At 39.3% G+C, this 72,089-nt stretch overlaps 4 protein-coding genes and 1 long non-coding RNA gene across 6 annotated transcripts; 3 read left to right on the top strand and 2 right to left on the bottom strand.

The window, feature by feature from the left end:
• The first annotated feature begins 7,993 nt into the window (after window positions 1–7,993).
• mrpl37 (mitochondrial ribosomal protein L37) lies at window positions 7,994–19,340 on the top strand. The gene is made up of 8 exons (XM_020647054.3): window positions 7,994–8,496; window positions 9,731–9,914; window positions 14,513–14,628; window positions 15,135–15,323; window positions 15,403–15,557; window positions 17,709–17,840; window positions 18,385–18,459; window positions 19,004–19,340. Exons 1-8 carry the CDS (start codon window positions 8,124–8,126, stop codon window positions 19,079–19,081), a joined length of 1,302 nt encoding a protein of 433 aa, XP_020502710.1. The 5' UTR covers window positions 7,994–8,123; the 3' UTR covers window positions 19,082–19,340.
• Window positions 19,341–23,400: 4,060 nt separating this feature from the next.
• On the bottom strand, window positions 23,401–27,571 carry ccr12a (chemokine (C-C motif) receptor 12a). The gene is made up of 2 exons (XM_020647048.3): window positions 27,441–27,571; window positions 23,401–25,339 (listed from the first exon to the last, which is right to left on the bottom strand). Exons 1-2 carry the CDS (start codon window positions 27,454–27,456, stop codon window positions 24,234–24,236), a joined length of 1,122 nt encoding a protein of 373 aa, XP_020502704.2. The 5' UTR covers window positions 27,457–27,571; the 3' UTR covers window positions 23,401–24,233.
• Window positions 27,572–29,819: 2,248 nt separating this feature from the next.
• blvra (biliverdin reductase A) lies at window positions 29,820–48,661 on the top strand. Of its 2 annotated transcripts, none has more exons than XM_020647045.2 (8): window positions 29,820–29,901; window positions 33,411–33,534; window positions 36,879–36,998; window positions 39,437–39,534; window positions 40,183–40,290; window positions 42,977–43,145; window positions 43,844–44,094; window positions 47,465–48,661. In XM_020647045.2, the coding sequence occupies exons 2-8, from the start codon at window positions 33,416–33,418 to the stop codon at window positions 47,629–47,631; spliced, it is 1,032 nt and encodes a 343-aa protein (XP_020502701.1). In that variant the 5' UTR covers window positions 29,820–29,901; window positions 33,411–33,415; the 3' UTR covers window positions 47,632–48,661. The 2 variants fall into 2 exon arrangements, with proteins under 2 accessions (XP_020502701.1, XP_020502702.1); XM_020647046.2 differs by having other exon boundaries at window positions 47,468–48,661.
• On the bottom strand, window positions 45,577–52,283 carry dusp12 (dual specificity phosphatase 12). The gene is made up of 8 exons (XM_020647047.3): window positions 52,115–52,283; window positions 51,387–51,651; window positions 50,261–50,374; window positions 49,970–50,088; window positions 49,779–49,866; window positions 48,690–48,781; window positions 47,157–47,236; window positions 45,577–46,926 (listed from the first exon to the last, which is right to left on the bottom strand). The coding sequence occupies exons 2-8, from the start codon at window positions 51,647–51,649 to the stop codon at window positions 46,783–46,785; spliced, it is 900 nt and encodes a 299-aa protein (XP_020502703.1). The 5' UTR covers window positions 51,650–51,651; window positions 52,115–52,283; the 3' UTR covers window positions 45,577–46,782.
• A 63-nt stretch (window positions 52,284–52,346) lies between these two features.
• LOC136179104 (uncharacterized) lies at window positions 52,347–56,501 on the top strand. Its single transcript, XR_010666385.1, has 2 exons — window positions 52,347–52,687; window positions 56,283–56,501. It is a non-coding gene; the product is annotated as an uncharacterized lncRNA (long non-coding RNA).
• The last annotated feature ends 15,588 nt before the right edge of the window (window positions 56,502–72,089 follow it).

Below are 72,089 nucleotides of genomic sequence, written 5' to 3' on the forward strand. Positions count from 1 at the left end.
TGGTTATGAAGCAGACTGAAATAAATACTGATGTTTCTTAATGACCTACAAAAGCAGAAGACACCATCAGCATAAAAATGTATTATTTAGTTATTCTTAATACTACACAGCCACAAGGTAAGATGAGGAAAATAACAGAAACCCTTAGATTCTTTGTAAAAGAAAAAGTAAAACACTTATACATGTACAGGACAAGGGGCAACTGTGGCTCAGTTGGTAGAGTCGGCCCTCTTTCAACTGGAAGGTTGGGGGTTCGATCCCCAGCAGCATCATTTCCGTTGTGTCCTTGGGTAAGACACTTAACTCCGAATTGCTCTCGCTGCTTGGTTGGAGGTGTATGAATGTGTATGAATGGATGAGTTAACAGTGATGGACTCTTTACACAGCAGCCTCTACCATCAGTGTGTGAATGTGTATGAATGGATGAGTTAATACTGATGGACTCTTTACACAGCAACCTCTACCATCAGGGTGTGATGTTTGACTACTCAAAGAGCTTTGAATAGTCATAGAGATTTAAAGACTATAAAAGCTTAAGTCCATTTACCATAAGAGCAACACAGAGGTATCACTTTGTCCACAGAAGGCGACAAAATCAATACAAACCAAATAGGAGCGTTTAACTAGTCTTATAAGGAGCGATAAAGTAACCCAATTTGAGAAGTATACCATTTTATATGCCAATAAAATAAACAAGAATAAAGCCACAAAGTGCCAAAAAGGTATTGTGCACTGTATGCAGCCTTGACCTTTAACATATATGTCTTTGAAGGATAACGACATCCAAACAAAGATGTTCTTTTATTCTTTTATTGGAAACTGCAGTGCATGTGGGGATTTTTACACCTGCAGTACATGTAGGTCGATAACAGTGACGTGTGTTATCAGCTATGGCCTTTACTGCTATAGATATCACAGCCTTTCATCGTCCTAGAAACGCAGAGATGTACATCCTGTGTGGGATTCGAGTCAGCAGCTTTTGTTTATCAGATGATGCTGCCAGTGTGAAACAAACCTGACCCTGAAACGAGAGCCATTCTGAGCCTGAGAGTGAAAGTGTTTGACAAAAATGGTTGCAAAGTCAGACATGTTGTTTCTATTGGTGAGTTTGCTGTTCTGGACTCAAACAGAAGGTGAGGTTTACAGTCATTTTTAGTGTACAAGTGTTAAAATTGTATTGTATTTTTAATTTATAACATGAACACAGCAGCTTTATTGCACACCAAATTTCCTCTCAGGATCAATAGGTTTTTATGTTGTGTAAGCAATTATTCAGAGATGGTCTCAGTACTTTTTGTGTTTTGTGTTTTTTTATGTTTTTTGGTTCAGCACCTAACACTTTAACCTTCTTGGATGTGCGTGCCTTTTTCACTTTTTTGTAAGCAATTAATCAGCTCTGTTGTTTTTATGTTTTTGTTATATGTGTGTTTTTATATATATATATATATATATATATATATATATATATATGTGTGTTGTTATTTGTAAATACTTAATCACTAAATAGTTGTGTAAGGAGCCTGGTTGAAAGAATAGTGTGTTTGGAAAAACTCAGAGATGCAAGTAAATCAGCCTTTAGGGTTTCCATTAATGTAGTAATATCCCCAAATGTGAATTCTCTAATAACAAAAAGCACATTTCACTAATGCTTTCAATTATCCACAAGTACTTGACTTTCACGTTGAATAATACATGTTATGAAAGCTGCAGACATTTTATAATTAAATGGCTTTTTTACCCAAAATAAATTCAGCCTCAATTGTGTGTGGTTATGTTTCTAAAAACTAGTTTGATTATCTCAAGGAAAGCATTTACAGAGGGTGTAGTTACATTTTCAAAAATATATAAATATATAGTATCCAGTAAAATAAAGTCCAAATTGAAAATCCTAGAGCTGCACCTTTCCAAATGATTTTCTTTTGTGAGCATTACTTTTTTATAATGATTGGTTTAATTGGCTTTCAAATTCTTACTCATTAATATATTTTACAGTTATCCTTACCAACCTCTATCAAGCTATTATATTTCAATACTGTTGCCACTTCGATCAATATCCTGACAGGAAGTGTCATTTGACATAATGGGTGGCCATTCTTGCACAGAATCTTTTGAAATATATTCACAAACTTATCTTTCACTGCATATTCTGAAGGTGGTTGCACGGGAACTATTGTGAGTATATCTGTTGATCAGCTAAACGATGGAAAGGGCTTCAAACTAAGTTGTGAGTTCACATGTTTAAGACCCCAACATGTTGCCCAGCTGTGGAGGGACAACAGACATGGGATAGTTAAGGTAAGTTTCCTTAATGTTTATAATTCTAATTTTAAGAAAATAAACTTTTTTGTTAGTACACTGCAATTTAATCAGAAAAGGAGTCAGTTTTTTGTTGTTCAGTACATATACACATATTTGATGTGCTGTTTTGGTGTAAAATAATTAGTAAAAGTGTTTTTTTTATCATGATAGGCATCTTAAATGTTTCTACAAGTCAAGCTTTTCCCTTGTTGTTAAAGAGGATAATGTTTGTATCAATTATTCGCACAGCTTGAAACGCTTTGTGTGTTCGGCACTTCTGAAGGAGGGAAGGAAGGAAGGAAGGAATACAATTTCAACATAAAAGACAGTGATGGCCAGATGCCAAAAATTCTCAATTCAATTAAATATCAGTTAATTTCCATGTAAACTTATTATTTTATCTATGAATTATTCTTCCTATAACCCTTTCATTTCAACAGGTATCCATCATATTATGGTGATGAGATACTTAATGTGTCAAGTAAAAAAATAAAACATTGACCAGAAGTCTTTTTTAATTTTGAGTTTAAAAAATTCTCATGGAGAACGAGCCATAAGCCATTAAATATTCCTTGCCTCAATAAGATAATATTTTAATTATCAGTATCGTTAACATTTTAAATGTTTTATACCTTATCTTTTTTGACACCATTTTTGTTGTACCATACAAAAATCCTATAGAGAATAAATGGAGATATTATTTTTGAATGCATAGATCCATAAATGTGTAGACAGATCCACAGATGTATCACAAATCAAAAAATGTGTACAAAGACTTTGTGTACACAGATCTGCAAAAAGACCAACTTGAAAATGCAAATACAGTTATTCTGGTTGAAAAGTTTAAGTGTTTTTTTCTCCAGGAGTTAAAAATAAACAAGCCATCAATTACATATGAAGCGGCCTTTCAATTAAATATCAGTTTAAACGTGACTTTTGCTACCCTTCTGCTGTGCAAGATCCACAAATGCACACACCAAAGGCAATTGACACTATAAAGAGTGCTGCATCAGTACTAACTAATCTACATTCATACGCTGCTGACGTAGCAGTGGGAGCTCCCAGAAAAAGATGTGGATAGTAAGTGAGATTTAAAGATAGTGACATGCAGTAATATGATGTGAATGCACAGAGACACATAGAGAGGAGGAGAGAGGGAGAGATAAGAGCTTAATGTGCCAGTTCTTCCAGTAGTCTAAGCCTATAGCAGCATAACAAGGAGTACTATACCTGCGCCAGCCCAAACTATAAGCTTAATCAAAAAGGAATGTCTTAAGTCTATTCTTAAAAGTACAGAGTGTGTCTGCCTCCTGGACGATTCCAGAGGCGAGGAGCCTGATAACTGAATGCTCTACCTCCCATAGTACATTTAGAGACTGCAAGTACCATGAGCAGGCTCTGATAACTGAAAAAAAAATAGAAAAGGGCAAAACACCCCCTCTGTCGAGAAAAAAACCAACATAAATACCTTCTTTTTTTTTAAAAAAAGGAGATACATACCTATGTTGATAAAACAAATAAACTCCCCTCCCCTGTCGAAAAAATTGAAAAAGACAAACTTGTGTATAAATATAATTGACTTGGTTATATAATAAGTTACATTTGAGAAAGCTAGCCAGTGCTGATGCTGAAGCGTCTCATCATAACAGTAATTAGTTTTTGTCCCACAGGACAGAGTGTCTCTTCTCAATATAACCGCCACCCTCTCCAATGTGACCCTGGTGCTGAGCATAAACCCTGCTACAAAGGAAGATGCTGGCAATTACTCCTGCAGGACCAATCCGCCTGATACAATCAGCCAATGTGTCTCCATTGACATAGCACCGAGTAACGGCACCGTCCTACATGGTACTCTTTACTTATACAATATTGCTTGAAAGAAATATGTGTAAATGATCCTAGTAAATGGCTACATTACCATTCTTTTCATAGAGTATTCATAAAAAATTAATTACTTTTAAATGTTTGAGTTGACTTTATTTTTTCTTCAAACATTTCCTGAGGTTTCACATAAAATGTATTAATCAAAATAAATGACACAATGACTATAGTTGATATAATTACCGTAGATAAATTTGACTTTGACCACTTTGAGTTCAAGTATCAACTCTGCTCTCTGCAGATAACCTGACCACACCCAGCACCTCATCTTGTGACTGTTCACAACGACACAGCAGTGCAGCAGGTAAGCAAGTAATGTAAGGGGACCCATTTGGCAAACTTCAAATGTCAAAGGATTCTCAAACCTAAGCTATGGCAAACTACATCTACAGACAAGTTGGCATCATATCTTTAATGTGAGTGTGTGTGAAAAAAAGAAGCCATAAGCTGACATGCATCCACCTAAAGCCTGCTTTCTAAAGTATAGAAAGCAGGCTTAACTCACCTCCTCACCATTTTATCAATTCAATTAATTGGTATTATGCCTCTGGAAACAATGGCCAACATATCATCATTACAGATAATATGTTGTCCATCGTTTCCAGAGGCATATTGCCAATCATTCAGAGACAGGTCTTAAAGTACCAAAGAAACCCCCATGGGGAGGATTAATCACAAATATTGAGACATTAACCCATCTTTATTACAGAGGATTACCTGATCCAATCATTAGAGTTTTTGTTTAATGTCCGATTATCTTTTAACATTCACAGGAAGTAGTGGTACTTTTCAAGCTCTGAGTAGAATCGAACGTCTTTCTGACCAGTACACTAATAACCAATGTGATAGGGCAGCTAGTAGGGAAAGAAATATCAAAAGCTTAAGAAGGTGCTCCCTGTTGAGCTTCTATGTGCATTGGGTTACTGAACACAAATCAGTTAAGATGACCAATGTTTTTATGAACTTAAACCTTTTCTTATTAAGACCCTCATACTGGTGAGAAACAGTATTGGGTAAGAGTTTAATAAAAAAAAGGGAAACATTATTTCCCTACTCCCTGCAACTCATTTTCTGATCTCATGTGTGTTTCCATGTAGGTCTGCAGAATCAGATATGGTACTGGATACTCCTCGGGAAAACTGCCATCCTCCTCCTAGGTTTGGCCGCTCTAGCAGTAAAATAGAAGAAAGGATGAGAAGATAATATCCAGCATTGTTTCTACCTTTCACTTTTAAAACATATTAAATTCTGCATTTTTGAGTCCTCAAAGTTTGCATTCACTCTAATGTGGTTCACCTTGCATTTTGTGATTTTATGAAAAAATAAATAAATGAACTGAAAAATGATCTGCAACTTTGTAATATTGGTGTCCCAGCGTAATTTTACACTCTAGGTGGGTCCCTGCACTGTTTGAAGTGATAAGCTCACTGGGACACAATAATTTGCACTTGTTTTCCGTGATTGCTTCCTGCAGTGAGTTCAAAGCCCATTTAGGAACAACAGTTGGAAATGAGCTATAGCTACTCTTTATGCAGCACATCAGTTAAAAATCAAAATTCAAGTGGCGGGTGATTTGCACTCCTCCGATGTTTTTTCATTATTCTTCATTGGAAGAGATTGTATAATTCCACAAGTGAAAGCGTTTATAGTATATGCCTAGTATTATTTGCTCTCTATTGTAATTTCTTGCTTTATTTAATTAATGTCAATAGGTTTGTTTTTTAACTTATTGCTATTTTTACTAATTATACTACCCAATGGGGGATCAATAAAGTTTATCTTTATCTTTATAAGAAAATGATATAATTATATTGTAATACACTTTTGATTCATTGTTTTAATCAATTGATCTCGTTTCACTCTCTCTACAGATAAGTCCAGGCTATTTTTAAGTTATCAATCAGTTTTATTTTTTAACAATGTCTCTGTCTTGCTTCAGTTACTGAACCTGTGTTGCCTTTGTATGATCAAGGTATTTTATTTCCAATAAAATAGACTTTGTTCCTTGATTATTAGACACCAACGTCTTGAAACACAAGCATCATGCTTACACTGCAAGGGTAATCACTTCATGGTATCCAAAGAGAATCGAGGACGAGAGGGTGAATGAAATCAGATTCAATTAAAACATGCTGATGCTGTCATGACAACGGTGACACAAGGAAGTGGTGACAGTGAACATGTTGAAAAGGAACAAGTGAAGAATGGACACAACCAAAATATCTGTATAGACAAAAGAACATTTTCTGGATTTCATTTCTAAGGATCATCAACTGTACAGCTGAAATTCAGAGAAAATCTGAATGATTCCAAATGATGCTGAATACTGCTAAAATATTTCTGGACATTTGTGGACACAATAGGGGAAGAGTTGGATGTCACACTCAGGGAAGGACTTGGGCAAACCCAGACAGTTGTGTCCGGATAATAGAACTGGAGATGTCATGAATAAGGGGGGGGGGCTTTTGGGTTGACAATGTAAACATTTAGCACTATAAAATCATCAGATTTTGGTAGTTGGAGTTGGAGCAACACTTTGGATGCCAGCTACCATTAAAAACAACAAGGATCAGAATATTTTAGGGCCGCCAATGTTGCAGAATAAGCTTCCCAGATGGGAGTACATTTTAATCATACTTAGTTTCAAACAATATAAACTGGTAAAAAGTTGACTTTGACTTACTATTCTGATGAGGGATAAATGTATCCCTCTAGATGTGTTGCCAGGTTAGGGGTAGATAAGGTAGAAATCTGGTCAGTGTATATTTTTCAAAAATGTGTCTCAAACTGGAAGGTATGTTAATTACTGCAAAACCATCAACCATCGTGTGTCGTTGCTTATACAGGTGCAGCTCAAAACAGAATATCGTAGAAAAATTAATTTTCTTCTGGGAGTTCATTCAAAAAGTGAAACTTTCATTTAAATTAGATTCATGATTGATGATTACGGCTTACAGCTCATGAAAATCCAAAATCCAGGATCTCAAAATATTAGAGCATTACATCAGACCAATCACAAAAAAAGAATGAATATACAGAAATGTCTTCCCTTCTGGGTTTCATAATACACAAAAGACAGCAAAATGGTTTATCTGTTAGCTTACTTTGGGTTCCTGTCCATGTAGGCGTGTGGAAGGAAATGAGGGTGCAGCAACCTCAGATTTTGAAAAATGAAGCCAATGTAAAAAATGTAGAAGTTTCTCAAGTGTCCACTTGAGGCGGGGGTCCCATACACATCCTATTCAAAAATACCTGTTTTTAAAACAGAGATTAACATGTTTGGTCAATTATTATTTAGATCAATCAAAACAAAACAAAACAATTAATCAATTTAATTTTAGGTTTAAGTATATCAGAGGCTACAGGAATCATCAGTGCAGTTTTTTTGAGAGTGGGAGGGGGAAGCTGAGGGGAAATAATGATCCTATAGATCCTACAGAATATTATTTAACTGGATTTAGAACAGATGCAGTCCTAATAAAAAAGGTTGAAATGGGATTTATAACGAGAATGTAGAATGTGCCTATCGTTTTTTTCCTTGCCCGTCTTCTTCCACACTCCAGCCCAGTAGGTGGCGCTAATACATCTTTATGCTGGTTTACAACCGCCAATAAAACTAAAATAGGAAGGAACTTCAACATATCAGTTAAAACCCAAAACGTGGCTTAGCCAACACGAGTACTCAATTATTCATTATCTACATGCTACAAATTAGTTTTCAAGAATTAAAAGTTAGGCCTTTGTTTTGTAGAATGATCCAGTTCCTGTCAACCTTTAGGGGGCAGTAACACGCCGAGATGCGTCTAAACTGCCGGAATATTCACAAGAAGAAGAAGACTTCAACATGGCGGCGCCCTACACCGACGTTCTGTGACAGTCAGGCATTAAGGCTTTAATGTCAACTTCAAGATATAAAAAAAAACATAAAGAAGTAGACAGAATCGATGGTTTCTTCATTAACAACACACTGTGTTAACACGATGGGCTCGTCGTTTATTCGAATCGTGTTCCGTAAAGATTTGAACCGGTTGTCCGCACATGGAGGAGACAGGCTGAACTTCAGTACCAGTCGGTGTGTGACAGCGAAGGTTCCCCCTGCACGCAAGCCCAGAGAAAGAGTGGAGATCCCCGGGTTAGAGATGGTCACGTACGGGGAAAGGATGCACTACGTACCGGGGCTGGCGAAGCCCATCAGCCCACAGTGGGAGAGGGACTACAAGGATCCGAGGCACTACAGGGCCCCCCCTCTTCATAACATGCCTCTATACAAAGAAAAACCCTGCTATGTATACAACCAGAGGACCAGCGCACTTGAAGGTACATTTATCTTCCAATCCATCCTCATGAACAATAATAATAATAATAACAACAATATGTTTGTTCAATAAATACAGGCTGCTCCTGAAAGGAAATATGTTGTGACACTGTTAAAAGAGCAATAACATGTATGTCAAACAAACTCATGGCCAAGTGTAGTAAATCACACAAGTAAATCATAGTCAGTCTCTGGAGTAACGGGTTTGTAGAAATGGTCTTTTAAGTGTTATCTTTGTATAGAGGGGGGGTCAATGACAATGCAGGTGGAAACCCTCTGACAACATGAGGCCACACCACATCAGATGGGTGCAGCAGTTATACTGGGGACCTTTTTTTTACAGTCACCTACGCTAAGGCGAGCAAGTTATCTATGAGCCAGCCAACACAGGTCATCCAGAGGTTCAGGTTTAGGCTCAGCCACTACATAATGAAGTTACTTCAAAGAGCCTGAAGATGTAACCAACTAAATCCAGGGTCATGTAGTTTCACACTAAGTCTAACTGTGATGTAATCCTTTTCATATTGTTGATGTTTGCGATTGCTTGCAGATCAGAATCAGGCTTAAGTAGTAATTAATTTCTGGCACTCCTTTTCATTAAGTTTACAACACTGCTGGTTGTTTGTTCAGTGCTTTATGACATCAAGGTGCAATTCATCAGTGTTACATTTTTCCACATTATTTTTTCTGTAGTTCATTCATCAAAATGAAGGCTTTATTCTAACAGATCAAGTTTGAAGTTATTAAATGTTTTATAAAAGGGTTTATAATAATGAAAGACAGCTTTGTTGACAAATGTAGCTCATGTGTGGCTGTGTGCACATGATGAATAGTGTAGAGTCATTGAACTGTCCAGAACTGAATTATCTGTGACTGTCTTCAAGAATATTTTCTGATGTGAACTGTGCCTACATGGAGGATCTTTTCCATGTTTTTGGGAAGTTAAATGTGTTTTTTAGTCAAAGGGCAGGATGTTAATACTGCAGCTCCACTAGCCAATCCCAACTGCTCATGCTCAGTCTCCAAATCAGTGTGTGTGTGTGTGCTTCCTCATGGGGGCATTTCAGCTTTACTTCTGTAAAATGAGAGAAGATGGAAATGCATCTGCCATCTTTAGAACTGACAGTGCTTCACCATCCTTTCTTGCAGGAAGAGGCTAAGAGCGTTACATGAATCCAACTGAACAGGGAGTGAATTTACAAATGATGACTGCTCTCTGCCCTCTCTATGTTTCAGGTGTGCGTCAGGCTCTGTGGTTGAGCAAAGCCAAACTGATCTCTGGTCTGCCGCCTCAGCTCCTTTCACTTGCGGAGAATCCTGCTAATCAGATCACTGATCAGGATGAGCGAGTGAAGAACGCAATCAAGCATGCACGCTTCTGGGACACCACAGAGGAAAGACCCGACAAACAGAAATATAGGTGATCCTTTCAGGATAATGCATTCAATTGGTTTTGTCTGTTTGAAAAGATATTCAAGTTTTAAATTAACTTGTTGTTTTTAAAGGTGCAATATGTTAGTTTTTATAGCAGTTTTTTGGAAGTGGACATTCTTGTCCTTAGTGACTTAAGAGGATAGTAAATGAAAGTGATGTCTGAGGGTTAGAGGCTATGACTCTCTAGAGCATGACTTCATCAAAATACTTTTAGAAAGAAACTTGTGAAACGAAAAAGTGTATTCTGTATATCTTTAAAAAACAAAGATAAGACATTGTAAGAAAAAGACTTGTCATAACACTAACTTATTTGAACAGAATTTTGTAGCAGCATGCATACATTTTCAAATAGTGCACACTTCACACTAAGTGCTAGACAGAAAGGAGTGAAAATACAAGAACAAATTCTGCACAATGCTCCGGTTAATCTTTATCACAAACACATTCTTCAGACAAAATGTCACATGTTGAGGACATAAACATTCACAAAAGTATTATTTACTGAGCTGACTTTGTTTTGATGTTTTTGAGGTAGTGATGAGTTTTTATTCAAATTTAAAGGGGGCTTCTTTCTTCTGAAAGGGTCTGGGCGTTTATCTCTCACTTCCTACACAGAGCATCTTGCCCGTGCTGTCTTTGTCTAATAGCACTCACCATTTGTTTGTGTTTCTGAAGTAGCCTGTAGCGTTTTGCCTTGAGCTAACTGATGTTACCTGCAGCACCTGTTGATTGGTCCCTGTTGACGACAGCGCTTCCACTTACAGTAAACTTCATAGGATTGTGCCAACTGTGTTTGTACGTGTTCATTTTCCATAAACCCTTTGTCTGTGAAGGCCGTGTGTGTGCTCCCTCTCCCAACAGAGGTGCGTCCTGTTCGGTTGTATTTGGCTAATTCATATGACCTTGTTGGAGGGGCAGTGTTTCAGCTCTCACTCCACCATAGTTGTATGCTGTATTGATTTCTTCAGGGGCTGGCTTCCTGTTCCTTAGCCCTCAGCTCTGGGCGGGGCTCAGTGGATGACCCCATGGAGGCCCTCATTTGTAGGGCCCTGGCTCGTCTGCAGCCCGAACCTCCTCAGCCAAAACTGCTCTGGAGTGCTCTCTGTGTGCAGCCCCCTCACTGTGAAATTAATAAAGGATAAATGGTTATTATTATAACACCCTCCAGCGAGTGCCTTTTTTCAGGTGTAGTTCGGCCCAAACCTTCACAGTGCCTCCTTCAGAACAATACCTGAGAAAGTTGCATGCATGCTGGAGGGATTCAAAAGCCCTCTCACACCATACTTCGGATGGCTGGGCCCTTGCAGCTATACAGGATGCAGCCATGTTTGGGTTTGGCCACAAGCCAACAATAGAGCTGCTCTTATTATGTCTCCCGATGAGGCCCTTAGGCAGGATGCGCGGTGTCCCCGTCCTCAATCTAGAGAAACGGACAACCTCCTGTCCAAGGTTTATGAGGCAGCAGCTTGCATGGGGCAGATAGGGAACTTTGTGTCCCATCTTATGCTTGTCCTCTCAGCCTCCCTGCCAGAGGCTTCACCAGATGCATCATCTTGACCCCTGGCCAGGTCAAGATGACCATCATATGCTTTGGACCAGGAGCTGTCTGCCTCTTGGTTAAGTGTACCAGCGAGCCAGCAGACACCTTGGCTAGAGGTGGGTGATATGGGAAAAATATCATATCACGATTTGTTTTTGCCAAAATCACAATCACGATTTTATCACGATTTTATCACGATTTTTTTCATGCTGATCTTTAGACAAATTTGTAAATTACTGACCAGTTCAACCAAACTCATTTCCCTGTATAATGTTTTGAAATTCACAAAAACAATGCTGACAAGTTTAATCTATTTGAAAATCATCTTTGTAGGAGGTCTGGAGGTCTTTCACCCAGAACATTTTTAGCAACAGAAACGTCTTTCCCTCGATTTGGTCAATATTTATGCACAATTTTAAGGTTTTCCTTACCACTTTGAAATTATGATTTAGTTATGTGTCCTCTTTTTATGTTCATCAGGAACATTTTCACGCAGTGATGCATTCATTTAAAAACATGTAGACTTCGAGTTCTTGTGTTTCTGTTCTATTTAGCCCTGCAGAGTTCCTACAGCTGGAGCTTCATAGAGGCTCTGCAGCCTTTGTTTATAGGCTTTGTTTTTATTATGACATCATTGGACTAACTTTAGTCTGACTCTCAGTAGACTGTTAACGTCTCTCCGGCTCGTTTAGAGTTTGTTATGTCGCTATCCGAGATGTAAACTTAACTGTGCAAACTATGCAGATAAGTTAATTGTTGCTCACAGTGTGTCGGTTTGGAAAAATATCAGAACAGTTGCATATAACCAAAATGGAGTTGTTTTTGCGGATTTAAGTTTTGTTTTCACCGCTGCGGAGCAAAAAAAGAGGGAGATGCGTCCGTGTCGGAGCATAAACTGCAGCATGATAAAATAAATGCATTAGCCCGGTTCTACGATCTCTCTGCTTTGGCAGATCGTCAGCAAGTTAAAATCCTTCACGATCTAAGATCGTTATATCGCCCACCACTAACCTTGGCTCAGCCCGGGGAATACTACTAAACTTATTTTCTTGTCACAAAGAAGGACGGTGGACTTTGCCCTGTTTTAGATCTATGGGATCTCTTTAGATCTGCAGAAGTTCTGTGTACTGTGGACAGGGGGCAGGGGGTTTACATGCATTGACCTGAAGGAAGCTTACTTTCATGTCCCCATATTCCCTCGCCACAGGCAGTTCCTCCGTTTTGCCTTTGAAGGCTATCTCTCTCCCCCCCCCCCCCCCGAGTCTTCATCTGTTTTGTGGCAGCAGCTCTGTCTTCCCTTCAATCCCAGGGCATGAAGGTCGTCCCCTTTCTGGATGACTGGCTAGTGTGTGCGCCATCACAGGTAGCCCTATTTCCCATGCGTCCCAGTTGGGCCTCAGGGTGAACTCCGAGAAGAGCTGCCAAAAGGGGGCCCACAGGGTGCTCCTGGTGGCACCCCTTTTTTTCGCAAGAACATTCTGCATTCTGATATATCGCCCACCACTAACCTTGGCTCAGCCCGGGGAATACTACTAAACTTATTTTCTTGTCACAAAGAAGGACGGTGGACTTTGCCCTGTTTTAGATCTATGGGATCTCTTTAGATCTGCAGAAGTTCTGTGTACTGTGGACAGGGGGCAGGGGGTTTACATGCATTGACCTGAAGGAAGCTTACTTTCATGTCCCCATATTCCCTCGCCACAGGCAGTTCCTCCGTTTTGCCTTTGAAGGCTATCTCTCTCCCCCCCCCCCCCCCCCCCCCCCCCGAGTCTTCATCTGTTTTGTGGCAGCAGCTCTGTCTTCCCTTCAATCCCAGGGCATGAAGGTCGTCCCCTTTCTGGATGACTGGCTAGTGTGTGCGCCATCACAGGTAGCCCTATTTCCCATGCGTCCCAGTTGGGCCTCAGGGTGAACTCCGAGAAGAGCTGCCAAAAGGGGGCCCACAGGGTGCTCCTGGTGGCACCCCTTTTTTTCGCAAGAACATTCTGCATTCTGATCCTCTAAAGACACTGGAAGATAAAGACCAGTTAGGGTCATCAGGGGTCACATGTTGTTGGTATTGCTACTCGACCTGTGCATGCGTGATATGGTATAATTCAGTGATTCATAGAATCGTGGTTAAACGTATGTGGCCAAAGTCATGTTCTAGAGAGAAAGAGAGAGAAAGTCAGAGCCTCTAGACCAATGTTTTCAAGAAATAGAGATACCTGAACAGAGAGCTCAGGTGTGCAGGAGAAGGAGAAAGGAACAAATAATTTAAGTCAATATGACACACAAGCTAAACAATCTACATGCATAGTTTATACACTTTTAGAATAAGGTAACTAAAAACAAACATCACTTTCACAACCAGGGTACCAAGTACTGCTTTGATCTACTGATTTGAGCAGATATAGTACATTTGGCACCAAAGGCAAAGTACCTTGGGTATTGAAACATGAAGCAGATGCAGAATCTGCAGTCCGTCCAGTGTCTGCTTGACGCTGGCTGCAGAACCACTGGAATCACTTTTGGTTTCTTTACTTGGACTTGATCTAAAGTGAAGGCGTTCTTAGTATTTAAAGTATTTCCCTAAACATAAATCTCTCTGTCAAAGCCAAGCAGAAACCTCCAGTGTTGAAAAATGAAGCTGATGCAGAAGTGCATAATCCTGCAGTTCCCTTAGTGTCCACTAGAAGCAGGAGTCAAATACACACCCAATTAAAAAAGCCTGCTTTTGCTTTTATTATCAAATGTCAGGGTTTTCATCAGGCTCAAGTCCATAAGTTGAGTTATGACCCTATTGGACAGGCCGGGCTCATAGAGAACGTGCAATGGCGCGGGTCGGGTCGGGCAGGATTTTCTGGCCTCGATCTTAGCTCTGAGTATTGTTGAGCTAGTATTCCAGTGGATTCTGTGGAAAAGAAAGGCTTGCAATTGATTCAGAATCCTGAGAAACCTCTCGCTGCTGTGGGAACTAGCAAAGAGAAGCAGGATGATTTTTTTGTCTTCTTTGCTAAATGAATCAGTCTCCATCTAACTATTTATTTCTGTTTCTTCCTCAGCAACACGTTGCTCCTCAACCTGCTACATCTGTGTGCAACTCTACAGGACAGAAAGCCAGCATTTAGAAAGAGAACCCTTGTTGAGAAGTACTCATTGGCAGCTACATTAAAAAGAGGTAACACAACTTCTTCTTTAACCCGATGCCAACATTTAGGCACCCTGACTTATGGACCACAGCTAGATGAATGTTTTTAATTTGTAATGCAAACAAAGATTTAAATAATTTCCAAAAACATTACTGAAAAGATTTCTTAATCATTTTATTACTTTATCATTAGGTTTTATTCTATGTGGACTTTCAATTCCTTTACACAACTCAATCAATTTCATCCAATTGTTTACTGCAGATGAAGCTAAGTCACTTAGCTAGTTTCATGCCAACATGCTAACAGTGTCAAGGCATATTTCATGAATAACAACAGAAAGGAATTCAATAGTTTTTAAGATATTTAAATCTTTCAGAGATTTCAGTGCAGGTTTTCTAGCCCCAAAGTCATACCACAAGAATAGTAATACCAAGAAGTGTTGTGATTGAAATTGACTGATGCTGACTGAATTGACCTCTAAATGTGATGAACAAAATTCTATGGATTTGATTGTAATTCAAATGTTCTATACCAGGTGAGGATCTCTTTCAGATTCGGGGTCAGAATGGTTTGCTGCTTAACTGCATGGATCCTCTCCCGGAGGTTGCTGGTAAAAAGGAAGTGAGCAACACAGTAGATCATGTCCTGGAATCTTTCTATCCCGTCTCACCAACTATTGACCTGCAGAAAGTTCATGTTTATAAGGAGGAGTTGAACTGCTTAGGTGAGTAGTCCTTTGATTTAGATAAATCATAATGTAATAGTACACTGCTCATCAAATAATATCTGTGTTTATTATTCAGGTTTCAGGGATGACTATCCTTACCGTCATGCCCACACACTTTTCTTCCTGGAGGGAGCTGATGAGTCTTGTAAACTGCGCCCAGAACAGTTAAGAGCCAAGATGGTTATGTTCACCTTTGGAAATGCTCTGGCCCGTGCACACAAACTGTATGGGGTGAGGAAACTTCAAACTGCATTTTTATTTGTTTCAATAAGGGCTTTCAAAATACAACTTTTCATAGCAATAGTGTTAATATTAAAGAAATCATGAAGGAGACCTGAAGGGAATAACAAACACATGCAAGCTGACATGCAGATATGTGCTCGATACTTTGAAACTCTTCTCTTACTTGTAAATCCACTCCTGTCGCTGTTTTAAAAGCGTGCAATAAGTTCAGATTTCATTTTGAATCACATTCTTTTAGATATATCTTTTTGGCAACATCTTTCTCCACACCATCACAGGGTGTTAAACTGACAACACTTCTGACTTAATGAAGCAGCTGATGTAGAGACATTCATAAAACCAACAACGACAGGCGTCTTAATGAGACAGACAACATCAATTAGAAATAATTGTATTATTCATATCAGAGAAAAAGGGAGCTAGAGAGGATTCTATTAAAGAGCAGCAGCAAGTAGAGGAGAACAAATCCCAGACCCCTACTTTCAGCTGGAAACCTCATTCTACATATTGTATTAGAGCTGCCCTCTACAGGAGGCATATTGCTCCCTTCAGTCACCAAACTCTTAAAAGGAAGCAGACATTCTGTTGAGGAGTGACCACAAGAGCACCTGTTGTAAATGGAAAGGAAATCTAAGTGGCTAGTCTTGAAACATAGTGATGGTAAGGTGTGACACATCATAACAAATCCTCAAACTGGCATGGTCTACCATTTAGAGACATCCCCCATCCTCCCCTGTCTGGAGAGAAGTCCTCTACTTCAAATGACAATCTTTGTTTCAAAAGTGTCATTGCTGCTTCTTGATTCATCAAGAAATCAGCCTATTAATGCTTGTATTTGTGTTTGGACTGTTTGATTTTGCAGCTGATGATAGCGGCAGGAAGGAGTGAGTAGGTGTGTCTTAACACACACTCTCACCCCCTGCCTCGTCCATGTTGCTTCACTGACACTCTAAAGGAGTTTTTTTAGCTTCAGGGGTTTAGTTACCCTTCATAGTCAGATAAACTTTACTAAAAACTTGAAGAAGAAAGAAGAGAAAATTAGTTTTTCAGAGGGATAACCTCTGAAGGAAGGAAAAGAACAACTTGGGAAAATACTGCTGAACTGAAAAAGAAGAAAAACAACCATCAGAAAACTGAAGCAACTACCAAACTAATAGTGAGCCTGCAAAAACAATTCAAGCTCCTATTCAATACGCTGGAATCATTTTTTTTCAATATGCTTGAATTCCTTTTTTTCTGACTGTGGACTGTTGATGACTGAGCAGCATATGGGCACATCGACCACATGACTGTTGAAGAGTGTAGGGTTAGAGTACAACACAAGTTGAAATCCCTTCTTGTTTCACTCTGACATCCTACGTTCTACCACCCACAAATCTCTAATATGAAGACTCAATGTGTCTGAACAGTCTTGTCCTGAAATTATTTTAGAAAAGTGTGTGTGTGTGTGTATACAAATAGTAAATGTGCTCATCTGTAAACTCCTTCCAGGAAACAGGGAAAGAAAATACTTATATATGACACATAACACATATTGAGAACCAAAATGACCATGACAGGACATTTTAATCTGACTGTCAATGACCTCAGAGATGTGGGAGGAATATCTTCTGACATCAATATTCTTTTGAGAATGTTGTTCAAGCTATTGAAATCTATCATTGAAGCAATGTTACTGTATGAAGGGTGGGGTCCCTAGGACAGAAACCCAATCACAACTCTCCACACATAGATTAGCAGGAGTTTTATTTGCTGATCAGTTTTCATGTCATGTTGTAAATTTTTTTTTTGGTTTGTGCAGCCACATCAGGTTAGGAAAAGGGAGTCTGTGTTAGATCAGGTCATCAGGATCATTTTTTTTTGTTTTTCTGAAAGTTTTGAGGTAGTACAATAATCTGATCAACCGACTGTTAATAATACCTGTGTGTGTGTGTGTGTGTGTGTGTGTGTGTGTGTGTGTGTGTGTGTGTGTGTGTGTGTGTGTGTGTGTGTGTGTGTGTGTGTGTGTGTGTGTGTGTGTGTGTGTGTGTGTGTGTGTGTGTGTGTGTGTGTGTGTGTGTGTGTGTGTGTGTGTGTGTGTGTGTGTGTGTGTGTGTGTGTGTGTGTGTGTGTGTGTGTGTCTGTGTGTCTGTGTGTCAGACCCAGCCCCAGCATATGTTAGATTGTCCTATAACAGTACAAGCACTGGGGACAAATGGGAGAATATTCCAGTTCATGGTATTCCAGCTCAACACTACAGATCTCTCAGGAGATGACGGCATCAAGAACCAGGTACTTCATTTCTTACAAGAGTCATGTGTGCTCATATTTCGGAAAGCCCAGGTCACCACATGTTATTGACTTTAAAAGGGGATTTGCTACAAGATTATAAGATTATTGAATGAGCAGCTGTGTATCAACCTGTCGTAACAGTCATGCAACTAAATCAACTTGGTTCTGTTGTGTCCCATGTGAGTGTCTCCCCATTTCTATTAGTGAGTTATATCAAGTCGACTACAAGGTGTGACATGAATTCAAGTTTAATGGATCTTCTTATTGGAGCGTCATATACCAAACGCTGCTCACCTGTTTTAAAAGTATTCAGTCATGTAACAAAGGGATCAGTCCTTTTTTAGGACATGGTACTTTCATTTTTCACTACTGACTGAATACTGTCATCAGGGAAAAAAATCCATGCTGTCACCCATATCTGTATTCTTCTCATTCAGAATTCACGAGAGAAGTAAACAAACGTCCTGATTTGTTATTAACTTTGATACTCTGTTCATTACTGTCTGCTGAATCACTCTTTCAAATGATTTTCTGCTACCTGCAGGTGTGGCTGGACGAAGATGTTGAGCTCTATGATTTTGCAAAAGTCCGACCACTAATCAAGAAAAAGCAAGTTAAGGTATGACGATTTCTATGAATTATGTTAAGCAAATATCTGCCTTTATGACCAACATTAACAAGCTATTTAGAGTGTGATGTTCAATCTGACTCGTATGATTAAGCAGTGGAGCTTTTAAGTTTGGCATGGCTAAACTACTTTCCATAAAAGCACCTGTTTTAGTTATGTTTAATTGGTAATGAAACAGATTGAATCGTTAGGTACTACAAAATCAATCAAGAACATCAGCAACAACTTTTGAGATTTTTTGGGGTTAAAAAAACACCTTATATGCTAGACAAGAAATAAGGGCTACCACTTTGTTCACAGATGTCGCCAAAATCCACACAAACTAAAAGGAGCATTAACCCAACTGTAGTAGACAAAACTACAAATGATAGTGATTCTGATTGGCTATCATTTGTCTTACTGTCACTACCAGTTTGATTATTATATTGCAGAATGAGCAGCTATGTAAGCTCTGAACTCTACAACACAGTAGAGCCCTGTATTGTATTGAAGAGACAGCATTATTAAAATGTGGCTGTGTCTTGTCTTCCTGTAGGTACCAGCTGGACTGGCGGGATACAAGCCTGAATCATTCAACAAGTTCCTTGCCCTGTACCTGCACGGAGCTGTGTAGGATTACTTGCAGTGCGATGTTTCCAGTAATGATTTATGTGTGTGTGTGTGTCTGTGAATTTGTATAGACACACTCTGAGCAGTGGGGTATAAATTATAAAAAATGTGTTTGTAAAGGTGTCACTTGCCAGGAATATTTACCTTTCTTTAAAAACAGACAATTTCTAAAAACTTATTTGACATACTCACTGTGTCTTTTTGTTGTTTTTCTTCTTTTTAAGCCCATTAAAAAGTCTCCATCATTTTGGAAACAACCTGGAGTGGCCTTCTGATTGTTGTGATGTACTGGTCAGCACATTTCAAATAAAGAAGAGCTTGTATCCCCACCAGTCAGATAGTCATCCTTTGAGTTATTATAACACATTTGTTCTCCCTTTTGAGGGAACTAGAGCAAAAGGGTCCATATAGAATATCTGAGGTCTTCAAAGTTGCTGAATAATCGATTTCTAACGCTCTTACAAGTGTATAGAAATGAATGAAAATATAACAGAAATATTTTTGGTATATAGTCAGAGCAGGTCCAGGGAGCAGTCTAATAAAAATACCTTGGGGATAACACTTAAATCAGTGTAGTGATGAAAGATATGTATGGCTTAAGTAAGAACTTAAACAGTTGACTGTTAATTAGCTTTCCCTTTCTTTCTTTGTCAGGTCAGCATTAAACCACTCAAGCAATTTTTTCCCCTGCGATGTGTTTTAATCAGTCAACCCGAGCCACCCAATGTTTCAAGTCAAATAACTATAATAATGAGACAAACTGAGCTTAGTTATCGACAATTCTGTTTGCAGTCTTGAGCTGAAAATACATCTTTCTAAGCCTTACATTGTTTTATTAAGTGCAGTGTTTCTCCTAGGTTTACAGCTTTGGGGGGTGGGGAGGTGCGGGCAGACGGACGCCGACACAAACACTTGAAGGGATCTTGGTGTTCATGCGTTACTTTTAATGACAGCTCCTGTTCTATCGGAAAGGTATCCTTAAATGACTTCTTTCCCTGATTTCTGACTCTATCCTCTATCCTATCTCTACAATAAAGGCACAAAAAGCCCCAAAAAGAATCTTAAATCTTAAAATAATAATAGGGTTAGGGATGTTTTTTTTTAAATTACCTTGAACTTTAAGGGGGGCGGGGTGGGGGGCAGGCCACCCCCCTAATATAATGGTAGGGGAAACACTGAAGTGGTTTACTGATTTGAATACCCCTTTGTTTGTTTTGGAGCACGTGAGAACAATGAACACCGAGGAGCAGCAGAGAAACGCTGACTTTCTATCATGAAACTTTTTTTGGTAATATCTAGGTTTTACTTACAAAACAATGCATGTTGGATCCACACAAAAAGTGCAGGTATCCACAAAATTGAAAATGGCGTGCATCAAAACAATTCAATAAACATGAAAAAAAAAAGATTGGTTAAAATGTAACTAATATATTTAGTTTATATATTATATATTTGAAATACTTTATTAATCCCTGAGGGAAATTCTGGTTTACACTCGGGTTACTTTAGAGACATGCTTCTCACACACACATGCACAAACAGGACACAGATGTTTGTTGCTGTGTTAAGCTTCTCATACTTGTAGATGATGAAGAGGACAAGTCCATTGCCAAAGTAACTCAACAGGAAGTTGACATAGTAGAAAATAGGTGTAACACTTGCAGCAAACTCATTGACAGCCTCTTTTGAACAGAGCTGGACAGCATTACTGACCACATAAGTGGGATCTGTCATGTCATAGGTGGTATTGAAAAGCTCCAAGAAGAGTCCATATTGGTATCCATCATCGTTCATGGTTGGGGTTTGGCCTGTGGCACAAAGAAATAAAAATTCCATGTTAGTCTGTTGGCTGGTTAAAACACCACTCAGAGTCATTAAAGGCTGTATATGTGATTTTTTGATCCAGCAGATGTCGCCCTTGAGCACCAGCATGAACCCAAAATAACTTGCGCTGCATTGTTGTGTTAGCATGCTAATGCTAGCGATCTTTATTATGCTCGTATCTTTACACTGCATGTAAATGTACCTGAAATGAGCGTGATCTAGAAACACAGTTAAGCAGTGAGTACAGTATGTTATTCTTCTTTTCTCTAGTCCCTCAATTAAATAACTGAGGGGAGGAGTCAGCCGCCGTCTGGGAGATGTAAACAAACTGAAGATAGGACTCTGAAAGCTCTGAAAACATCACAGACAGTGGGACTTGGGTGTAGTCATTGTAGACAGTCATGACCAGACTCATAAAAAGCCTTTAAACTTTCCATATCTGTGAACGTCTGCTTCAAACTGACACAAGTAAAGGTTGTGCTGTGGACTGCCAACCCTAGGGATCTCAGCCATTTTATCTGTAAGATAAAATCTACAGCTTTTCCGTTTGCAACTGCAGTTTGACTGTTTATAATTACTGTACTGTAGGTTTAGAGTCAGATGATCACTAACATCAGACAGTGTCTATATCAAACAGCACAAAGAAATACAACTTTTAAAAACAAGTTTATATGTGTTAGGTAGGATCATTTGTGAGGCAGATGCAAATGTATGCCAAAATGAGCAAAAAATGTACGGGGCTACCTAGGTAGCACAAATATCCACCATGGGGCCTCTCCTTGGTACATCACTTTTTGTTTAGAGTCTAGAAATTACTTAAAGGGCACAGAAACATTTAGACTAACATCATGGATGCAGCATAACTGCATCAAAGCAAACATTGCAAAAATTAAATGAAAATCAAGTTTAGAAGTCAAGAACTATATTCCTGGAGGCCAGACCCTCCCGTCTGAACTAAAGCAAACAAAAATGCACTGGCTAAAGCTATTCAACAAGGATACTTTAGAGAAGTGGCACCCAAACGTTTTCTGCCGGCCCCCTTTGGCAGATTTAAATATTTTCAAGCCCCCCCAACCCCTCAACATACACATAGACACATAAACTTATATTGATCAACTAACAAGTGGCTTTTAAAGAAGAAGCAATTAAAAGTGATACTGCAAAATAAAACTTCCACACTTTAAAAATGTCACAACACCCGGTCATGAATCACTGCTTTAGAGAAGTTTTTTAATTAAAACAAAAGCTGACTCTTTCAAAGATGAACAGTAAGGTTTATCCACTAAGAATAACTCTTTTCCAAGAAGCACCAAGCTGTGTTTTGAAACATATGTAATAGAGAACAGAAAGTGCTGACAGAAGCAGTAAAAAAGTTCTGACTCTTAAAGTGTTTGCAATACTTGCTCCCTATAGGGATAGGGAGCAAGGGGGTGGGGGGAGGCAGACCGTCCATCAACAATCCGGTGGGGGGGGTTGTTCTGGCAGGCAAACCTGTCACAGAAACCTGTGACAAAGTTTCTATAACCTTGAACAACAATATTAAAACATAATAGAATAATCTCAAACAAAACATAATTATTGATGTTGTCTTCTGTAATGTGGTACATTTAAATATTTCCATGTGCCAACATGCAGTTTGCAATGATAGTAAACCCCTCTGCTTAATGTTAAAGTTTTCTTACATTAGCCTATATATCCATGTGTTGAGTTATAGTGATGTCTGCAAAATTAGTCCGGCACACTGGAGGTCTCATTTGAAGAAATCCGGCCCCGACCCAAGAGGACTTTGACACCCCTGACATAGAGCTATTTCTTTCAGATGCAGAGTGACCTGGGTGATGGGGCCGGATTCACAACATTTTGTTGTTGTCAAGATAAAACTTAAATAGTTAGGAAGTTCTTACAAATGTTTTTAAGTGTAATTCCTGTAGAGCAGTGTCATTTCTGAAGAACTTCTTCATTTTCTTACTTAAGAACTTCTTCATTTTCTTACTTAAAACCTTCTCAGATGCTATAGGGCAGGTATATATAATCCTATACATTGGGTGTAACATCATTGACTAAAGGACTGAAATGTTATTCCAATACATTATCATAAGCATGTTAGTCAAAATTATTGCTGTAGAAGAAATTGGGAATTTTTTTTATTGACAACTATATTTATGATTTACTTAAATAAACAAGTTTGAGTAAAGGAAACAATTTTAACATTACTTAGTTTCTTTGGGTAAATTCAAATTATATTAAAATTAAATGTCAATTGTGCTATAGCTTCTTTTCAGGAGTAGCAGAGACATGATACTTACACCAAAAACACAAGTCTTTGTAGACTATAGATTGTTTGTACTTATTAAAGTGCTGTTTTTAAAATATACTAAGTTAGTTCAATCTTGTGTTCATAGACTGGACGTAGTCTCAGTGATATCAACCATTGGTAGCCTATTTGGTAAAATTGTAAAAATCACAACGAATCTTGATAATTGAATATAATACAAGCAGTTACATTTAAAAAATGTTTTTTATTTAGGAAGAAAAAATTTTAAATCGTACAACAGACTGTAAAATAAAAAAGCTGCATGATTTCAATAACAGTTTTACCCCGCCCCCCAACATATCACTTCAATGTTACAAACACAACATTAAAATCTTTCTGTCCCAACAAGTTTGCTCTAATCTACAAAAACAATATTTTCCTTTTTAATTTTCCCCTTGTTGAAGCTGAACGTGTAACAGAAACTGTTCCTTTAGATGTGTGTGAGAGAATCAGAGTCAGTCAAAGAAAACAACAAACAGGGAGCGTTTGGGAACTCCAGTTTGTGTATGGAACACAATGTAACTGATTCATTTGTTATTATTTAACAGCTACAGACTACAGCAGGATGTAACATTAAGTTTTTGATGCATCCAGCAGTTTATACCTGCATGATAAAGCAGACACAATGAAAAGGCAAAGCAGCGTTTCAAACAAATTATTCATACTCATTGAAATATCAATGCTTCCCATTTCTGCATGTAAGTCGACAAAAATTGTTTTTTGTAAAATAAAATATTTGAGGGGCGCTGGTGGCGCGGTGGTTGGTGCACACCCCATTTGTGGAGGCTGTGGTCCTCCAGGTGGGCGGCCCAGGTTCAAGTCCAGCCTGTGGCTCCTTTTACGCATGTCATTGCCCACTCTCTCTCTTCCTGATTTCCAACTCTATCCACTGTCCTATCTCTCTAATAAAGGCACAAAAATCCCCCAAAAAAATTAAAAGAAAAGAAGTTGAGTAACAAAAAATAATCATGACTTTTTCTATACGTGTGTGTGCTCGTTGGTTTATTGATCCCTTCATCTAGTACTCATAAGCAGAGTGTGGTGTCCTCTGTGATGTGGTTCTTGTGCTCTGGCTGCTTATGCTCATGTGTCTCTTCAGACAAGGTATCTTCTTTGTTATTAGCCTCCTGAAGTGACTCTGGAACTTCTTTCCCAGAAAAGTGTAAAACATAGGACTAATGCAACAATACAAATATGCTATGTTTCGGGTCAAATACAGCGCATAGTCCAAGCTTTCCATGTCAGAACACGAGTCAGCATTCTCACTCTTTCTGGTGATCTTAATAGCTCGAAGGAGGATGACTATATTGTAGGGTGTCCAGCAGGCAAAGAAGGTGAAGATAATGACAAATATGAGTTTGATGGCGCGACACTTTTCCTTCATGCGGGTGGACAGGATGCGTACAGCGATGCTAATGTAGCAGAACATCACCATGAACAGAGGCAGGAGGAAGAAAAGAAGGAACTGTTGGTAATAACTGACCAGGCGCCAGCGCTCCATTGTGCTCTCAGGAAATCCTGACTCTTCACACATTAGTCCATTTATCGGACTCTTCCACACATTTTGCAGAACTAGCTCTTTCACACTTGCTGCAATACTGACGCACCAAACCATCACTGATGCAATTATGGCGTAGGACTTCTTCCTGCTCTTGGCAGCAGCCACTGCATGCACCACTGCGAGATATCGGTCAAACGTCATAAGTGTGAGGAAGAGGATGGAGCTGTAGAAACCGATGAAGTAGGCGCTGCTGACCATCTTACACAGAGCCAAGCCAAAAATCCACTCAGACACGTGGTATTTTGCCCAGAAGGGAAGACTTGAGGCAAACAGGATGTTGGATAGGACCAAATTCAGGAGGAAGATGTTTGTTGCTGTGTTAAGCTTCTCATACTTGTAGATGATGAAGAGGACAAGTCCATTGCCAAAGTAACTCAACAGGAAGTTGACATAGTAGAAAATAGGTGTAACACTTGCAGCAAACTCATTGACAGCCTCTTTTGAACAGAGCTGGACAGCATTACTGACCACATAAGTGGGATCTGTCATGTCATAGGTGGTATTGAAAAGCTCCAAGAAGAGTCCATATTGGTATCCATCATCGTTCATGGTTGGGGTTTGGCCTGTGGCACAAAGAAATAAAAATTCCATGTTAGTCTGTTGGCTGGTTAAAACACCACTCAGAGTCATTAAAGGCTGTATATGTGATTTTTTGATCCAGCAGATGTCGCCCTTGAGCACCAGCATGAACCCAAAATAACTTGCGCTGCATTGTTGTGTTAGCATGCTAATGCTAGCGATCTTTATTATGCTCGTATCTTCACACTGCATGTAAATGTACCTGAAATGAGCGTGATCTAGAAACACAGTAAAGCAGTGAGTACAGTATGTTATTCTTCTTTTCTCTAGTCCCTCAATTAAATAACTGAGGGGAGGAGTCAGCCGCCGTCTGGGAGATGTAAACAAACTGAAGATAGGACTCTGAAAGCTCTGAAAACATCACAGACAGTGGGACTTGGGTGTAAACACCCATTGTAGACAGTCATGACCAGACTCATAAAAAGCCTTTAAACTTTCCATATCTGTGAACGTCTGCTTCAAACTGACACAAGTAAAGGTTGTGCTGTGGACTGCCAACCCTAGGGATCTCAGCCATTTTATCTGTAAGATAAAATCTACAGCTTTTCCTTTTGCAACTGCAGTTTGACTGTTTATAATTACTGTACTGTAGGTTTAGAGTCAGATGATCACTAACATCAGACAGTGTCTATATCAAACAGCACAAAGAAATACAACTTTTAAAAACAAGTTTATATGTGTTAGGTAGGATCATTTGTGAGGCAGATGCAAATGTATGCCAAAATGAGCAAAAAATGTACGGGGCTACCTAGGTAGCACAAATATCCACCATGGGGCCTCTCCTTGGTACATCACTTTTTGTTTAGAGTCTAGAAATTACTTAAAGGGCACAGAAACATTTAGACTAACATCATGGATGCAGCATAACTGCATCAAAGCAAACATTGCAAAAATTAAATGAAAATCAAGTTTAGAAGTCAAGAACTATATTCCTGGAGGCCAGACCCTCCCGTCTGAACTAAAGCAAACAAAAATGCACTGGCTAAAGCTATTCAACAAGGATACTTTAGAGAAGTGGCACCCAAACGTTTTCTGCCGGCCCCCTTTGGCAGATTTAAATATTTTCAAGCCCCCCCAACCCCTCAACATACACATAGACACATAAACTTATATTGATCAACTAACAAGTGGCTTTTAAAGAAGAAGCAATTAAAAGTGATACTGCAAAATAAAACTTCCACACTTTAAAAATGTCACAACACCCGGTCATGAATCACTGCTTTAGAGAAGTTTTTTAATTAAAACAAAAGCTGACTCTTTCAAAGATGAACAGTAAGGTTTATCCACTAAGAATAACTCTTTTCCAAGAAGCACCAAGCTGTGTTTTGAAACATATGTAATAGAGAACAGAAAGTGCTGACAGAAGCAGTAAAAAAGTTCTGACTCTTAAAGTGTTTGCAATACTTGTTCCCAGAAATGTGTCATCATCAGTTTCTGAGGTTTAACTTTTTCTTGACTCTGAGCTTCAAAGTATGCAAACTCAACACAAAGACTCAAAGACTTCAACTTGCCAGAGATTAAACCATGCTGCTGGTATTGGTTATTATAAGCAAGCATTTAGCAGCACGCAGAGAATATTTCCATGTCATTGTTTAACGTTACTCAAAAGTTCTAATCATTTTTAAAAACAAATAATATGATGTTTCAGTTTCAAAAGATGTTTGAAATGTAATGTAAGATGTAAGCTTAACACATAACATTTTGTATACAGCAATTTGTGATTTTTTAAGGATAATAAAAGGTCTACTCGTTACAAAAGAGTTACACACTATTATTGATACATACATCAATTTACATTGATCAGACTCTAGTTTGAGTTAGGTTAATGCGACAACAACTTGACTTCATGTAATTCTACATAGTTCAAAAAGTAGAGTTCTTCACTTACAAATGAAAGGAATGACTTATGAGTTGTTCTTGTATTTTTTGTGGCTTAGTACAATATTATTGAGCTAGCTACTTGCACTTATTTTCATCATGCAAAAGATAAACATAATCAACATATTTCAAAGCAAGAATAAACCATCAAACAACCCATAAAGTTGAACATACATTCCTGAATAAACAAATAAGCAAATCTCTTACCTTGGCTCTCAGTCATTAGGCCTGATTAACAGAGCAGTGCAGATCTACAGGTTTGAAAGGAAAGAGGATGATGAGTAGCAGTAGAGAAGTACAAAGTGACTTAAGTGTTGAAAATGAAAAGTATAAAAAAAAAGGCCAGCATCAGCTCAAAGGGTTGTCCTTAGACAGACCAATGTGCTGTAGTTTGTGTTGGCAGTGGGCGTTCATTCAGGCAAAAACTTCAACTGTATTTGCATTGGTGTTAAATATCAGGACTGTGTCATTATACTAAATAAATGTAAGGTTTTGAAACCTGACTAATACTGTGCACAAAGTGATTTGAATGCATATGCCCTGTCCAAATGTTTAAATAATGAGACATATGTGTGTTTGTGAATGCATTTAAAATGTAGCATATATGGATCAGTTCACTGTGCACAACAGCCTTTTGGACCTGTTTCATGTGTATCTGACCTCATTGTACAGACAACATTAGACAAGACGAGCGTTCGTCTTGTCTGATGTTGTCTGTACAATGAGGTCAGATACACACATATATGAACACACATAGTAACCAACATTATATTAGAATGTGAAGGTATGAATAACAAGTTCTCACAAATGCTTTTATTCAAATCACTAAATAAAAATGCTTTGAGTAGGGGCGCGCTGGTGGCGCAATGGTTAGGGCGCGCGTCCCATGTTTTGAGACTCTCGTCTCGAGCGGTATGCCCAGGTTCGCTTCCACCTGTGGCCCCCCTCCGCATGTCATTCCCCGCTCTCTCTCCCTGGTTTCCGACTCTATCCACTGTCCTCTCTCTGCATTAAAGGCACGAAGAGCCCAAAATAAATCTTTAAAAAAAAAAAAAAATAATAATAATAATACTTTGAGTATGCACTATAGCCTATCAATTACAAAAAGAAAAATACAATGCACCTCAGCACCCCCAACTTGAAGCCTCTTCCTACTGCTCTGAGGACAGCTGGAGAGAAAGGAAAGTTAGGGCGGAGATAGCGGACGATGACATGCACCAACTGATAGCTGATCATGAGACAAGCCTGAAACCAGTGTGAAGAGTACTATAGCCTCTGTACATGGGGTGCCTGCTCTACCAACAGACCTAAACTGAGGCCATAAACTGAATTGGTCAGTTTGATGTGAATAATGAGTCAAGTTAAGTCAAGTCACATTTATTTATGAAGCACATTTAAAAACAGCAGAAGCTGACCAGAGTGCTGTACAATGCAAATAAAAATTCAATTTACAGGAGTTCATAATATCCACAAGAACGAAGAAACAACAATAACGAAAGCAACAAAGGAAACCTGAGAGAAACGGCCTATTCAGGACCAAATGCTAATATATGAAATACGTTTTAAGACGTAACTTGAAATAGTCAACGAAGGGTGCTGTAGGGCCTTTGACTTCAAAAGCACGATCACCTTTGAGCTTGAGCTTGAGTCGTTTTTTGTTTGTTATCAATGAAATGTCATTAAAAAAGAACATCAAGGTGAACCAAGGTTTTTCACAACTATTGATTTTTATTTATTTTACCTTTATTAGAAATTTAACCCATTCAGGTTAGTTTACACAACACAAGCTGAACACATACAGTAACCATGTTAGTCGAGACAACACATCAGCCCCATTGAACACATCGCCTTCGGGTTGAGAGACGACGACCCTACCAACTGAGCCACAGCCCCAGTCAGACTCTGAATTATCAGAAATGTGATCCTCACATTCTGAAACCTCTTCCTCTACATCATCATCAAAAGCTTCTCTCTCTTCCAAAATCAATTGCAAGGCCCTCTGAGCAGAGAATGTTTTGGCCTTCTTGATCAATTGTGATAAGGAACCACACTGGCAAAGCTATTTATTTATTTATATAGGCTATATATATATATATTTCCGATATGACTATATTGACTATGTAAGTCTGGAAGACACTAATAAACATTTATATGAAAGATAACAGCTAGCTGCTAATATTTGCAGTCAATGCTGCAAAAACGTTTTTCGACCCTGTTTTTTGTTTAACAAGAAAATCCTAGTAGGAGAATAGACTGTGAGTAGGGTTAGGAGCTATAAAGAAAGGAATAGAAGGAAGGAAATCATAATGAGACTTAGGGTAGGTCATACTGGGCTGAATGACACAATGTTTATACTGGGGAAAAGGAACAGTGATGAGTGTGAAAGATGCAGAACTGAGGAAAATGCAGATATTATTACCTTTAATGGGTATGTAAATGAGAGAGACAGTTTGAAAGAGAAAATCAGAGCTACAGGGTGTAGATGGAATATGAGAGGATTATTTTTTTGTTCTTACATTACACAAATTTAAATTCTTGAGAAGGGAAGTCACATGATGTTGCACACTCCTGTACAGTAGGTGGCGGTATGCACCTTTAAGCTGTTTGCCAAAAGAGCCCAGAGAAGAAGAAGAAGAAGAAGAAGAAGAAGACCTCTAGGTACAGAGCGGTAAGCATACAACAGCTATTTTTTTTTATTTTAAACGACAATACAGCTAAATATTACAAGTAATTGATAATAATTAACAAATGATTCTTCAGCTAACAATTCACGAGCTTTGTCCCGCTGCACGTGCTGATCAGTAGTGATGGCGAAATGAGGCTTTGTGAAGCAATCATAGACTGTAAGCAACGAGGCTTTCCAGCCAATTGTATCGAGGCCTCATTTAACACAGTGTACACTAGTGACACCTACTGGTCAAAACAATTTAAAGCAGCCAAATTATTATTGATCACATCACATGCCATTGCATTACTGACATTTGAAGGCAAATTGTACTACTGCGGCAACCAATAAGGATTCACGTGATATTACTTTATGACATACCTTCGTTAATATAATCATATTATCATTCGATGATCTTGTTTTTTTTATGATTTCCTATCAAGATATAGCCTATGAAACAATAATATATATAAATCTATTGTTCAACAAGTTTGAGGACTTATGTTAACTACAAGTCCAGGAAAAAAGGAAGATTGAAAGAAAGAGGGACAACATTATGGGGTTTGATTGGGCAGTAAAAGTGCTTCTGTAGGCTTACTGGGAAGTGAAAGTGAATGTGCTTCAGTGAGAGCAGTGAAATTGAAGGTGCTTTTGTGACTGGGACGAAAAGGGAAGATTTTTTATTAATTTTTATTTAAAAATAAGAGTTGTTTCACAGTGTTTGGGCTCAGTCGATTCCGTTTTTTGGAAACAATTTCCCCAGCCTTGGAGAATACCCTTTCGCATGGTACAGAGGAGGCTGGTGTGCACAAGAATTGTAGTGCCAGCTCGTAGAGGTGGCGGTAGACAGACTTTTGTCTTTTCCAATAAAGCAGTACGTCATCTGATCTTGGGAGGTTTGTTTCGTTGAGGTAGCCCTGGACCTCAATTGTGGCATCAGCGGTGGCATTGCAGCTTCTTCTGCTCTGGTCCACACTGTTGTCCAGCAGGCACCACAGGTTTCCACCTAATAAATGTAGAAAAATATATTATTGCTAGTAATTATACTTCACATGATACGAATATACCAGGACTTGTATGTCAACAACAATTCACAAACTGAGCAGTAAACATAAAAAATGACCAGAGGTTGTTGCAGACCCAGCAGCCTGGGTTGAGGTTGACGGTTGTGCTGGTGTGTCTGATGGCAATGGAGGAACATCTGGCATTTTAATAATGCTGGCGCACTCAGCTTTCAGTCGCCTAACTGCCTCACTGGCCTTTGACTGGCTGAGGAACCCAAGACTTTTGAACCTTGGGTCCAGCATGGTTGCCATTGTCATTATGCTCATGGACTCCACATTAACCAAGATTTCCCTGGCGCGTCTGACCAGGTTTTCATGGGGACAGCACAAGCAGGCACTCTCTAATGGCCTTCTATTCCTGTGCATGAGGCGGGGTGAGGTCTGTATTTAGAGAGGCCAGAGCTGCCCCCACTGGCTCTCTCTGACCATACAGACGCTCAAACATGCTGAAGGTGCTGTTCCAGCGAGTTTCCACCTCCTGTATCATTTTAAGTAATGGTCTTCCCATCTGCTCCTGCACCTGGGTCAGCCTCTCTTTTGCAGTGGTGCTTGTCCTGAAGTATGTCACCATCTTCCTAGATTTGGTGCGCAATTCATTAAGGCCAGGGGTCTGATCAAAAGCCTTTCTTACGATCAAATTTAGGGATTGTGCGATACATATAGCATGCCTCACTTGTAAGATTTTGCCTGTAGCAATCATGTTTGCTGCAGCATCAGTTACAAGGCATCTGACTTTATGCTTAATGCCCCACTCCTCCATGAGGTTGATTTTCACCTGAGCAATGTTCCCTGCAGTGTGGCTATTGGGAAATTTCTCCACTCCCAACAGCACAGTGGCAAGCTTGTCATTCTCATTGATGAAATGACACGTCACGGCAAGGTAGGCGTCCATATTGATGGAAGTCCACATGTCAGACGTGAGACTGACAGCCACCACCTTCTGCACCTGGGCCTTGGCCTTCTCCTTGGTCTTCTCGTACTTAGCAGCCACCATGGCCTTTAAAGCCTGAAGAAGAGAAGTGTATAATTGTCCAATTTAAATAGTTATGTTGTCATCTGCCACACACACACACACACACACACACACACACACATACATACATACATACATACGCACACCAAGCACTTCACCTTCAAATCAAAATAATAAACCATTGATAATAAACACAGAAAATGATGACAGTGACAGAAATTAAAAACGCTTGAAAAGTAATTCAAGCGATTCAGCACGGTAATACATGAAAGCTTTGTAGCACAATGGTTATGGCGGCGCCACGTCGACATAGAGGCTCGGGTTCGGTTGACACAAGCCTTGATACGGGGCCTCGGCTAGAAATGCCCCTCCTACTCGACACATGCTTCAAAGCCTCGGTGCCAAACGTAACATCACTACACTGATCACTATGGGAGTGAAACTGTCTCATCGCTATTCACAAGCAAATGTTAACTTTCCTAACTCGTAAAATACAATGCACAAATCAATTCAGATTGGCGGCTGTGGCTCAGTTTGTAGAGTAGTCGCCTCTCAACCGGAAGGTCGAGGGTTCGATCCCCAGCTGGGCAACATGTCCGATGTGTCCTTGGGCAAGACACTTAACCCTGAATTGCTCCCGCTGCTTCGGTGGCGGTGTATGAATGGCATTAGTTACTTCTGATGGATGATACTACATAGCGATCATCACTACCATCAGTGTGTGAAAGGGTGTGAATGGGTGGGTGTAAAAGCGCTTTGAGTAGTTGGAAGACTAGAAAAGCGCTATATAAGCTCAAGTCCATTTACCATTTACCATTTCAGACTCCACATGCACACACTAATGCAAAACACAATAACAGTTGTCTATTTTTACAGTCTATGGTTAAAATGCTAAAAGCTGAACTTAAATTAGACTGTGCAAACAGGCAGTTTAGTCTGAAATGTAATCCAAATTTACCTGCAACTATTACTTATTTCTGAAATGTCAAAGGGCTTTCATTTTGAAACGTCATAGCAGATTGTTTTATTTTCTCTTTTCAACCAAGCATCCACTTTCCAAACGATAGACAAACCAGAGACCTGCTACTATGTATAGCTTGTATGAATCTCTGAATTTAAGAATTCAAAGATGAACATACGTTTTTTCAATGCCAAATATTTTTAAAACCTTAACTTTGTGATAACTCATCAAGACGAGTTAAAAAAAAATGACAAGATTATGACAATGTATTTCCTAGAAAAATGTAGAAACATAAAAGGTGAGCTATAAAAGCTTTTAACAGATTCAATGCTATTTCTAACATACCATCTCTTTTAAAGTGAGACATTTTCCATGCTCGTGGTAAGGGTGAAATAGGATGACTCATAATAATCCTGCTACGGCCCTGATTGGAGTATGAAAAAGTGATTTGTCATGTGATAAATGAGATTTGATTCCTATTACGGATCTACTACACAAATCCTTTGTCTTTCAGTGAACATGTTTGGAGCAGTGGTAGTTGGTATTGGCACAGCTGGATGGGTGAGGATTAGAGACATCTTGGCCCCCCTGCCTGGCAGTCCTGCAGAGAAACTGACTATCAGAGGATTCATATCCAGGTAACACACAGCTGCCCAGCTAGAGGAAGGTTAGATTAGAGTCCCTCTGAGGTCATATTCACACCTGCTATCAACATGTGGCTTTAGTTATCTGATGACAAAAGCCTTAAGTACAAATGTAAATGTATCCAGGAAGCATTGAGATCAAATCACTAAGGCCATATTGAAAGGTGTTCTTGGAGGCATATATTCCACATTGGTCTGTGGAGAGTGCTGTGTGTCTGCTAATGCTTAGTCCTTAAGGACTGGGTCCACTCTCTCAGTAGTATCCATGACAACATAGGCGTAGATTAACAGAAGTGTCCTCTCATACATGGTAAAGGAAAGATTTTTCTGCTGTACCTTTCGAAAGTCTTTATGTTTAAATGTCTCATGTCTACGACAGAGGATTAGGGCCATGTTAAAAACATTTAAATTTAAATTTACGAGATTAAACTCGTAACTTTACAAGAATAAAGTCGTAAATTTATGAGATTAAACTCGTAAATTTACGAGAATGAAGTCGTAAATATGAGATTAAAGTCGTTAATTTACGTGAATAAACTCGTAAATTAACAAGTTCGAGACCAACCTGCGCAAAATGATGAAAGTAGAACATAGATTTTCCTCTGCAGACAACATCTTCCCAGTCAGTGTGGTTCTTTCTTCAGTTTCTTGATATTTTATGACAATGTTAAGATGATGATGTGCCAAAAGCATGTGTAGTTTCATATCTGCATAAGTAAAGCCCCAACACAACTATTTGTGTCTGTTATCGGTCTGCCTTGTTAAAGTGTCTCATGTGCAGAGACAGTTTGTGTCCTGTTCATCATTTTACAGATAAACAAGGTCTTACAAGTTGAAGTGAAAACTTCTCTTGAACTGTTTTTACCGACTACACAAGGAAGTAGACTATTTCCTTATTAGTGAAACCTCCATGTTTGTCATTTGAGAACAGGATGCTGCTGGTCTTCTGATATAGACTAAAATAACCACTTTATTCTTAAAGAGTTCTACTTTCATCATTTTGCTGCAGGCTGGTCTCGAACTCGTTAATTAACGAGTTTAATCAGGATCCCATGAGGTATTTACATTTATATCCCAACACCCAACACAGAAAACAAGAAATAAAAAAAATATATATATATATATATATATATATATATATATATATACACAGTACTGTGCAAAAGTTTTTGGCAGCTGTGAAAAATGCTGTAAACTAAGACTGCTTTCAAAAATATAAATAATGATTGTTTATTTTTATCAATTTACAAAATGCAAAGTGAGCGAACAAAAGAAAAATCTAAATCACATCAATATTTGGTGTTACTACCCTTTGCCTTCAAACCAGCATCAATTCTTATAGGTACACTTTTGGGATTTTGTAGGATTGTAGTCACGTGTATGATCAACCAGTTATACCAAACAGGTGCTAATGCTCATCAATGTCACATGTAGGTTGAAACACAGTCATTAACTGAAACAGAAACAGCTGTGTAGGAAGCTTAAAACTGGGTGAGGAACAGCCAAACTCTGAGACCAAGGTGAGGTTGTGGAAGACAGTTTCATGTCAAAGGTCATACACTGTGGCAAGACTGAGCACAGCAACAAGACACAAGGTAGTTATACTGCATCAGCAAGGTCTCTCCCAGACAAATATTTCAAAGCAGACTGGTGTTTCAAGATGTGCTGTTCAAGCTCTTTTGAAAAAGCACAAAGAAACAGGCATGGAAACAAGGCCAAGCGACTCAACTATGCACAAAAACATAGGAACTGGGGTGCAGAAAAATGGCAGCAGGTGCTCTGGACTGATGAGTCAAAATTTGAAATATTTGGCTGTAGCAGAAGGCAGTTTGTTTGCCGAAGGGCTGGAGAGCGGTACAATAATGAGTGTCTGCAGGCAACAGTGAAGCATGGTGGAGGTTCCTTGCAAGTTTGGGGCTGGTATCCTCAATGCTGAGAAATACAGGCAGATATTGGATCCATCATGCAATACCATCAGGGAGGCGTATAATTGGCCCCAAATTTATTCTGCAGCAGGACAACGACCCCAAACATACAGCCAAGGTCATTAAGAACTATCTTCAGTGTAAAGAAGAACAAGAAGTCCTTTTAGTGATGGCATGGCCCCCACAGAGCACTGATCTCAACATCATCGAGTGTGTCTGGGATTACATGAAGAGACAGAAGGATTTGAGGAAGCCTACATCCAGAGAAGATCTGTGGTTAGTTCTCCAAGATGTTTGGAACAACCTACCAGCTGAGTTCCTTCAAAAACTGTGTGCTAGTGTACCTAGAAGAATTGATGCTGTCTTGAAGGCAAAGGGTGGTCACACCAAATATTGATTTGATTTAGATTTCTCTTCTGTTCATTCACTGCATTTTGTTAATTGATGAAAATAAACTATTAACACTTACATTTTTGAAAGCATTCTTAGTTTACAGCATTTTTTCATACCTGCCTAAAACTTTTGCACAGTACTGTATATAATTAAGTAAATATAGAAACATGTACATTAATGGCCCATTCATTCATGTCACACAAATCTTAATACATCCACTTTTTGATGCTACTTCTTAGTTCTTTTACCAAGGACAATAAGTTGTCCTTGGTTTATGTTTTTTTGTCAGAACTTATAATGCAACCTAAGTATTTTATCTTTATTATTATTGTAATATTTTTTTCTGGAAATTCCTATATTTCTAATACTTTAAAGAGGTAGGCGCCCACTCCAAACGGTCAAAGGCTTTCTCTGCGTCAACCGCCATCATATTTTTTTCTTTTTAGCATATTGGGTTAACGAAATACAGGCTCTAACATTTGTTTTAAGACTTCTATCTTTACGAGTTTAATCTTGATGTTTTTAACGTGGCCCTAATCCTCCGTCGTACATATCATGGAAAGAGGTTGATAAATGGTTTATGCATTAGAGCTGGATGTGCATGAAAATACAGGACATGTCATGTCTGTATTTATTCAGTAAGGAAGAATGCATTTAATTTATCCAAGGCAGGTTCCTGCCTTTTTACCCACCGTCAATCAATCAATCCTTATTTGTATAGCGGCAACTCACAACAGGTGTTATCTGGAGACACTTTACAAAAAGCAGGTAAAAGACCTTACTCATTAACCTTACCATCAGTTAGAAATTACTTTGGATTCCCTCCAGTGGCACTTGATGTTAGATTGCCACTACACACCCCTTTGGTTGAAGGAATGAATGTTGAATATACAGTAGAGCTTTAGAGTGTTTTTTTGTATTAGACAGTACACCGCCTGCAAAATGGCTTTTTAAAAATACATTATTTTAAAAGAAGAAATTGTTAAACATGGTTTACCTGACTGATGTTTTTGTAAACAGGAGAAGCCTGGACCCTCAGCAGGGGATATGTCAGATCCCAATTCAAGAGGCTTTGAGCAGAGACGACATTCATGTGGCTTTCATCTGCACTGAGAATGCGTTTCATGAAGAGAACATCAGGTAATTTCAGTTTTTACAGCGTACCCAGAACATCCATACATTTACAAATAAACAGAAGACAGGAGTATGTCAGACACCATCTATACATTAGTACATGGACTGAGGAACAAAGAATCAAATAAGATAATACGATTCAGTTTTTTATACCAGGTGTCTACTGTGGAGAGAACAGCCCATTCTATTATTAGTGGTTTAGATGACCTGCTTTTCCCAGAGGAAACGCTATTCTATCTGCTGGGCTCCCATTCTTTATAACAATAATATAAAGGCTAGTCCTGTCCTTCAGACCATCAAAGAATCAAAGAAATCAAAAGTGATGAGACTTACAAAAAATGATCAAAAATTATGTAAGATTCTGTTATAGACTGAATGACCCTTTACAAAACCTGCAGCTGTAACTACCCCCTTTACAAGACCTGCAGCTGGAGCTACCCCCTTTACAAGACCTGCAGCTGTAACTACCCCCTTTACAAGACCTGCAGGTGTAGCTACCCCCTTTACAAGACCTGCAGCTGTAGCTACCCCCTTTACAAGACCTGCAGCTGTAACTACCCCCTTTACAAGACCTGCAGCTACCCCCTTTACAAGACCTGCAGCTACCCCCTTTACAAGACCTGCAGCTGTAACTACCCCCTTTACAAGACCTGCTACCCCCTTTACAAGACCTGCAGCTGTAACTACCCCCTTTACAAGACCTGCAGCTGTAGCTACCCCCTTTACAAGACCTGCAGCTGTAACTACCCCCTTTACAAGACCTGCAGCTGTAACTACCCCCTTTACAAGACCTGCAGCTGGAGCTACCCCCTTTACAAGACCTGCTACCCTCTTTACAAGACCTGCAGCTATAGCTACCCCCTTTACAAGACCTGCAGCTGTAGCCACCCTCTTTACAAGACCTGTAGCTGTAGCCACCCCCTTGACAAGACCTGCAGCTGTAGGTACCCCCTTTACAAGACCTGCTACCCCCTTTACAAGACCTGCAGCTGTAACTACCCCCTTTACAAGACCTGCTACCCCCTTTACAAGACCTGCAGCTGTAACTACCCCCTTTACAAGACCTGCAGCTGTAGCTACCCCCTTTACAAGACCTGCAGCTGTAACTACCCCCTTTACAAGACCTGCAGCTGTAACTACCCCCTTTACAAGACCTGCAGCTGTAGGTACCCCCTTTACAAGACCTGCTACCCTCTTTACAAGACCTGCAGCTATAGCTACCCCCTTTACAAGACCTGCAGCTGTAGCCACCCTCTTTACAAGACCTGTAGCTGTAGCCACCCCCTTTACAAGACCTGTAGCTGTAGCCACCCCCTTGACAAGACCTGCAGCTGTAGGTACCCCCTTTACAAGACCTGCTACCCTCTTTACAAGACCTGCAGCTGTAGCTACCCCCTTTACAAGACCTGCAGCTGGAGCTACCCCCTTTACAAGACCTGCAGCTGTAACTAGGACATTTGACATAACTTAATAAAACCTGCTGTTTTCTCTATGTTAAATAGTTTCAAAACAACAACAACAACATCTGATCAGGAAAATTGCAAAAAGCTGCTCAATTTAAATGTGCAGATTCACTTTAAACCTTAAGAGAAGTCAGAAAATAAAAATCTCAAGAGATTTCGTTTTTTCCAAGTGATGGATATTTCCACCACACCTTTCATAGCTTGAAAGGGAAACTTCAAGGGGTCTAAATGTTTTTACTCTAAGGAGACAGCCTCTTCCTTTCAAATTCTCTTAAAATCTTTCATGCATTAATCTTCAGGTAATTGTCAAGAATCAGCAAACATCTGAAAGGGATTCTCCAGAAGCTTGTACTTTGACAATCGAAGCCTATGAAGATATATTTTTTTTCATAGAAACTAGAGCGAGGGAATTATATGTGCTTTACAAGTCAGCATCATCCACATCATAATGCAGATACGTTGCTTGGGCCTTACTTGTATAATGGTTAATGGAGACCTAGCAAGGCTGCTCTAATGTTGCCATCGCTTAATTGCATTTCTATTTTATTCTTATATATCATTTTTGCCTTGGTTATTTTACTCCCTTTCAACTTCTTTGGAGTCAGCCTCCTTCTCAAGAGGATCACCTGGTTAGAAGGTCTTATTGTTGATCCTCTTGAGAAGGAGGTAACTTAACTCTGTGGTTTGTCATTTGGATAGATAACCTTTTTGATTTAGGATAACAGAGTCCACTCAAAATAAATTATATAAGAATAGACAGTGTCAGAAAGTTTGTCAAAATACTCACAAGCGGTTGGTCTTTATAAAATTATAACATAAAGTATATCATTTAAATATAGGAGATTATCTTTGAATCTGCAAGAGGAGTTAAACTCAAACTGGCCTGTAAGAGAAGCAATTTTTGGGAATGGAATCCAGAATTCCTTCACATAGTGTTATTAAAATTCTTTGACCAACTCTGGACTCTCTTGTATTTTTTAGAGCTTTCCTGCAGGCAGGTAAACACGTCTGTGTTGAGTATCCCATGACCTTGGACTATAAGGCTGCTGAGGAGCTGTGGGATTTTGCCGAGAAAAAGGGTGATTTGACATTTATTAAGTACTTATGTTGACAGTCACTTCTCCAGTCTTCTGACTACTCAAAGCACTTTTACTTTACATGTCACATTCACACCCTGATGGTAGAGGCTGCTGTGTAAAGTGACCATCAATATTAATCCCATCATATACATTCACACACCAGAGACGCAGCAGTGGGAGCATATTGGTGTTAAGTCATTGCCCAAGGACACTTTAACACAGGTCATCAGGAGCTTAGATTGAACCCCTGACCTTCTTGTGAGATGGTCGACTCTACCACTGAGCTACAGCGGTCGTTTCAGTTCTACTGTTGTATGTGCAGGTCAGAGAAATGCTTGTAACAGACCATTCACATTATTTCTGAAATAATACATAATCTAAGCAATGGTTCATCAGTTTGTTTCCCTTAGGGCTGTACAAAGTATTGTTTCATCATCAACACATCATCAGGTGCATGAGTCACACTTGCAATCTCAAGTAAGACAAATGAACTAAAGAAGTTTATAGAGCTTAATATGTAAGGGAGACATGGAGCCAACATGTGTATTTCTTATTTGTTGTGTTATTTCTCTGCACATGACCCTTGGTTAAACTGTATGTTGGTATTCATGAGTTTTATTTAAAGTTTTTTTTTTTTTTCAATAATAGGAGTGATTCTCCATGAGGAACACATCGAGCTGCTATCAGAAGACTACAAAGCTCTTAAGAGAGAGGTAGAGGGCAAAGTCCTGCAAGAAGGAACCCTTCATTTTACTGGTGAGTAATCAGGAGTGTGACTTTTATATTTCCATTTACCTTGAAAAGATATCATAGTTAAGTTTTAGAATATTATGGAAGCCCATTTCCGCCAGTTAGTAAAACAATAAAATTAAAATAATATATTAAATCATAATTATGAGATAAAAAGTCATAATTATGAATTATTTCGACTTTTTATCTCCTAATTATGATTTAATATGGGCACAAAAAAAAATCTCAACAAAGCCAAGTTTTCATTTTTATTCTTTTGGGTAAGGGTTAGAAATGGAAACCCATCAGCTCTCGCATCATCTCAGCAACCTTCAATACCAGCAACAGGAGAGTGAAAGCCCATATAATCCAGTGCTACGCACCCACCAACGCTGCAGATGAGGAGGTCAAGGACAGGTTTTATGACAGTTTAAACCACCTACTCAGTAGTATTGGAGACAGGGACATCATTATCCTAATGGAGGACTTTAATGCCAAGATTGGAGGCCAAAACGAGGGATATGAGACGGTGATGGGTAAACATGGAGTGGGGACCATGAACGAAAATGGCGAGATGTTTGCAGAGACCTGCGTGAACAATAATCTGGTGATTGGGGGGAGTGTATTTCCCCACAAGAAAATCCACAAAACAACCTGGGTGTCAACAGATCATGTCACGGAAAACCAAATCGACCACATCTGCATCAACAAAAAGTTCAGAAGAACTATGGAAGATGTCAGGACAAGACGGGGGGCAGACGCAGCCTCAGATCACCATCTCCTGGTAGGGAAATTCAAGCTAAGGCTGAAGAGATATCAGCGAGAAAAGGGTCAAAGAGCAAAATACAACACTGACTACCTCAGCAATGCTCAAGTGATGAAACAGTTCAAGGATATTCTCTCAAGGAAAAGCGCAGAGATACAGCTCAGAAAGAAGGAAGAATGGACAACGAATGAAGAGTGGGAACACCTTAAAGCTGCTTGGAGCTCAACATGCGAGGAGGCCCTGGGGAGAAGATCAACAAAGACTGAAATAAAAGCTGCAATCAAACATCTGAACACCGGCAAGGCTGCTGGCCCTGACAATATTCCACCTGAAGCCCTTAAAGCTGATATAAACACATCTACAGACATGCTCTACAGCTCCTTTGGGAGAATTTGGGAGGACGAAGAGACACCCATAGAATGGGCAGAGGGTCACATAGTGAAACTACCAAAGAAGGGTGAACTAAGGAAGTGTAACAACTACCGAGGGATTACCCTACTTTCAGTGTCCAGTAAGGTCTTTAATCGGGTCATTCTCAACCATCTCCAGGAAGCTGTGGACAAGAGGCTCCGGGACCAGCAAGCAGGATTCAGGAAAGACCGTTCATGCACAGACCACATAGCAACACTACGCATCGTCATTGAACAGTCTATTGAATGGAACACATCCCTGCACATGAACTTCATTGATTTTGAAAAAGCTTTTGACAGCTTAGACCGGACAACACTGTGGCAATTAATGGAATACTATGGAATCCCCACAAAGATCATAAACCTTATCAAGAAATCTTATGAGGTCACCTTGGGTAAGGTCATGCATGCAGGCCAGCTTTCCCGGAGCTTTGAAGTCAAGACAGGCGTTAAACAGGGATGTCTTCTGTCACCATTCCTCTTCCTTCTTGCTATTGACTGGGTCATGAGGGAAACAACTGAGGGGAAGAGAAATGGAATTCAGTGGACAATGTGGGAGCAGCTGGATGATCTTGAATTTGCGGATGATATAGTTCTCCTTTCCCATACACAGACACAAATGCAAGAGAACACAGACAGACTTTCAGAAACTGCAATAAAACTTGGTCTCACTCCCAATATAACAAAAACTCAAGTGATGAAGATCCACTCCAAAACCAGAAACCCCATCTTCTTGAACAGCACTGCCCTAGAGGAGGTAGAAGCTTTCACCTACCTAGGCAGTGTTGGGGACACCACTGGAGGGACAGAGGCCAACATTAGAAGCAGAATTAACAAGGCTAGAGTGGTGTTTCACATGCTCAGAAAGATCTGGAGCTCAAAAAACATCTCCACAAACACCAAGATACGCATCTTCAACTCCAACGTTAAACAAGTGATGCTGTTTGGATCCGAAACATGGAGAACAACAAAACACACAACACACAGGCTGCAAACATTCATCAACACCTGCCTCAGAAGGATATTAAACATCTGGTGGAAAGACAAAGTCAACAATGTGGACCTGTGGAAAAGAACAAGCCAAGACCCCATAGACTTACAAATCCGAAAGAGAAAGTGGAGTTGGATTGGCCACACCCTCAGAAAACCTGCCACAAACATCACCCGACAAGCCCTGTTTCCCCCAGGGGAAAAGGAAAAGAGGTCGCCCCAGGAACAGCTGGAGAAGAAGTGTAGAGGCAGAAATGTCAGAGAGTGGTCTCAACTGGGGAGAGCTTGAGCAAAAAGCCACAAACAGAGTGAAATGGAGGATATTCGTCAGCGGCCTATGCACCCAAGAGGAGCAAAAGGCTTAAATTAGGGTTAGAAAATGGGCTTCCATAGAATCTGGCTCGATGGTGTTCACAGATTATTAAACATCATACTGTTCATTGCATTGAATACTTTAACTGTCATATTAAAATGGTATTTTGGTGTTAGAAGGCTACATGCCCATAGAAATGGAGTCATTATGTTTGTATATTGCATTTTACACAAGGTGGACCTCTGAAACCTGGAGCTGGTTTCCCATCATTCTCTGGCATTGCTCGCCTCACCTGTTTGGTTGAGTGGTTTGGTGAGCTGTCAGTTACCGCAGCCACCATGGACCACCATTCTGATAGAAACTACAGTAAAATGACTGCTACGCTTCTTACTGTTGACAACAGGTGAGAAAGGATCAGCATGCATTTCTTCCAGTGTGGCTATACCTATTGACAAAAAAAAAACAGAATCCACTTAAGATGTTGGTTCAACCTTAATATCTGACCTTTTAACGTTCTGTCTGTCCCTTCATTTTGTTCTTGAATGCTGGTGGGGGGAAGGTGCAATAGGGAGGGCAGAGACTTGTTCAAAAAGTTAAATGATACAGATTTTGAAATCCACTTTTTTCTATCCAGAATAAGATAATAAATCTTACTTTCGTCCTGTTTTTTTACAACCCTATCACTACATTGTTTAATTTGTGGCTTTAGCAAGGACACAGTATACAAATATTAAAAAGTAAATACATCATTATAAAAATGGTTTGACCAATTTAAACATTTTCTAAGAGTTGTTCCTGTAATCCAGAATCCAGCTCTCCGTTGGGATCAGTGTAATCTTGGGTTTTGGATCAACATTATCCCAATGCAAAAGTTGGAAACAACATCAAGAAAGACAAGACAGGATTGGATTATCTGATCATTATTCATTTTTTCTTTTGAACAACCCAATTTCTAGATTTCATTCTATTTGATAGCTTTAGTCTGCTCAGATTGCTTTTGTACACCTGCGCCCATGATAGTTAAGGAACCACACACAAGTGACTTTGCGAGGACAGTTTTAAAATATAATAGACCTCTAATTAATATCTCTGTCCTTACAGACCTTTGACATGGATTGAGGAACGGGGACCAAACCTGCAAAGGGCCAAGCACATCAATTTTCAATTCGACACCTGCACTCTTACTCAGATCCCTCCCACACCCAGAGGGGCTGTGGGCCTCTTCATGCAGGATTTAACCTACTTCTCTGCCAAGCTAACGGGTCAAGTGAGCCAGGAGGAGCTTCAGAGGGAAAAACAACGAGTCCTACACTGTCTGAAACTGGCAGAGACAATACAACAATGTTGCCAAGGTTAAATGGATAATCTTGAATTATGAAATCAAAATAGTGATTGTAGACTTTAGACTCTTTATTGTCATTCAAATTGTACTTTACAGTGCAGATAAGAACAACATTTCTTCGCAGTTTGCTCGAAATAGTGCAGAATAAAAAAAAACAGCAGCAAGTATTTACATAAGAATAAGGTGCAGACATAAATAGGTATAAAAAGGACTATGTATAAAATTGCTATAAAAGGTATTAAATATATTGCACGTGTACTGTTATATTATATTGCACAGTCCAGTGAGGTAGTCCTGTGTGGGGATTTGAGGGGGGATGGAGGGCTTATTATTTTTCCTGTGGGAAGAAGCTGTTGCAGAACCTGGTTGTTCTGCTTCGAAGGCTGCGGAACCTCTTTCCAGAGTCCAGCAGTGAGAACAGTTCATGGTGGGGTGGGAGGTGTCATTTCTGAGCCCTGGATAGGCAGCGTTTTTTAGCGATCTCCTGGATGGGAGGGAGTGAAGTCCTGATGATTTTTTCTGCCGAAATTGTAAATTTTTATGTATTTTTATTTATAGTGTGTTCAACTCTAAAGTTAATGACCTGCTCTCTAACATATTTTTAATTTTTTAATTTTATTTAACCAGGTAAATTAACTCATTGAGATCGAGATCTCTTTCACAAGGTTGACCTGGCCAAGAGAGCACACGTCATAATAAATATTACACGATAAAGAAACAGTTTACAAACAACAAACAATTACAACGTTCAAATTAGTTTACAGATAAAGTGCAGAGTCGTGACCGCGGATTATAATTCACAAACACAGGCACTGTCCATGGTCTTGCGTATTTTATCTTTTAAGATCCAAAGGCTTGAAGTGAAATGAGATCTGCCATTTTCAAGTCATTTTGGAGAAAGTTCCATGCGGAGGGAGCAGCAAAACTGAACGCTCTTTTCCCGAACTCAGTGCGAAAATGAGGAACAGACAGTTTAAAAACATCACAGGAATGCACTATGGCATAGTGGCTTCTGGTTCTTTGGAGGTATGAACATAAATAAGAAGGAACCAAACCAAGAAGTGTGTACCTTCAAGGACGGCCAATCAGATTTAGTGTACAGGTCACATCAACAGGGCAGCTGTGGCTCAGTTGGTAGAGTTGTCGCCTCTCAACCGGAAGGTCGAGGGTTCCATCCCCAGCTGAGCAACATGTCCAATGTGTCCTTGGGCAAGACACTGAATTGCTCCCACTGTGGTGTATGAATGGGATTAGTTACTTCTGATCCTACATAGAGATCACTACCATCAGTGAGTGAAAGGGTATGACTGGGTGGGTGTGACAGGTAGTGTAAAAGTGCTTTGAGTTGTCAGAAGACTAGAAAAGCACAATATAAGCTCAAGTCCATTTACCATTTACAACCAGTGACACTGTAAACAATAGGCTGAGGCCCCATATACCCATTACCCATCCCTCTGGCATAGGTCAATTGAAGACATTTCCTTCATCTGGCTGTGTGCACATGGCATTAAGTCTTCATTTTATTATTGAAACAAACAACCAAATTAATTTAGCTATAAACTATTCAGAGATTGTTTTTTTTTACAGATGTTGGTTCCCACTCCTCTTAAAGGAGTCTGCCTATTACCTCTTTGTAAGGCATATGGTATATCTGCTGTGTTCTCCATGATTAGGACCAGAGAAAGTATTTAATGCTGTTCATCTCTCCCTCTGAAAAGTACAATGAAACATTAACGTGTTCATTTCTCACATATTAGACTAAAACTACATGTATCAGTAAGATGAAGTGGTGCCTGAGACAAAAGTTACACATGCCACCAAATGACACACTGTGTCCAAGTGTGAAGCTCAAAGCTTTGAATCCTTTTCGAGCACAACTAGAAATATGCTCCCGAGCTTCATAATTCTGACACTTGTATACGTAAACCTTATTGTAAACCAGTCTTGAACATTTCTCACCATTCTGACATTTTCAGTGTTCTTCAAAACAATTTCATATCTTGGATTTTTTGTTGTTGCTTCAGCTCCATGGTAAACCGTTCAAGGCACACGTGTTTTTTTCCAGTTGTTTGCTTACCAGCAGGTGAAAATTAAACACATTTTTGCCTCTACAATATTTTTTTTCATTTTTTGCAAAATACATCAAAATTACATTTGAATTTTCCTCGGGATCAATAAAGTATCTATTTATTTTGATTAAGCCTACCCTGTAGAAATCATAACAAAGAAAGGAATATGCACTGCACTGAGGACACTTACAAAAAATCAGCAAAGTTAAAGAGATTTTAGCTCTGCACTGTACTGCTGCGTCCACGAACCAGAGGAGTCGTCACAGAGATTTCTTCAAACAGCTCAAAATGTTACGCTAACATTCACACATAACAAACTATATGCAGTCAATTTATCTTCAAACTGAACCATTATTTAATATGATCTATGTTTACAATAATTCAAGAGAATGTGGCCACAATTCACTCTCCAAATGAAGTGAATTATGGATAGAAATGAATCAGATTCAGATGGATAGCATCTCAAATGGTAAATAATGTAACTCCATTTATGCAGAATGAAAAAGGCATCTCTTTGATGTGGGCAGAGGTGTTTTTTCCCATGTTCACGTTGCCCTGTTGGTCTTGTAAATGATTGGCTGTTCCACTGTTGGTGTGTTTTTCTGCCTTTAGACACTTCTTCAGTTGTGTTATTTGTGTACATTGAGGTGTCGAATCTCGTCCACTCGGTTGCGGTGCAGCTGAAAGGCAGGAGTAACCCAGCAACCACACGAACACCGATCTCCACACCAGCTGAATGAGCCTAGCTTAGAGCTACACTTAGGACACAGGAGCTACAAACAAAAAAATACACAAACCCAAACATGGTTAACACCCACAATGACAGAAACACAATGATACCATAAGATATCAGAGATGAGGGAGAACTGGCTTTAAATGAAAGCTTAACCACATGAAAATGTTCAAATTAGTGAACTTTAAAGTAGTTCAACTCACTGTGAAAACATCCCTTCAGTATGTCATGTCCTTTAATAATACTTGTTCTGTGTAGTTAATGCCATACCTGTCCATCCATCACTCCAAGCAACACTTTTTCCATCCACTGCACTGGTTCAATGAAGTAAGACGTACACTGGATGTCTCCTTGACAAGAAAACATTTAAAGTCATTATAATAAGAAACATGAAACTAGAAGAAAGTGCTCTCCTTTTATAGAAGGTGATTTACTCCAGTAAGTGCATGAGCTCAATTGAAGATGTTTTGGTTCTCTTCATACTGGTTTATTGTTGTTGATGTTGAAATGGTGTCTATGGCTACTCCTCATGTCTCTTATTTTTCGTTTCCTCTCTCCTCTCTCCTCGCTTGAACTAGAAGTCATTCCGTGCCGCCATGTTGAAGGACGCCTCAAGTCGCTTATTTCGGCAGCGAGGAGCGAGGGAATAACCCTGAGGAGCTATGATCGAGGAAACATGAGAGCATCTTTCCAGAAAGTCTTTTTACTGACAGACACGCCCCCCTTATCGAATATCACTCATTGATTGGACGCTGCAGCAGATCAGACTTCAATGAAACTTAGCAACATCAGCAGTGTTTTTAGAACGGAGAAAAGACGGACACAGCAGACTTTTAAACAGACTGGAAACATCTGTCAGTTTGTAAAGAATCTGTGATGAGCTGGAGTTAAAATAGTGTTTAACATGAAGATTAACAACCAAATATGAAGTATAAGTTCTCTAAAAATTTATGTGAGAGTGTTGGTCGATCACTCCCGGTTTTTATATTTGATTTGTTTTTTTGATTCACCATCAAACAAAAAGTCTGTTCATTTAAATGTTCAAACCAAAAGATCATAAACGACTCCTTCATTATTAGAACAGCTGATAACAGTTAGAAACATGTTTTACATTCATCATGACCGTTAATGATCGTATGGTTTGAAAATGTCATGCATCCTGTTTTGGTGAGATTTTGATCCTTCCAAAACATTTTCAATAATCCTGATACATCCTTAGTGTTTTCTAAAATACAGAGTTCACTCTCAGATTATCAGTAAAAACAAATAATGAAATATGAAAGCTTTGAGCCTGTAGAAATGGTGGTTAGTGTTTTTATTAGCAGACTGCAGGTTGTTCTTCATGTGCAGGTGTTTGTTATCAGCTAACATAAAGAGACTAAACACTGTTACTGTGTATTTGATTAGAATTAACACAGTGTGTATTTATGGGGACATAAACAGCTGCTAAAGCTGACTGACAGCTGAACGTGATCAGCTGTCATCATCAAAGCTGTCATCATCAAAAACCATATGTGTTTTCCGGTACTAGTTTTGGAGACATTGGATCTGATTTGATGGTAAATGATTACACTGACATCCTTTGGCTGTTCTGTCTCATCTCTTTGTGATTCGCAGACTTTCTTGATGCACATTTACATCATATCATGTTCAGAATACAACATTGTTCATCTCTGACCTTTAAAAGATCACCGTCTAGAAATGCTCCTTTTTCAAAGTCTGAGAAAACTATTGTTATGATTTAGCTCTATCTAAATAAAAATGTTGATGATTGATTGACTGAGTGGTTGTTCGGTTTATTACCAGTGTCGTTAGTGATCTTCTTGTGACCAAAGGCTTGCACTCCTCCTCCTACAGAGTGACTGAGAATACTGGAGCTGCGGAACAGAGCACGTCTGCAGGGGAGACAGAGGAAGCACAGAGATGCAGTCAGGATTATCTTTTCCCCTATTCTTTTGTTTGAATAGATTCTAGAAAACAATTAATCAACAGGTGATGTCGACATAAAAAGGAAGAATTAGAGGAAAACAGCAGCTTGATGCTATTTCAGTGTCTTTGTTATAATACAGAATCCCAGCTAAACATTCTTCTTTTAATCCTAATAGAATCCCCAGTACTTATTCTCATGTTTATATCATGTATATGGAAAAAACCCTGTAAATGGGGTTCCCAAAATCTGGAAAATAGTTTTCAAATATTGAAACTTGATTTGGAAAAGCAAATCTTTATGTTGAAACTTTTGACTTTTAAAAGTTGAAGGGTGCTCTTAAAGTTGACAACATCTTTCACACTAGAGTGTAATTATGGGTATTGCACAAAATGCTGAATTATTAAAAACAGCCACGTAATAATAGTGTGACTGATGTGCAATGGACAAAGCCAACATCATGATAAACTCCCATACTGGTTGCATTATTTTATATATTTTTTTTAAAAATAGTGTAATTATGAATATACAATGCTCAAATGACTTGATATTTGCCCACAAACCTTTGAAAATATTTGCCAACTAAATGAGTGTGTTTTGAAAGGCCTTGTGTTTATTTTGATAAAATGAAAAAAACATTTTTGTTAATTACACCACAGTTGTCTCTACAATCATCTGGAAATACCTGCAATTGGCTGAACACTGTAAACATCAGCACCTAACATCTATTATCATCCTTACAAATATGGAGCTGCTCAGCTTTTAGTAATATAATTAGCATGATCAGTCTCCTCATTTCATCGTCATTACTATTATATGAAGTATTAGATTGATCAGTCTATTATATTACACATTATTGTTGTTGATAATGTGTCTATAGCTGTCATTATTATTTTTTCCTAAAGTGACTTGAGATAAAGGTTGTTATGCGATGGTGCCATATGAATAATGATTGATTGATATACCTGCATTTCCTACAACGGTAAGACACTTCAGAGGAGCTGGAGGTGGCGGGGTCAAGAGCAAAAAGGTCTTTGGGAGCAAACTGCAACCCTACACACACACACACACACACGCACGCACACGCACACACACACACGTTAGCTTAGACACTGATTTGTATAAACAATGCTGTGTGTGGTGTGTGTTTTGTTACCAGGGTATTTCTCAGCGATCTTGGTCAGTCTGTACTGTTTGTAAAGAGGACTAGAGGTGTCCACTTCACAGTCCATGGCTTCATACAGACACAACTGCTGCTCAAAACCACTGTTGACCCTGAAAAATAAAAAGGTTAACTATCCTTTCATTCTACCCAATATGGACTCCAAGAGCAGAACTTATGTATGAAGATTCAAAGTGTTGGTCCAAAAACCAGTAAAGATTAAAGACTACACAAATGAGGCATTCACTCCTGAAGAAGTGAAGACACAGGTATACAGGAACTTACTGTACATCGTGTTTAACACTCTTCAGTCTGTGGTAAGCCTCATTGAAGCCAAGATGGTGTCGCTTCATTAGGTAGGCAGTACTTATGGCAGCACTGCGACTCCGACCAGCCTGGCTGACAAATATATACAGAAACAAATCATGACATCAACAATGACCGCAAGGGTTCAGCGCCAAATTTAATCAGTTCATCTATAAAAATGTTTATACAATAAGGGCTGTAGCGGTGAAGGACTTCTTCTGTGGTGATTCAGGGTAAACATTTATTAAGCACATTTTTGTTTCTTTTATTCAAACAAACTCTTGTTTACAGAAATGCCCATTACACAATACAAGCCCGTTACAGTGTGCGAGCAGTGCTGCAGACACCAGATTCACCTTCTTTTTAACAACCTGTCCAGTACCAATTAGCCACAGAATACATAACGACAAGCTTAGTTCTTACTTAATGTGACAAGTCAGACGGAGCAGCTCTGTTTTATCTTTCAATATATTGTTTCTATTGTTTTTACTCACGCCTGGTTGTAATGCGGCTAAGTGGAAGAATATCTATGAATGGCTGTGATTTTCCTTCAAATGCATATAACTAATCTTTGCAGTTGATCCATGAAAACAAGAGATTAAAATATGTCACACTAATAATGACCAGTTAGCATTTTTGACATTTTATTTCTGATGTATATGTTTGTTGGATACATATTGAAGCAACTGTCAGCAATGGATACTTGATACAGCAATAACAATGCCTAATGATGCCACTGAATGAATCAGATGAAGTAGAAACAAATATCGGCCTCCTGAACAGTAGGTCCTAAAAGTATACAGCACGGAGAGAAGGGACTGTCTACTGTCAGATTTTGTAGGCACTTTGCAATACGGATGCACCCACTGACCTCTGCCTGTGTTAGTCAAAGAATATAACCTAACAGACCAACTATAAGCAAGGCAAAATATCTCTCTTCAAGTTGTGTTTATCAATGAATTAGGAGCAGAAAAATAACACTGCATTTTTTTCAACTAGTTGCTTTTTTATGTCAGTACTCTAGAAAAACCACATTGATGATAACAACTGAAAGAAGAAAGCCGAGTAGGAAAAAAACACATTCTTGTTGGTCTCTGATGCTTACCAGTGAACAAGTGCAGCCCCACCTCCATCCACTGCCATCTGGATGAAAGAGAAGCAGTCATCCATGTGACTTAGGAGGTCGGAGGTTACTTCATCAAGAACATTCACCCATTTCTTGCAGAAGGTCCTATCAGCAGGAAGTGAAGGGGCAGAGTCCACAGAGTCCACAGACAGGATATGAGTGATAGCTGTGTCGGTCAATTCCTGGCTATCATTCAGGTCAGCTGCAGTGCCGATATACAGACCTGGATCCACCAGAAGCATGACTGGAGAGGAGCGACAGACACACAGCTGATCTTTGCACAAACTACATTTTTTTAAATTATACACACATTAAATGTACGTGGCCCTGAATTCAGGCTCTGAATATTTGACACTGGATTATCAAACATTTGAAACTGACAATTCTTACTTCTATGTCCTTAAATATTTACTGCCATTAATGGCCTTGAATAGAAAATCTACACATTTTAGTGAGGGGTGTTGACTTTAAAGATGCTCCATATCTTCCAATAGTCAATTGTGTCAATACATATCACACTTCGTAGCTAAATGTAGCTATATTTATATGGCGAGGTGAGTTTAGGAACTGGTTATCAAAAGAAGTAATAAAAGTTAATACGTTTTTCATTTTGTTTGATCGTAAACACGACAGGACAAGTGTACTTGTTCATTAGCATGTTGATATGTTCCCACACGATGACCACGAGGTTAAGAGGGTTAACTCACCTTCTCTCAGCCTTCCAGATGTTCAAAGCTCTCCCACTGGAAGTCCGGACTTTGCTCTTTAACTTGTGATTAACTCGGTGGGGAATAAATGATCCAAACATCAAATGATACAGTGTTAAACATTTGTTAAAACGATGTCGTTTGTAGGGCAGTAGTAGCCTTACTTCTTCTTTGACTTTATTTGCTGACTACAAGCAGCCGTGAAAAGGTGCATGCCGCCGCCTACTGGCAGAGCCTCACCTGTCATCATCAAAAGTAAAAAAACAAATAATGATTAAATAAAATAAATATATATATCATTCTACTGATCTGTGTTATAAGTGTTATTTCTGTACGATTCCAAAAATGTCAATCATTTTCATGATCAAAATCGCTGAATTCGTATATTTCCGGCCGGAGACATGCGAGGTGAGGCAGAGACGAGTTGGAGGATATGTAGCAGCTTGGTCCGTCTGATTTCTCCTCTTTTTTTTACTGAGTTTGGAGAGTTTGTTTAACACATATCTGACAACATACATGGATTGCTGTGCGGTTAACAGACCATCCAAGAAGTTGATGCTTCAGTTTTTTTCGGTAAGTGATATAGTAGTGTTAAATTTACTGTATACTCATGTGTCGGTATTTATATTTACGGACCTAGCTTGTTTAGCGTTAGCTTGTAAACCAGTCGGCTAACTGTACTCAGTGTAGCCCATTATTTACGGTCAATGGTTTAGCCGATCAAGACACCCATTCATGCCAAAGAAGCTAATGGCAACATAGCCAGCCAGGACTATTAAATTGGGGGAAAATGTAATTCTGAAGTGTTAGAAATTTTAGTTGGTAAGATGTTGTAAGACAGAGTTTGTGTGATGTTAGAAGCTATAAAGGTTCACCTCGGTGGTTAACCGCAGACTGTAAATATGGTTACCTGACGTTATGATGAATGTTATACTCCACGTAAATGTCGACATTAAAAGACAAACTTTGTGTATAAGTTCAACATTAATCAGACGATACCCGCTGGTTAAACATGTTATAGAGGATGATATTAACGTTACATGGTTGACGTTCATTTCGACGGCCCACAAACTCAAACTTCAACATTTTCTCTCATTATTATAACATAAACAGGCGATAACAAGTACAAAACTAAAGATGTCGACAGAGATCAGCTATATGTTGAAGCTTGAACAGAAAAATTAGATTTGTGCAAACGGTTACCAAATTAATTTTTTTTGTCTCTTTGTATGAGTTCAGGGAAAATTAACATGGTTATTAACATAGTTCTTAATTGTTACAGATGCTCTTACAAAGAATATAGCAGTAGAAATATAAAATATAAATAACATATGGAATGAAAATAAGATATAAAGCAATTAGTACAAGAAATAGTTTGAAGAATACAGCCATGTACCGAGCTCATGTTAATAATAAATGAGCTACTCTATGTTCTGTACTAAAGCACAGAGAGTTGGGACCTACAATTCACTTAGCAGACGCTTTTATCCGAAGCGACGTACATCAGAGAGTAAGCACAACACAAGCAAGGATCTAGAAAAAGGGAACAATGTCAGTAAGAGATTGGACACACAGGTGCTGACAGGCATTGCACAGAGGCAAAGCACGACATTGACAGCAGTTCTTGAGAGCTCTAATCAGTATAGAAACCATCTTATAAGTCATTGTTATCAAACAAAAACAATCGTGACAACCATCATCATCATCAATGATATCGAAACCATCATCATTAAGTTAGTAGGTATTCATGAAAGAGCTGGGTCTTTAGCTTTTTCTTAAAGGTGCAGAGGGACTCTGCAGATCGAATGGAGTTCGGAAGTTCAATCCACCACCGGGGGGCAACAGAGGAGAAGAGTCTAGTCAGAGACTTAGGACCCTGTTGTGAAGGTTGGATCAAATGCCTTTCATTGGCAGAACGTAGTGGGCAGGAGGGAGTGTAGACCTGGATGAGAGAGTTAAAGTAAGGAGGAGCCGTTTTTGTCGCTGTTTCGTAAGCGAGCAGAAGAGTTTTAAATTTGATGCGAGCAGTAACTGGGAGCCAGTGTAAGGAGATGAACAGCAGAGTGACATGTGCTCTTTTAGGAAGGTTGAAGACCAGTCGTGCTGCTGCATTTTGTATCATTTGCAGAGGTTTGATAGTGCACGTAGGAAGACCTGCCAGTAGAGAGTTGCAATAATCGATGCGTGATATCACAAGAGACTGTACCAGGAGCTGTGTAGCGTGTTCTGACAGGTAAGGTCTGATCTTCCTGATGTTGTACAGAGCAAATCGACATGACCGGGCAATCGAGGCTACTTGAACCTTAAAATTTAGCTGGTCATCAATCATGACACCCAGGTTCCGGGCAGACTTTGTGGGCATGAGTTTGGTTGTTCCAAGCTGGATATTGATCTGTGGTTGCATAGAGGGACTGGCTGGGATGACAAGGAGCTCAGTCTTTAAATGGATGAATGAACGGCACCTTCAACTCAATCTTTCAGAGATATCAGCAAGGCATGATGAGATTCTTGTAGAGACTGTAACATTGTCTGGCGGGAATGACAGGAAGAGCTGGGTATCGTCAGCATAGCAGTGGTATGAGAAGCCATGAGAGCGGATTATTGAACCAAGTGAGCTTGTGTATATGGAGAAGAGAAGTGGACCAAGCACTGACCCTTGAGGTACCCCTGTGGATAAGCTGTGCGCTTTGGACACTTCTCCCTTCCACGGCACTCTAAAGGATCGCCCAGAGAGGTAGGACACGAACCAGCCGAGGGCAGATCCTGAGATGCCAGGTTCAGAGAGTGTGGATAGGAGGATTTGATGGTTGACTGTGTCAAAGGCAGCAGACAGGTCTAGCAGTAACAGAACTGAGGACTGACCCGCAGCTCATAGCAATTCTGTTACTGACAGTAGTGCAGTTTCAGTAGAGTGGCCCCGCTTAAAGCCTGATTGATTTGGGTCAAACAGATCGTTTCTGGACAGGAACTCAGAGACTTGCTTGAAGACTATGAAGTATTTTTGACAGAAAGGGCAGAAGAGAAACTGGTCTGTAGTTTTCAACCTGGGCTGGGTTTAGTATGGGTTTCTTGAGCAGAAGAGTGACCCGAGCTTGCTTGAATGCGGTGGGGAACACACCCGTTGACATAGAGGAGTTGATGATATGCTTAAGTGCAGCATTAAGCGGAGAGGAAATGGTCTGCAGGAGGCTTGATGGTATTGGGTCCAGAGGACAGGTGGTGGGCCGAGAGTCTAGCACAAGCTTAGAGACTTCATCCTCAGTCAGAGAGGAGAATGAGTCGAGTGAGGCACTTTTGGTTGGTGCCTTTGGGCTGAGTTGGGCTCAGAAAACTGGTTGCTGATGGTTGCAACCTTTTCAGTAAAATACGAGGCAAACATGTCTGGTGTGAACAGATCGAAGGGTGGAGGAGGAGGTGGTTGAAGCAGTGAGTTAAAAGCAGAAAACAAAATTATTGTATCTGTGGCATTGCATATCTTTTTCTGATAATATGTTGTCTTGGCCGTTTTCAGGCTGGAGGAGAATGAGACAAGTCTTTGCTTATAGCCATTGAGGTCAGCGGACTGTTTGGATTTTTGCCATTTTCTCTCTGCTGACCTCAGCCCTGCTCTTTGCTCTCTTATGACTTCCGTGAGCCATGGGCTAGGGTGGGTCTTGCGAGCTTGTTCAGAGATGAGGCTAGTGTGGAGCAGAGTGTGTCTGTAGCCTCGTCTGTAGAGAGTGCGATAAATACCTTTTGGGCAGGCATGGCAGCCATTACCTCGTTAGACAGCTGAGCTGGCTTGAGCGATCGCATGTTTTGTGGGTGTGCCTGAGGGAGTTCCGGGAGGGAGACCTCTTAATGATTTAAATAATTCAGGTAGTATTTGTTTCATGTAAAGATGAAGTACCATCCACAATAAACTGCTCAATTTTTCCTCCAAAATCTGAGATAATTTTATGTAGAATATAATTCTGTAAGTGAGTGAGAGAGCTGAAAATAGCACAATTACAATAAGGTTTATCTTCTTAACTTTGAATAGATGTTGATTACCTGAATACTGTACTTTTGTTGTCTGGGTAGTACACTGTTGAATTTGCGCTTACACACATGTACAGTATACAGAAAATGCACAAAAAATGATTTAATGAATAACTGCTATTTTCTCTCTTTCTTTGCCATCCTGAAGACCCCACAACTAAAAGTCCATGTTCTCCTGGATCCATGTCACATGCTCAAGCTTCTTCAGAATGACTTTTCAACAGTCGGAAGTTCTGGTGAGAGAAGATGGTCAGCAGATAAGACGGCAGTACATGAAGGAGCTCCACAAGCTTCAGGAGAAGGAGGAGGGTTTGCACCTTGGAAGACTGTATTCATGCTTCAGCTGTTCAAATAAATATAGATCTCCTCCAAAAAACTTGCAATCAAATCATTTTCTTCCCATTTTAAAACCCTTTGTCCAGTTTAGATGGGAGAAGTTGATATTATGCGATATTGATTTGGGAAGACTACATTTCTAAATCATTTTTAACTGTGTTTTTATTGACAAGTTATTGATCTTATTTACTCTCCATGTATCTTGATTTAAGAATAGGGCTGTGTTTAAGGGCATATTTTTGCAATGACTCTGTTCCATCCCATTTTAAGAAATGAACTACTATACTACTAGTATTTGGTAAAAAAAAAATGTCAAAAGAATAAAAAGTTGTGTAAAAATAGACTTCCTTACCTTAGCTATTGAGTTGAGCATTAATGCACATTTTAGTTTTGTCATTTCAAATCTGAAATGTATACTCATAAGTAGAGACAAAGGAGTGCATTTATATAGAAATATTCATTTAATCTGAAAAACTACATTCAGAAAGTCTGTTTTTACAGCAGAGATTAACATGTTTACAGCTTGGTACAAAAAACAAATAGGTCTGATTAGCTCATGTCTCGATTGACACACACTGTACGGGGGTCGTTTGATTTGATGAAGGATAAGAGTTATTCACAATAAGGGGTGTAGCTGACCATCTTGACAGGCGGGTGTGGTGTAACAGTTTGTCAAGAGGCTTAAAACCCGCCTCAGCTCCAGCTCTCAGCCTGTCGCTATAGGTTAAATGAAGGTAAGGGTGAGAGAGCATTTCAAGCATGGAGACCGCCATCGATGCTGGAACATGTGGGTGACATCACTCAGGCCATCCGGGGGAGACCTCCCTCGCAGCGTGCTGTTGAAGAGAAGCAATCAAAGTCCACCCCAGAAGAACCAACAAATGCAGATGTTGTTGAGGCCCAGGTTTCTTCCTCTGTCTCTGCAGCTCTCTGGGCACCTTGACGGACCAGTCACCAATAATGCACAGTGTCTATAGGAGAAATACAAAGGTGTTCAATTAATGCCTCAGACAAGACAAAATGTACAGTTAACTACATGTGACAGCTCAGGGTGTTTTTTTTGTTTTTAGCCACATCTGCAGGAATAATATTGAACAAGGTAGCTTCAATAATAATAGATGCCAGTCTTAAACACTATTTTTTTCTAATACTTACAGTTTTTGGTGTGAAGCTGACACTGGCCACAGACTCCATGACTTCACGGGGTTCTATAGAAAACAAATGTCTTATAATAAATACTAAATAATTATTTTTCAATTGTCATGTTCATCCACATCGCTGTTGACATCAGTAAATATAAGACACAAACATTACTCTTTTTGTCAGAACAGTAACATGAACTGTATGCATTGTAATATTGATTTCTTCTGGATGTCTGTCATATTTATTTACAGTCTATGGTCTATCAGTAGTTTTATTAACAACAACAAAAAGAAAAAAGACACCAAAGCTCTGTCTTTTATCATTTTAAAACAGACTTCGTATCCTTAAACATGTTCTTACACCCAAGTAATGATTTGTAACACAATGTGAGAATTTAAATGCAAAGATTAGCCTCAAAATGTTTCTTACATTTTATGGTAAAACTTTGCTATTGTATTGCTCTGCTAACCCGGACAAAGTCTAGTAACTGCTCTGACAAATAACTAATAACCATAATTGTATATTTAAAAAAGTGTAGTTTTAGGACTTTAATAAAATATTTGGGTTGAATAATTCGTTTTAACTGTGTTGTAGAAAAGTTAACTTACTGTTTATAGAGATAACTCAGGACGAGCAGGAAAGCAGTAGGGGATGATAGCAGCCTAGTCGTTGGCTTTGATTAGTGATGTGTCGTTCGTGAACGATTCGTTCAAAACGAACGAATCATCTGAGTGAACGAACTGAACTGAATCACTTACTGAAAAGAGTCGCTCATTTCTCAACTTCAGTTGCGCTCTCCTCTCTCCCGTCTTGTGTCTCTCTCTCCAGACTGCGAGAGTCGCTCAAAGCCCGCCCTCCCTCTCCCTTTCATGTCAGTGATACATTACGTACTGACTGAACCAACAGGACGGAGTCGGTCAGGAGCTCTGTGTCACTCAAGCCCGCCCCTACTTCTCCCTCTCATGTCTCGAAAATTGAGGAAGTAGCAAATATATTATTTAACATTTAGGTGTCGCGAAAATGTATGTGCTTTTTATAGCTGCTGTCAGTTTGCAAACGGCTTTTATATCAAACTTAATTTCACTCAGCTGACTGTTTTAACATCCACTAACGATCGTGTTTCAGTCAGTACAGTGTGTGTGTGACTAAGGCTGGTGACTCGCAGTCTCGCTCGTTCACGTTCAGTCAGTGATTCGTTCACTGAACATGCTGACTGAAGCTCCGACACGAATCACTGACTGAACGTACTGAGAGGGAGAGAGAGACTCGGAGCTCCCGTTCCTTACGTTCAGTGACTGAATGACTGACTGAGAGGGAGAGAGAGAGACTCATAAAGTAGCCTAAGCCCATTATGGTTTTTAAAAATATTATTAAGAGCCCAAATCATGCCCTTTTTGGGGTTCATATATTTAATCTATGTATCTACTTTTGTACGTTCACAATAGCTAAAGTTCTAAAAAAGTGTCTGTTTTCATGTACTGTTCCTCCTTGCTCCCTCTCCGCTCTGAGTCCGTCAGCTACGCTCTGCTGAGCCCACACTGCAGAGCCCCGCATGGGCCAAGTCTGCTCTGATTGGTCTGCCGACTGCTTTGTCGTTATAGGCCCTATTCACGCTGCACGTTCCGAGAGCAGAAATGGCAAAGCCAGTGGAGACGTACTTCTGGCTACTCTGGTCCGGTGGGAGAAACGGGCTGTATCTGAATTGCCAAGTACCTACTCAATCTGTCAGTAGGCAGTACCTACAATCCGTGCTGTATACTGTTAGTACCTACTGTTCAGTAGGCGCGCACAGTAGGCAGATATTTGTTCCTACTTCTTCTGATTCATTCAGTATGGAAGTGCATTTACGTTACCTGAACCAGCCGCATCCACCCGTTTTCTTTTTTGTTTTTTTTGTTTAGCTTTATTCAAGAAGAGTAATGCGCATATACAGTCAGGTAAACAAAAAACAATATCACAATGTAAATCAAGTCAAAGGCAGATTAAATAACTAAATAACATACAGTAGCCTTCATAAAGAAAAGTACAAATGAAAGACAGTATTAAACAGAATATAAAGTAAAATAAACCAATCTAGATGCATTTAAATAGTGACATCATTATTTAAATAGTGGGGGAAAGGTTTTATAATAATGCAGATATTTGTTATATTTGCTGTTGTTAATTAAAAGTAGCGATTTCAGTCGGGACTTTAACTCTAGATTAAAAATTGATTCAATTAATCCACGCTCGTTTGTTTTGATTTGGAGGCGGACGTGACGTGACAATTTACGTTTAATTTCACACAGCATTGTGGGAGTTAAAATACAATTCATTTCCTGAAAGCACGCATCTGATCCATACTGCATAAAAACCGGAAGTTAGTATCCATACTGAAATGTTCAGTATACTGAGGTGGACCCAAAAAATGTATACTGAATGACCACGAAAGTTCAGTATACTGAAACTCCGTACTGAATAGTACATACTGCATACTGAACTGTGACAATTCGGAAAGGGCCATGGAGACAAAATGATATTTACGAAGTTTCTTCACAACCTGCCGAAGACTACAATGGCTGATGTTAACAGAACAGCCGACATGTTTTCTTTAACAACAGGCTCTAAGCTTAAGAAAGGATACAAGTTCTTCGTCGAAAGCTATTTATTCAACTATGAAGGTAAGTCTTGAAGTTAAGCTTTCTAGCTAACTAACTCGGCTAACAAATAAACAAGCTAACTGTTTTACCCATGAAGCAATTCAGTCAGTCATATCATCTCTGGCTATATGGATGTTGAGTTTATTTTATCATCTGGTTAGTCAGAGTCAAGTTTTACGATTTTAAAACATTTTTAAAAATTATTTGAAACATTTTCCCCTTTTCCCAGATATATACAGTATCAGACATAGTAGAGGGAGACGTGGCAATTCGGGCAAGATGCCACAGATCAATGAAGAAAAAAGAGCAGCCATATTACCTCCAGGTTTCCCATAGAAATAATTAAGGTTCCTGTTAAAGTCGATGTAGGCTACTGCGGTTGCAGTCTATTGTGGCTATGTTAACGTGTCATCAAGGTAACTTTACTGCGGTTGCAGTCTGTTGTTCCCATGTTAAAATCATTTTAGGTTGCTGTTTTTGCTGTCTGATGTTGCCTGTCTGTAGTCAAAGTTCAAATGAAAATCACTCCACACAATTCGTATGTTTTTGAGTATTTCTTGATCTAAGGTAAACCTGTTACTGACCTTAATCTACATTCAAAAAATCTAAAAATACATGCATGTTTGGTACATACTCCTGCCATTACCCCTGACCAAGGCATCATGAGACACCAAATGAATATTAAATTAAGAGCATATTTATTGTATCCTATCATATTCTATGATGTGTTGTAATATTAATCTTCTTGGCTGTGAAAACGTGTAATTGTTATTGTTACTTCCCTTAACAGATCACATTGGAAGCTGCCAAGGTTCCCATAGTGATAAGGTCTACATCTTGTTCCTGTGCTGCAGAGAGAGCCCTTTGTAACCACTTGGTGGGGCTTCTTTATCTAAGTGCCCATTTTAGCACCTTGAACTACAAGATTGTGCCATTACATGTGTCTTGCACTGACAGACTGCAGACCTGGCATAGGCCTCGGACCCAGGTCAGGAATCAACACTAGGTTATGATTATAAGGAAGAGCAAGCATTTTCAAGTACACAACTTTATTATTTACAACAAGATCGGATCATACCTCAGCGTTACAGTCTCTGAAACATTTCTACATGCAATAATTCTTTCAACAATATACTCTCTCCCAATTTGGTGTCTTACTAAAACTTAACTTTTGTAATGTAACTTTTAATCTTTTCCTGTATATTATATTAATTGAAATGTCTTTGTTCTGGATCCAGCCAGAGTCAGTGGATGAGATGGTGGTTTGGAAACCAAAACTGAAGAGAAAAGTTGGTGTCAAATCAGGTGTAAAATCCACCTTGTATGCAGCATATTCAGGTGAGTCAACCATATGAATGTTATTCTAAACATCTGCAAACAATTGCAGTTGGTAGTTCTATTAAAAACATACAAAATATAACTGATGAATCCTGATATAATCTTGTGTGGTAGGGCCCCTTCCTGACCTGGGTGTGATGTCTGTTGGAGAGAAATTGAAAGACATTCAGCCACAGCTGGGGATCTGTAAGATTCTTCATGGACTTGAGGAACTCACCATGGTGGAGTCCAAATTTGGTCTTGTGCCCTTTGGATCAGTTCTATCATACCAGTGCCCCCTAGAGGCTACTAGGGAAATAATGAAACATCCAAATGCCCCAGAATTCCCTCGGCTGCCTGTTGAAGGCTACAGGTTTCTAGCTGACTTTGAGTTTACTGCTGACTATGAGCAGCATTACCACCTTGAGAGCCTAAAGGTGTCTCACAAACTCTCTGCTGCCATAGAGGCTGAGACCAGGCAACTGTCTGTCAGCCCACTGTGGGTCCAAGTACGAAAGCCAAGGGTGACTGCCATCAGGTTCAGGGGGACATGTCATGTACGTGGTGAGTTCTCAGCAAAAGCCCTGGCAGCGCGTATTCTTAAAGGAGCACCACAGACCCTGGCAATGAAAAGGGGTCTGAAGCAGGAGCCTGAGATAATAAAACAGTTTTCTGATTTGTTTAATTTGTCTGTGTACCCTTGTGGGTTCATTGTGCACCCTGATGCACCTCACCTTGGTGCCAGCCCAGATGGCAAAGTTTTTGACCCGACTGAAACTCCACCGTTTGGACTGGTGGAAGTGAAATGCTGCAGTACCGATTCTGTTGCTGAGGTTAAGCACTAACACCAGTCAGAGGTCAGGCCACACTTAAAAAGGGTCATAAATATTACTGGCAGGTTCAGGGCCAACTTGCCATCAGCGGACTGGAGTGGTGTGACTTTGAAACTGACACACACACAGATCTCACAGTTCAGAGGGTCTGGAGGGATGAAGACACCATTCGTTCAATGAGGCAGCAGCTTAACATGTTCTATTACAACTTCTATATGGATGTGTTTCTCAAGTCCAAACATTGAGTACTGTATTTGCTATCAATGCAGTTTATGAATTGTTGAGTGAAAAATCATAACCTTCTAAATAAGACTCTTTAATTAATGTTAAATTAAATGTTTAGATGTGCCTTTTAATTAATTAAAACTAAAATGTATTTGTGTAACTGACTACAGTTCTGTCTTTTATGCTGCACTCAATAGTTATTCTACTTGACATGCTGTGATCCCATTTCAGATAAAAATATAGGAATATGTGATGTGAGGGTCTGTGTTTACTTCTTTTTTATTCAAATGTTAATCTGAACAAGACTTTGTAATGTAACATATACACAAAATAATGAACATCACATATATACAATTCATGTGTAATCTCTTGATTTGTAATGTAAAATAAGTAACATATACACAAAATAATGAACATCACATATATACAATTAATGTGTTAATCTCTTAATTTGTAATGTAAATAACATATAAACAAAATAATATACATTACAGATATACAATTCATGTATACATTACATTTGATTAATTGTCATTAATATCTGGGGAATGTGCTAAATCCAACCAGCTAGACAGGCTTGTCACCTTCGATGTCTAGGGGGCCTTGGTAGTTCGTCGTTCGGATCAGACTGTAAGGTGAGGGAAGATACCGTCTCACAGCGAAGCTCAGTACAGTCAATTAATACTCTCACATTGGGACAATATTGCCGGAACTTGTCAGGCATGGTGGTCTGCACCTGCTCCCGAGTCATCCAGATAGGTTGTGATCCAAGGACTAGGTACAAGTAGCTTGCCCATGTGAGAATGGTTTGGCTGACTGTCGATACACTGACGTTGAAAACTGATGCCAGTACCTTTTCTTTAAGTCCAGCTGCGATACGGCAGAAGAACATGAAGCACTCATCAATGAGAGGAAGCTTGCGGTGGGGGCTTGGTGTTCCAAATGCCATCCTCTGTGCCTTTGACCAGTATATTAGCCTGGAAGCAGACGGAGAAATTGATTCCCAAAAAATCATGAAGACCTCCTCTGATGGGAATCTTGTGTAGAAACGGAAGTCTTCGTCTGAGGCACAGAAGTGGTTAAATTTGGGCTGTTATTTTTGAATGTTCAGCTGATGTAGTTCAAGGTTTAGTTCCTGCACTTTCAATTCTAGTTCCTTGATTCTCTCAGCTGTATTATCTGTTGTACCTAGGCAAAGAAAAATCAGGTACATGATTATTCATCATGTGCAGATTATTATTTTGTATTACATTAGCGATACTCTTTCAACATTTATATCAGAAATTCATAACATTTCAAGATTGTCAGGGACTTCTGTGTGACATAATAAAAAATGAAAACAGCTACATGATTGTAATGCTAAAACACCACGGGCGTGCAACATGAGCTGCAAGGGCTTGCGACAACGAGCCAATGGGCTTAGATCAGTGATCTCACACTGACAATGACGTCGGACTGACACATTTTTTATCGAGGGGGGCTAGAACCGAGCGTTACATGCGGCTAATGCTACAGCTAACAGGAGGACGTAGGAGAAGCCGTGTTTCTGTGGACTTTGAATTTTTGCACATAGATGTGCCTAAACATGCACAGGACACTTGGAAAACACACATATAAAACATATAAAACCAGAAAAAGCATAATATGGGACGTTTAAATCATTTTTTTTGCCCTGCGTATATGATTTAAAATAGTTCTGTTCTGGCATAGAATATATTCGTTGCCATGCATATTTTCTGCTGACATGTAGCCTATATTAAGTTAAATTAAAACCGCAAGCGGTGATGAAGGGCCCTCGCACCTCAGTGCATGTCGGGGTGTGTCGCGACCGCGGGAGTGCAGCAGCTGCGAAACGTGGCTAAGCAGCAAGCCATGCAGTTTGATTTGTGTAAAAGTCGTAGTACTGGCATGTTGAAATAGGCAACGTAATGAAGATCACATACAATTTTGACGTAGAGCAGTTCAGGCTGGCACTGTCATGATAGCATGATGAAATTTGGAGCAAATTGAGCATTGTGTAGTACTTATTCCTTGCAGTAGGAGGCACTATGGTTAAAGTTGACTATTGTTATGTCTATGTGTTCAGAGGCCAACCCTGATCATACATGTATAATTTGAAGTAGATCAGACAAAGTATATAGGATGTAGTACGTACTCCTTGCAGGAGTGGGCGCTATGGTTAAAGTTGACTATTGTTATGTCAGTGTGTTCAGAGGCCAACCCTGATCATATCTGTGTAATTTGAGGCAGATCAGACAAAGTACGAGAGTTACAACCACTTCCTGTTTGACGGCGAATGATGCATCCGTATGACGAGAGCTTTAGACGCAGGTGTTTGAACTTGAAAGTGTTGTATGGCCAAGGTGTTTGAATGGTCCCCACCAATTCTGAGCGGGAAATGAGCTACCTTGTAGCAATGGCTAATGCTAACTGAGAAGCAGTAACTTCCTGTTGTCAACAGGTGGCGCTGTGACTAAGCAAAAAATTTCAATTATGGATGTGTTCAGGGCAGGCCCCGTATCATGTATGAGAAATTTTAATATGATTGAACACTGCATGGCAGAGATATAACCATTTACTTGCCAAAATGCACATCAAACTTTGAATGCACGCCACGGCCACGCCCTTTGACGAAATAATGTGCAGAGCACAACGGGATACGTTGAACATGTCTAGAACACACTGACACTGAGTTTTTGTCGAACAGATGAGCGCCCTCGGCCAAGATCCTTCAAATAGATAGCGCAAAATCGTCTTATTTTGAAATTGAAGTTTAAATTGCGGGCCTCATGAACGTTTAAAAGTATGGCCATAATGTAACTTTTTGTTCGTCTCACCAAGACACATATGTGTATAAAGTTTTCGTGGCTGTAGGTTAAGCGCAGTGCCCTAACTCATGTTTGGGGGCGCCGTAGAGCCATTTTTCAACATACGTGCACCGAACCACTTTCATACATCAAGTTCACGCAGGGGACAATTTTGGGGAAATTTTGGTGAGTTTTCACGCACGTTCAAGCTGTCAAAAATGAGCGCGAAGTGGTGGAAGAATAATAATAATCCTTTCAGTTCCAAGTTCCAAGAGGGTCCTACGCACTTGTCAGTGCTTCGGGCCCTAATTAATTGTCATTCATGATAATGTTTGCAAACTGAAAGCTGCTTTACCAGGCACATACTTTTTCGTGACACCCAGCCTAATTGTTATTAAAATATTTAGTGCCATGCTTCCTCAACTTCAAAAGAATTGAGAACCAGGGCTCTTGTTCATTGTACTAGTACGTCGTTCAGTGTACGAATCATTGACTGATGCTCAGTAAGTGATTCGTTCACTGAACGTACTGAACAAGAGCTCCGCCTCCGAGTCACTCTCTTCCTCTCAGTCAGTCAGTCAGTGAGTGATTCGTTCACTGAACGTACTGAACGAGAGCACCGCCTCCAAGTCACTCTCTTCCTCTCAGTCAGTCAGTGAGTGAGTGATTTGTGTACTGAACGTACCTAACAGAATGGTTGGGGAAAATACATTTGATTGTTTTAGCAGCTTTCAGTTTGCAAACTGTAGCTTTATCCAACTAAATTCTCAGCTCATTGGCCTATTATTCACCACCGGCTGTTCTCAGTACGATCGCGAGCAGAACTAAACGTTTGGCCGTGTTTCAGCTTATTAAATTCTGATTCGCAGGCAGAGTTGCAGAGAAGTACTGAACGATTCGGTGAATGAATCTTTTGAACGAATCACTTTACTGAACTGATTCTACTGATTCAGTACACTGAAAAGAACTGCTTTTCCCATCACTAGCTTTGATGTGAAATGGAACGTCGAGCTAAATGGGTGGAGTCCCGCCCGGTCCCGCCTTAATTGATTGGGTTGATCCGAAGTTAGGTTGAGACAACCCTGTCTCATGTCAAAATGTGTAATACCTACGTTGGTCCACAGCGCAAAACGTAGTAGTTTCACAATAAGGGCTCTAAAATTGTGACATGCCTACGTTTCCTTTTGCCTATTCTTTTGTATAGGCATACCTCAGGTCACGTGACTGTCCAGTTTTCACCTGGCAAAAAAACAAAAATGGCGGACATCCCTTCTATTTTCAGTGGAAAATGCAATATTTTAAGATAGTTTGAGGCTTAAGTGTGGTTTTGATAACCTTTCTGGCGACAAATGTACATTGTATTTTCATAATCTTTGTTCGGTTTATGTTTATGATCTTTAGTTTGTTCGTTTCTACGAAGATTCTTTCAGGTCTCACTAGAAAAACGTTGGGATGTTACGTTTTTTACTGTTGCTATGGTGGTAGCTATGGACGCTATCAACAACGAACTGGAAGGAAGTGGACGTTCAGTTCGCAGCTCATAAAACGGGTTACATTAGACATCAAACTAAGCTCCTATGCAATAAATAATGACTTCTGTTACATTTTTATGGATGTCTTTCATTACAACCAAATTGAATTAAACGATTGGAACAGATCGATGCATATTAGCAACATTATAAACTAAAACATGTAAGAATACATAAAAGACAATACTGTACATTTTTTGTGATTTATATGATTTCATAATTTTATTTAACAAAATAATCCTGATGGATTAGATTAATACCAGAAAATGCAATCAATAAAGTAAACAGCCGGCGATAAGAACTACAAACGGGCGAATGACACTGACATCAAATAATGACGTATTGATAATCGTCACTTGTGAGCGACCTCTTTATTAGATCTTTCAGTTTTGATGTTTTTCAAGGTTGGTTGCAAAAACACATCTTAAATCTGTGTTAACCGAAGATCCCATTCCAGCAATCTAGGCAAAAACCCATTCAAAAAGCCCATTATGCTATGGTCTGCCAGTGTACTACTGACATGCGCAATCGTGCAGTCACGCCCACTGTTGGTTTAATGGCCGAGGGCGCGCACCTGGTAACTTTTAGTTCACTATCGCTTCAACGAACTGTCACCAAAACAACTTCTTAGGTCTCTTCTAAGAGATTTCACAATTGAAATCAAAACATCAAAAAAGGGTGTTAAAAAGTGTGAAAATGTTCCAAAAGACAGAGGGTCATTCTCCACTATATGCTGTATGCTTTGTGAACAAGACTGATGTTAAAAACATTTTAAAGGTGCTTAAAAGAGCTAATTTGACCATTTGAGGCCTAGCATAGACAAGCCTTTTGACCTGTTCAACCCTGTTGCTCTTTGGCTCTCATAACAAGCACATGGGATGTTTCAAAGATATGAAAGACATTAAACTGAATATTAAAACAATGACTGATGACAAATTAGATCAACTCTTCTATAAGGAAAGATAGATAAAAAAAAGTACTAGGATGAATTAATATGGACAAGAGCATAAGAGATTTTTACTTTTAGCCATAATTCTAAACCAAGCACTTAAGGCTGTCCTCCAAGCATATAGTTCCCCAGATTTCATGACATACTTACACCAAAACAAACAAACAAACAAAAAAAATCCAAAAAAACAACAAAAAAAAAACATTTTATGTACACAGCTCTATGAAAGTATGACTGCAAGACCCCTTCCCTATGAAATGAGAATATTTAAGTTTTTGGCTTAGAGCTGAACGACATACATCGTTGGAAAGGTCTCATCCTGGAGAGTAACATACTGTATGTGAAGATGAGGTTTCAACATAACCCCTGTTTTGAAATAATGCCCTTTGAACCTTGACCCAAGGGCATGTTTGAAGGCTTATAACTCAGCAACAAAAGAGGCTACAGACATGGGAATAACTGTTTTAGAGAGGTCTTGGAACAAAGTACCATGTGAGGGTAGTCAGCTCACCAAAACAACAGGGGGAGCTGCTATATATGGTTAAAATACATTTTAACAAATGTATCAATTATTTTTTAAATATCTCATAACATAAATGTGTTAACCATCCAATTAAACTCCCCAGTGTACCCTCAATTAAATATATATTACTTCCTAGTTAAGGGAAACACTGAGATTTGTCTAAAAGACTACAATTCCTCAGAGTCAAGTCATACAGCTTGATACTGAATGGCGCCATAATTGTAGTCTTTTCCATTTCCAAAAAAAGGTTGTAACTAGGATTATAAAAGGCTTACAAAAGACATATTTACTGAATATGTCACGGATCTCGTGTGGCCGAAGTATTTATTGCATAGTACATATATGTTCTATGTTAAAATAAAGTACATATATCAGTTAATTTCAGATATTTTGACTGTTATTCTAGAAACTGGAATTTTGGTAGTTATGTCTGGCGTTGTGCACAGAGGGAACATAATTAGAGTTGTAAAAAATGTATATCTACCCACTATATCAAATATTTACTAAAGCCGAATGGGTTTTGTAAAATAATCTAGACTATATATATATTGTAAAAAAAGTGGTCAAATCAAACCTGTTTTAAAAGATAGTATTAATCTGTCAGGATTATTTTGTTAAACAAAATCATATATATCACACATGAACTGTACAGTATTGTCTTTATGTATCAAGGATTGTTACATTTTATAGTTTATAATGTTGCTAATATGCATTGATCTATTCCAATCGTTTTATTAAATTTGGTTGTAATGAAAGACATCCATAAAAATGTAACAGAAATCATTATTTATTGTATAGGAGCTTAATTTGATGTCTAGGGTCTGATGTAACCCGTTTTAAGAGCCGCGAACCGAACGTCCACTTCCTCCCGGTTCGTTGTTAATAGCATCCATAGCTACCACCATAGCAACAGTAGAAAACGTACCATTCCAACGTTTTTTCTAGCGAGACCTGAAAGACTGAATAAACGATATCATTCGCAATGGATTGTGAGATGGATAGTTCCTTGACTCTGGACGAAAATTATGTACACAGTCTTGAACCTATACCTTTGTTTCTGTTTTTGACGCCGTTTTGGTGCCAAATTGAATGTACTATAGTCACGAGTGTTGGGGTAGCTTGTTGTCCTGGTCCCAGGCGCCAATCTCTTGCTATAAGGATTTTGTGAAAAATCAATGGAGGAAAAAAGAGCCGCGAACCGAACGTCCACTTCCTTCCGGTTCGTTGTTGATAGCATCCATAGCTACCACCATAGCAACAGTAGAAAACGTAACATCCCAACGTTTTTCTAGCGAGACCCTAAAGAATCTTAGTAGAAACGAACAAACTAAAGATCATAAACATAAACCGAACGAAGATTATGAAAATACAATGTACATTTGTCGCCAGAAAGGTTATCAAAACCACACTTAAGCCTCAAACTATCTTAAAATATTGCATTTTCCGCCGAAAATAGAAGGGATGTCTGCCATGTTTTTTCGCCAGGGGAAAACTGGGCAGTCACGTGACCTGAGGTATGCCTATACAAAAGAATAGGCAAAAGGAAACGTAGGCATGTCACAATTTTAGAGCCCTTATTGTAAAACTACTACGTTTTGCGCTGTGGACCAATGTAGGTATTACACATTTTGAAATAGTGGTGAGGTCCCCCAATCCAAGCGTCCAGGTGACGAGTGCGTCATAGACAGGAGTGCACTGGAGGGGGCGAGCTGGGGGAGAGACGCGCAACCCAAGAAAAGGAAATCCCCAGTTTAAAATGTAATGTTGGTGAAAAGAGGGAAATAATAAATGTAAATTTTTAAATTCTATAGAATGCAGAGGCTGTGAATGTTCAGTTTTCTTTGGCTGTATATATGGCAACAATAGCCTTTAGTTCCATCATGGTGTTTCTCTTCCTTAACGATTAGAATATTGAATGAAATAAAAAAATAAATGCACTGTCCTCTCTCTGCATTAAAGGCACGAAAAGTGTGTGCGAGGCTCGAGGTGGGTCAAAAATACCTGGAGGGTAACCCGAAAAACCCTAACCCGAAAAAGTTTTTAAAAATTGAAAAAAAGACGACACACCCCCGTTATGAAGAAATTGAAAAAAGACGAAACACCCCCCATTACGAAAAAGTTTAAAAAAGACAAAACACCCACCCCCCGTTGCGAAAAAGTTGAAAAAAGACGACCCATCCCCCTTTATGGAAAAGTTGAAAAAGTTGAAAAAAGACAACACATTCCTAACCCTTCCGAAAATTTTTTAAAAAGACGAAACACCCCCCCTTACGAAAAAGTTGAAAAAAGACGACAAACCCCCCTTACGAAAAAGTTGAAAAAAGACGAAACACCCCATTACAAAAAAGTTGAAATAAGACGACAAACCCCCGCCTTACGAAAAAAGTTGAAAAAAGACAACAAATCCCCCCCTTACGAAAAAGTTGAAAAAAGACGAAACACCCCCCTTACGAAAAAGTTGAAAAAGTTGAAAAAGTTGAAAAAAGACAAAACACCCCCCCTTACGAAAAAGTTGAAAAAACACAACACAACCTACCCTTACGAAACAGTTTTAAAAAAGACGAAACCCCCCCTTACGAAAAATTTGAAAAAAGACGACCCACCCCCCTTTACGAAAAAGTTGAAAAAGTTGAATAAAGACGAAACCCCCCCCTTACGAAAAAGTTGAAAAAAGACAAAACACCCCCCCTCACGAAAAAGTTGAAAAAGGACGACCTACCCCCCCTTTACGAAAAAAATGAAAAAAGACAACACACCACCCCCCCTATGAAAAAGTTGAAAAAAGACGAAACACCCCCCTTACGAAAAAGTTGAAAAAAGACGAAACACCCCCCTTACGAAAAAGTTGAAAAAGTTGAAAAAGTTGAAAAAAGACAAAACACCCCCCCTTACGAAAAAGTTGAAAAAACACAACACAACCTACCCTTACGAAACAGTTTTAAAAAAGACGAAACACCCCCTTACGAAAAATTGGAAAAAAGACGACCCACCCCCCTTTACGAAAAAGTTGAAAAAGTTGAATAAAGACGAAACCCCCCCTTACGAAAAAGTTGAAAAAAGACAAAACACCCCATTACAAAAAAGTTGAAATAAGACGACAAACCCCCGCCTTACGAAAAAAGTTGAAAAAAGACAAAACACCCCCCCTCACGAAAAAGTTGAAAAAGTTGAAAAAGGACGACCTACCCCCCCTTTACGAAAAAAATGAAAAAAGACATCACACCACCCCCCCTATGAAAAAGTTGAAAAAAGACGAAACACCCCCCTTACGAAAAAGTTGAAAAAAGACGACCCATCCCCCTTTACAGAAAAGTTGAAAAAGTTGAAAAAAGACGACACATTCCTAACCCTTACGAAATTTTTGAAAAAAGACGAAACACCCCCCCTTACGAAAAAGTTGAAGACGACACATTCCTAACCCTTACGAAAAAGTTGAAAAAAGACGAAACACCCCCCTTACGAAAAAGTTGAAAAAACAAAACACCCCATTACAAAAAAGTTGAAATAAGACGACAAACCCCCCCCCCTTGTGTGTGTGTGTCTCTGTGTTTGTGTGTCTGTGTGTGTGTGTGTGTGTGTGTGTGTGTGTGTGTGTGTGTGTGTGTGTGTGTGTGTCTGTGTGTGTGTGAGTGTGTGTGTGTGTTGTGTGTGTCT

Source organism: Labrus bergylta, chromosome 4, assembly GCF_963930695.1.
Source record: "Labrus bergylta chromosome 4, fLabBer1.1, whole genome shotgun sequence".
Taxonomy (NCBI): domain Eukaryota; kingdom Metazoa; phylum Chordata; class Actinopteri; order Labriformes; family Labridae; genus Labrus; species Labrus bergylta.

Bases quoted from the DNA above. Each gene is read 5' to 3' on its own strand.
- blvra (XM_020647045.2), top strand. From the start codon at position 33,416: ATGTTTGGAGCAGTGGTAGTTGGTATTGGCACAGCTGGATGGGTGAGG. The intron at 39,535-40,182 runs GTGATTTGACAT...TTTCAATAATAG, and splicing joins GGATTTTGCCGAGAAAAAGG to GAGTGATTCTCCATGAGGAA. The intron at 44,095-47,464 runs GTTAAATGGATA...CGCTTGAACTAG, and splicing joins AATACAACAATGTTGCCAAG to AAGTCATTCCGTGCCGCCAT.
- mrpl37 (XM_020647054.3), top strand. From the start codon at position 8,124: ATGGTTTCTTCATTAACAACACACTGTGTTAACACGATGGGCTCGTCG. The intron at 9,915-14,512 runs GTGATCCTTTCA...TTTCTTCCTCAG, and splicing joins CCCGACAAACAGAAATATAG to CAACACGTTGCTCCTCAACC. The intron at 14,629-15,134 runs GTAACACAACTT...GTTCTATACCAG, and splicing joins GGCAGCTACATTAAAAAGAG to GTGAGGATCTCTTTCAGATT.
- dusp12 (XM_020647047.3), bottom strand. From the start codon at position 51,649: ATGCTTCTGGTGGATCCAGGTCTGTATATCGGCACTGCAGCTGACCTG. The intron at 50,089-50,260 runs GTAAGTTCCTGT...TTTATTTTTCAG, and splicing joins AGTGTTAAACACGATGTACA to GGTCAACAGTGGTTTTGAGC. The intron at 47,237-48,689 runs GTAATAAACCGA...TTTCTTGTCAAG, and splicing joins GAAGATCACTAACGACACTG to GAGACATCCAGTGTACGTCT.